Source organism: Helianthus annuus, chromosome 17, assembly GCF_002127325.2.
Source record: "Helianthus annuus cultivar XRQ/B chromosome 17, HanXRQr2.0-SUNRISE, whole genome shotgun sequence".
In the NCBI taxonomy this organism is placed as follows: Eukaryota; Viridiplantae; Streptophyta; class Magnoliopsida; order Asterales; family Asteraceae; genus Helianthus; species Helianthus annuus.
In genome coordinates this window covers 51,521,768-51,593,856 of record NC_035449.2, presented here as the reverse complement: position 1 = coordinate 51,593,856, position 72,089 = coordinate 51,521,768, and the positions used below count along the sequence as shown (strand labels likewise).

The 72,089-nt window shown below is 37.9% G+C and overlaps 2 protein-coding genes and 2 long non-coding RNA genes across 11 annotated transcripts; 1 reads left to right on the top strand and 3 right to left on the bottom strand.

Moving 5' to 3' along the window:
- Positions 1 to 4,811: 4,811 nt before the first annotated feature.
- LOC110922076 lies at positions 4,812 to 7,479 on the bottom strand. Of its 4 annotated transcripts, none has more exons than XR_004887024.1 (7): positions 7,305 to 7,479; positions 7,181 to 7,225; positions 6,993 to 7,110; positions 6,684 to 6,752; positions 5,968 to 6,471; positions 5,268 to 5,878; positions 4,812 to 5,186 (listed from the first exon to the last, which is right to left on the bottom strand). It is a non-coding gene; the product is annotated as an uncharacterized LOC110922076 (long non-coding RNA). The 4 variants fall into 4 exon arrangements; XR_004887025.1 differs by having other exon boundaries at positions 4,814 to 5,186; positions 5,268 to 6,098; positions 6,184 to 6,471; positions 7,305 to 7,478; XR_004887026.1 differs by having other exon boundaries at positions 4,815 to 5,186; positions 5,268 to 6,471; positions 6,993 to 7,101; positions 7,305 to 7,478.
- Positions 7,480 to 30,703: 23,224 nt separating this feature from the next.
- Positions 30,704 to 33,970, bottom strand: LOC110921457 (autophagy-related protein 8f). 2 transcript variants are annotated; one of them, XM_022165782.2, is made up of 6 exons: positions 33,850 to 33,970; positions 33,404 to 33,444; positions 33,228 to 33,283; positions 31,899 to 31,951; positions 31,607 to 31,725; positions 30,704 to 30,935 (listed from the first exon to the last, which is right to left on the bottom strand). In XM_022165782.2, the coding sequence occupies exons 2-6, from the start codon at positions 33,438 to 33,440 to the stop codon at positions 30,838 to 30,840; spliced, it is 363 nt and encodes a 120-aa protein (XP_022021474.1). In that variant the 5' UTR covers positions 33,441 to 33,444; positions 33,850 to 33,970; the 3' UTR covers positions 30,704 to 30,837. The 2 variants fall into 2 exon arrangements, with proteins under 2 accessions (XP_022021474.1, XP_022021475.1); XM_022165783.2 differs by having other exon boundaries at positions 33,404 to 33,449; positions 33,850 to 33,955.
- Positions 33,971 to 37,086: 3,116 nt separating this feature from the next.
- On the top strand, positions 37,087 to 42,018 carry LOC110921942. 4 transcript variants are annotated; one of them, XM_022166270.2, is made up of 16 exons: positions 37,087 to 37,210; positions 37,308 to 37,491; positions 37,588 to 37,639; positions 38,116 to 38,155; positions 38,300 to 38,392; positions 38,482 to 38,594; positions 38,687 to 38,752; positions 38,816 to 38,958; positions 39,677 to 39,737; positions 39,814 to 39,878; positions 40,070 to 40,174; positions 40,899 to 40,974; positions 41,078 to 41,190; positions 41,305 to 41,364; positions 41,619 to 41,682; positions 41,822 to 42,018. In XM_022166270.2, the coding sequence occupies exons 1-16, from the start codon at positions 37,123 to 37,125 to the stop codon at positions 41,837 to 41,839; spliced, it is 1,341 nt and encodes a 446-aa protein (XP_022021962.1). In that variant the 5' UTR covers positions 37,087 to 37,122; the 3' UTR covers positions 41,840 to 42,018. The 4 variants fall into 4 exon arrangements, with proteins under 4 accessions (XP_022021962.1, XP_022021961.1, XP_022021959.1 ...); XM_022166269.2 differs by having other exon boundaries at positions 41,819 to 42,018; XM_022166267.2 differs by having other exon boundaries at positions 41,791 to 42,018.
- Positions 42,019 to 65,557: 23,539 nt separating this feature from the next.
- Positions 65,558 to 67,252, bottom strand: LOC118489288. The gene is made up of 3 exons (XR_004887022.1): positions 67,199 to 67,252; positions 66,542 to 66,608; positions 65,558 to 65,781 (listed from the first exon to the last, which is right to left on the bottom strand). It is a non-coding gene; the product is annotated as an uncharacterized LOC118489288 (long non-coding RNA).
- Positions 67,253 to 72,089: the final 4,837 nt, after the last annotated feature.

Below are 72,089 nucleotides of genomic sequence, written 5' to 3'. Positions count from 1 at the left end.
CAGTCTTTTGGTCTTTGGATAGCGTCAGCTACACAGTTTCTGACATCAACAGACTCCCCCTTAGCTGATGCTTCCAATCTCCAAAACTTTCATTCGTTGTAGATCAGCGAACTAGCAATCTTTGGTTAAGCAAGTATCTTCAAATCTTCCAATCTCTTTCTCTTTCACACGTTCTTACTTCACTCTCAACCTGCACTTTACTTGTATTCTGCACTTCATTTTGATAACTGCATCAATCTGTTTAGAAACACAAGCAAGTATCTCGAAAAACCATTAGCCTTTTTCACAGTTAAAGATAAATCAATATTTTATCTCTGTTTGTAAAAACAACTATCCATCAGTTCAAAATGGGAGATCTTTTAAAAAGAAAATCTTTTTGGAGTTTTTGATATATTTCAACACAAACTAAACTAACTAAAATAAACTCAAAAATATTTACAATACATCTTTTTGTGAGTATCATGTGCAAGAAGATCATATCAGCAAAATCAAACTGTTTCACACAATTAGTTAATTCTTTTGGTAATTTTCGTGAAAAGCAGTTCAAGACGATTACCAGTATGTTTGTCCATCTAAACAAAATGCATGAACATTTCAAGTACCATTACCGTATGATACGTTAAGGTAATTTTATTATACCGAAATACGAGCGTGTCCCACTTCAGGATGTACACCCGCGATCAAGGTATGCACAAAGATTCATCGTAGTAGGTGAGTATACTGAATTCATCCATTTTAATTTTCAACGATAGATAATTGGTGAACAGGTCAGTACTTCCGTACAGCAAAGAGACCAAAATATCTTATCGAGGGCTAAGACAGATACCATTTTTGGTACGAATTGTGCATTTTGCACTTATTGAATGACTCTCTTTGAGAGCTATTTTCAGGGTTTTGGCATTTTTAGCTCTTTTAAGATATCCTGGGTGTGTCTAGGTCAGCATGTATCTGGATGCAGCAGAAGGACACCCATGATATCCCCGGATGAAATAACAGTATAAAAACCCAAAACTTCAGATTTTGGCAATCTATCAACGCAAGAATTAAGGTCATTAAACCATACACCACTGATATGTTCCCCACTCATACTCAGTGCATTTAGGTTTATATCACTTAGGTAAGTTGATTATTTCATGCTTTTTGCCTACTGGTACATCATATGATTAAGCTGCTATCACACTTAAGCAATGTTAGGTTCAATTTTAGTGTGACAGTCTAACTTGCTGATGTACTATCATTTCCTCTTTTTCACACCATGAACTCATTTTTGATTTTCTATTTTTTTTTATTTTTCATTTTTAAAATTTACAACTTACTCCCCCTAAACTCACGCACTATCTAAACTCTAAAATTTACAACTTACTCCCCCTAAACTCACGCACTATCTAAACTCTTTTTGACTTAGAGGAATTTCTCACCCTAAATTTTTGTTTTTATGGAGTAAGTTTTAAAAACACAAATTTAAACACAAACAGACTCCCCACTTTAAATCTGACTAAAGTTTTTCCACGTTTAACACATCAAAAACTATCACAAAAGTAAATAGTTCGTTCCCCATGTTAACCGACTATTCACCTCAGATGCTGTACAGGAATAACCACTGTCGAACACATCAACAGTCCTTCTTGGTCATCCTGCATTCACTCAACAACTCAGTTAGTTTTGAGAACCCAAGCCCTGATGGTCTTGGGTTTTCCGTATTCATCCAATACAGGAACATCCATCCAATATCCATCACTCTTTAATGGATCCTTGGGTAACCCTTTATCTTGATACCCTCTTCTCCCATAATCATACCATGAATTTTGAAAAAATTTTGGATGTTGTTGAACATTCGAGTTACTAAAACCCCTATGTCCATTTCTTTGTTGAAAATTTCGATTACCAGCAGTTTGGTATCGATTTCGATCTCCAAAATTTCTAGTTTGACTTTGAAAACGATTTGATTTACCATTATAATTACTAAGCTATGGAGAAATACTTCTTGGTCTATCAAATCCTTTCGAAGTTGAAGGTTTTGATTCAGATTCAGGTTTCTTATCTTGACAACTAGTTTTTACACTGTTGCTTGACCCAACCTGATTTTCATCCTTAACCTCCTCAATCTTTTGTTTACCTTTCTTCAAAGGACAACAACTCGCCACATGTCCTTTGTTGTGACATTTAAAACAGGATCTTTGCTTACGACTTTTCTTTTTATTTGATCCCTTTTTAAATGTGTTGGTCTTTTTGTCTTCAGTATCCTCATCCACTTTATGAGGTGTACTGTTAGACCCAACAGATTCTTTCAAAGAAACTGGACTTTTTGGCAAGTCCACAGCTATCGGATCCACTACTACTTGTGCAGTGGCAACAAAATCAGCTAGCTCATCTTCAGTTGGTAAAAATGAGTATTCTTGATTTCCAGAAGATGAAGCTTTTGTATACCCCACCCCTGTTTTATCATTACTCTTTTTTAAATCTTTTTGAATTTGAGTTCTGACTAACGAAGAATTCCCAAAATTGTGTAACTTCCCCTGAAGTTCTACAATTTTGGCTTGTGCATCAGCCAATTCTGTGCACTTTTCTGAAAGCTCGTTAGTCTTTTCTTTCACAGTTTCACGAGCCAAATCAATGACCTGTAACAGTTCATTGACTTTGCTTGTCAGACTGCTAATTTCTTGTTCAGTTGATTTGAGTTTATTTAAACAATCTGACTCTCGTTTAATCAAAAGAACATTTGACTCTTTTAGTTTTTGTAAGTCAGCTAACTGAATTGTGTTTTGCTCCGATAGTCTGTCAACTTTACCTTGTAGTTCAGTGCAATTTAGACATGTATGACTTACAGATTCTGATGATACCTTCACCTCTGAAGTAAGTCCATTCACATCCTTCAAGCCCTTTGAAACTTCTGCACCTTTCTTTTCAGCATTCTCCTCATCTGCTTCCTTCTTCTCTTCTTCCTTAGCAGCCTCCTCTCCTATCTTCACAGCTGCCAGCTCAGCTACCAATACTTGATCACAAGTAGTTACCTTTGAAGAGATCTGATAACGTTTTTCTAAAGCTTCCCACAGTTCTCTAGAATTCTCATAGTTCTTACAGGTATGCTTTATCCCTTCAGGTAAGGATTTCTTGATCACTGCTAAAGCTCTCTTCTCAGCATCAACCACTTGTCTCTCAGATTCATCCATCTTCTCATAAGAAATCACCTTAACTCTTCCTTCAACACGGCGTGTAGGAGCAACATATCCATCTATCATACAGCTCCACATTCTTGTATCTTCACTTTTCACAAACGCCTCAAACTGCTCTTTCCAGTCAGCGTATTCATTGACGTTTTTAAGCTTAGGCCAGTTTTTAACAACCTCACTTCCATTATTCATCTTAGCCATCACGCAGTGTAAAAGTTTAAATGGATTTTGGTAACCTGTGTCAAAATCCAAATCTAACTACTCTACTGGTCCTTGTCGAGCCTTTACCGTAAGCGAACTGATAAAACCGTACAAATATTTTCCGAAAACTGTTTTTACCAAATTATACCGTTAGATTCGTCTCGAAATTACGATTCCAATGATATATAATGTCAAAAACCTGTTTCGGGATTTTCCAGAGTTTTTTTTTTTTTGTCCTAAAAATCCAAGGATCCCAACGGTGCAAACGGTTTGTCCAGATGAGTTACGGATAGTTCTCTAAACACGAAACAGTGAAAATTTTCTTACGCAAGCCAAGAAAAATTCCACCCTTTCCGAAATCGTCAGAAATGGTCCGTAATGGTCCGAAATGGTCCGTAATCAACACCTTCTGGTCCGAAATGGAAGACTCTGATCCGAAATGATGCTTAATGATCCGAAATGGTTGATCTAGATCCGAAATTGATCCAACATGATTGGATTTTGTTCGAAATGCAACTGATCTGGTTCGAAATTTAACAGTTTTATCCGTAATTGATCCGTAATGCACTCCCTCAATCCGAAATGCAACTGTTTGATCAGAAATGGATCCGAAATGGATGCTGTTGTATCCGAAATCCAAACTGTTTGTCCGAAATGACTGATTTTCAGTCCGAAATCCAAGTCTTCTGATCAATAATGATCCGCAATGCTTGATTTTTATCCGAAATCCAAGCTTTTTTATCAGTGATGGTCCGAAATGCTTGAGTTTTATCCGAAATCAGCAGCAGATCTCCGAAACAGCCTCCAAAAACTCCCAAAAACGCCGATTTTCTGCAGAAAACGATTCTGAACCGAGCAAAACAAGAGCCTAAGGCTCTGATATCAATTGTAGGTCCCGTAACGCGTGCGGATCGAAACAGAATCGTCGATCCAACCTAGAGTGCGGAATCCCCTAGATCAGATTTCACAGAAAACGAGTAGAACAACAATCAAGAACAAGATACACTTTCAATCCGGTCTTCTATTGATTATCCAACACGAAGTTTACAATCAACTCAAGACCCACAAGAAATCTCTCAGCCACTCTCTGTAGATTTCTCTAACTCTCTCTCAAACCCTCCAAGTGTGTCTCCAAGTGTCTCAAATGTCTAACCTCAACCCTAATGCCAAGCCTTGTATTTATAGGACAAGCTTTGCACATGGGCTTTGGTCTGGGCTAGGCCATTCTCCAAGCCCATAACACAGAAATAACTCCCTAACCAATATGCTAAGCCCAATACAAAATATCCAAAGACTAAATAAACAAACTATTAAGCTATTGACACAAAACATGCACTAACAAACTCCCCCTTGACAATAGCTTCATAGTGTAACTTTGTCTTCAAACATCTTGCAGTCTTTTGGTCTTTGGATAGCGTCAGCTACACAGTTTCTGACATCAACAAAACAGTGGTTTCAAACACTGTTTTAAACCAACAATGGTTTGAAACACTGTTTTAAACCAACAATGGTTTGAAACACTGTTAACCCAAAAGTGGTTTCAAAACACTGTTTTAACCCAACAGTGGTTTCAAAAACTGTTTTAACCTAAAAGTGGTTTCAAAACACTGTTTTAACCCAAAACAGTGGTTTCACTTTTTCTCAGATTAAAACACTATTTTAAAAACATAATCATATAACATGAGACAATATATGAAACTTAAACGATAAAATTTAATCTATTTAACCGAACATGCCTCTCCGCCTTTTGGTAGCTTAGTATCTGTCTTGTCCAACAAACCAACAACTTTTCGAACTTTATCTACATCTATAGCTCTGCAGTAAAAGTAACATGGCATCAAACCACATTTCACTTTATTAGTTTTATAAATAAACTAATACAGTAAAGTTCTTTACCATTGTTGGTTCTTCCTGAATTCAAATGCATTGTAAGTCTCGTCCCTGACCCGAGTATGTGAAAATAACCATGATAATAAACATATAAAAAAAGATAAACATTTGCTTCGATAATCAAACTCCAATATGAACAATTATACCACAAACAAAGATGAGCAAAGCAATTTTTGCTTGTTTCATGCAGTTGAGGTTCGTAATCTGATTGTTTATTAGTCAAAAACTATAATTGAAGTAATGATCAAAATAAACTCAAGTCAAAAACTATAGAAGACAATGAATGAAGTAATGATCAAAATAAACTTAAGTCAAAAACTATAGAAGACAATGAAATGTAAAGAATCAAAAAAAAAAAAAAAACTTTTATCCACTGTATTAGCAAGATATAGATAGCGGCAGGATGAAAACGCTTTTATCCACTGTATTAGCAAGCTCTTCGCATAGTGTCACCTCTATCAAAAAAAATTCTTAAGTGCTTTATGCATACCAACATTTCTACAAGTACTTTTTTCTTGAGAAACTTGTTACCCTTTTGGATTGAACTCGTGATGGCCCACGAGCTCAAACTGTCGACTAATGGAACAAAGTTGTTTCCCATTTTCAAGTTAGATAGACTGCACAAATAAAAAGAGATATAAACAATAAGAATAATATCGTTATTTTGTCATCTGGGAACCCTTAAAGAATAAACCGAATGTTCAACCATATTCTTTATTCGTCCGCGGATTCCGAGATCATGTTCTTCTATCTTGCCCCAAGTTATAGCAACATCGTACTACCTCTTCCTGCACCCATTCCACCTAAGTATACTACCAATATGCAGTCTTTATCAACCTGAAGCAACCAAAAATTATCATTTTGAACCGTCAGAGCGAATAACCTATATATGTGTTGGTGAATATAGATGCACGTGATTTACATATTTCCGTACTCCAGCTGGTGATTCTCCGCATATATCATCTAAGAACTTCTCATTCAATCTCTCTTTCTTTTTCAATGATTTAATTTTAACTAATTGACCAGATGGATATAATACATAATTTGAACATCTATACATTTATAAAAAAAATACAATCAGCTGTTATGGACATACCCCCCCAGACAGAGGGTGGCTCTTTAAAGTTTTGAGTCCACTGAAAATCTGCAACAGATGATGTTAGAAGACCATAATCATTGGCAGCCTTCATTATAATTCCGAGAATTGTTTCTGTAATACCGGGATATAAATATTAGCATAGTGATTATCAAATTTTGCAAATAACTACACAAAGATGCCAATCAATGAAAAAAGATGCACATTTCAGTTGATTCTCATGCATCCTTACTCGGTATAAAAATTAAAAAACGAATATTTATGGGATATATTTATCAAAATGAAGAACTTATACAATCTATTCTCACTTAATTGTAACAACAAACCTGGATTTCTGCTTCCACAGGAATACAATCTAATGAATATGGTTGTTGAAGACGGGCTATAATTCGGTCCTGTAAATTAAATAAGCAACAAATGAGAAAGCTCCATAACTGAATCTCCTGAAACATGCTGACAGTTTAGTATATAGTAACATAAAAAGTTACAAGCCAGAATTTTATGCAAAAAAGAAAATGTCTATAAAATTCTTAGGGGGAATTTATTTAGTTTAGCAAAAATCCTGCCAGAAACAGCAAGTGAATAAGAAGCCAACACAATGCTTGATAAAAATAATAATAATAAGGGGCACTAACGACGTTCAACTTGCAAATCCGCAATTTTCCTTTGCACGGAGGTAAGTTCCCTCAAGACGCGTATCAAGTCATCGCCTTTTTCATCACCAGATGATAACTTCTGCAAGCCCTAAAAACCCTAAAATCGGCTGGTTATATAACATAGAAAAACAATTTGAAAAATAAAGTAAAAAAAATATGAACCATACCTGTGTAGAAACGGTGTTGATGATGAAGATGCCTAATGAAGATACCTAAGTAATCAAGCATGAAGAATTATCAATATATACCACAAAATTTATGTTGGATCTACAAAGAACATATTCGATTTACCTTGTCAGACGTTTGAGATTGAGAGAGGAAGAAATTTATGTTGGATCTACAAAGAAAACACTGAGTTTTTGTTGAATCGCACTGAAGATCCAGAGAGAAGAAACCCTAGCCATTTGAAAAGATAAATGAGAAGAGAGATGATAAAGGAAAAAAAAAAAGGGACGGGGGTACTGTTGGGTGGGAAAATGAAAAAAGTGATGCCCTAATTTAATGACATGTGGCCCAAATCACCTTTCAATTATTATATATACTAGATAGGGTAAAAATGGGGATTAGATGTGAATACTCTAAATGTTGGTCACTATGATTAATAACTATTCACATTTTTTTCTGAAGGCAAACAATCCCAAATATTTCAAAATTCTTTCGTTACTTATTTCAAAATTCTTTCGTTACTCAGGTTTTAACCTGAAACCTTTCATCTAAGGTCATGCTTAAAAAGGGATTATAGGGGCGTGAAAATGTCTGATAACGCATCGAATATTGTTTCATTGGGTATTATAGGGGCATGAAAAGGGAGGGGACCATTTCTAGTATAATGTCAAATAAAGAGAAAAAAATGCAAAGTAATAATTGAAAGGGTATTAAGGGGCGTTAACTATTGAACATTTGGGTAAATTACTTTTTGAGTCCCTGTGTTTTCTGAGTTTTAACTAGTTGAGTCTAAAAGCAAAAAGTGTAAATCCCCATAAGTATTTTCTTTAACCATTTGAGTCCAAATTTCTAACTCCATCCACCAAGTCTGTTAACTGTGAGGGTAATTTGGTTATTTACACACAAAGTACAAGTCTTATATGCACATAAGTACAAGGAACAAGTCTTTAATACATAAACTTTTAACATATAAAATATATAAACACCACCGCCCCACTGCCACCACCGCCGCCACCCCACTGCCTCCACCACGACCGCCCCTCTGTCCCATTCAAGATCTTCATACCCAACAACAAATTTCAAACTAAATTTCTTGTATATAAAATTGGGGATTTAATTCTCTTGATTAATTAAACTTCCACAAACTATAATTTTAACAAAATACCTTTCATCTTCCATTGAAGCTTATTTCCAACCACTTTTCTTCATCTACCAATGGCCACTTCCCTGAGTCCCTGTAGTTAAAACCCCTAAAACACCCAATTCCATCAAATCAAAATTTTCTTTCATCATCCAATTAGGGCTACAAACTGTTATATTTTCCGAAAATAAACTTACTGGAAGCATCAATGGCGCGTTTACTTCCTCTGTTAACATCTCACACCAAAATCTTCTAGTTGTCGATGTATGTATTCCACAATGAGTTATCCGGTGAAATCTCGTCCGATATCGGGAAATTTAGCAGCTTGAGGTTCTTGAACATGTCTAAGAATTCGCTGATAGGTGAAATCTCGAAGGCTGTCGGCAAGCTAACGGCTTTGGATATTCTCGATTTGAGTGTAAACAAGTTAAACGGAAGCATTCCTGTTGAAATCAGAGGAGCAACTTCACTGAAGGATCTCGTATTATCACAGAACTCGCTTTCCGGCAACATTCCGAGTTCAATTGCAACATGTTCATCCCTTATTTCTTTGTAAGATTCGTATAATATGTTTCATAAACTATTTTTGGTTAATCGTAATCTTATCTATGCGTTTTGTAGGATATTATCGAGAAACAGTCTTTCGGGTCAACTTCCTGATGCAATGGCGAAACTCGATCTGTTCTCAAAACACTAGGTGACTATCCGGATCATGAGTTTGTTAATATCGCTAGATCTAGACTTGCGGAGATTGAAGAACTTGTGGTGAATCGGAATCAGGAGGTTGCAGTGGAGGTGGAGATGGTGACGACGGTGTGTCGGAGGTGGGGTTTTGATGGTGTCGAAGGTGGGGTTTTGATGGTGATGATGGTGTCGAAGGTGGGGGTTTGATGGTTGTCCGACGGTACTCTGATGTGATGGTGGTGTATGGTTGCAGGTGAGGAGGTGTATGATGGTTATGGTGGTGTATGATGGTTATGGTAGTGGTTGTTTTGAGAGAAAGAGACTGGGTGCATTGTGTCACTTACAGTTAATATAGGGGTATTTATTTTTCTATTTTTTTAATTATAAGGGTATTTTGGTCATTTAACAATACTTAACCAAAAAATTCTAACAGTGTTACAAATTTGGACTCAAATGGTTAAATTAGAAAATGCTTATGGGGACTCATGTCATTAAACTTTTTGCTTTTGGACTAAATTAGTTAAAACTCATAAAACACAGGAACTCAAAAAAAAGTTATAATTATGATGAGGTGAAAAATGCTTATTAAAATGCATTAACCATATGGGGTCTAAAAGACATGTATATATCAACTAAGCTAGCTAGTCCACATTAGCAATTATTCAATAGTTATAAATCCATAGACAGAATATAAAAGCATTCAATAGTTATAAATTCATAGAGACAGAGAGAATATAAATAGATTTTCTTTAACCATTTAAGTTAACATGAGTTTATGTTTCCAACATTTCATGTCACCCTAAATAATAATAATAATAATAATAATAATAATAATAATAATCTATACTATATAATAAAAGAAACCTTTAAAGGGACACGTGTCATTCATTTGAGCGCTCTCTTTTATTTAATTATAAATATTTATTTTCTATAATTTATAATTAAAAGTAGTCGTGATAAGATAGAGGAAATAACAAATTTAAAACATTAATATTAATTAAAGTATTAGATTCGTAGATTTTGAAACAAACCATAACAATCTTATAGATAAATTTTTTGAATTAATTATGTTTGTTGATAAACATTGCCACGTAATTAAAAGAATCTATACTATATAATAAAAGAAACCACTCTAGGAACACTTGTCATCATATTAGGCCATCTCTTATAGATAATTATTAATTTAGTTTAATCTCTTCTAATTAATTATAAATAGCCCTCCTACTAAATATTATTTAATATCTTATATTTATCAAACTATTTAACAAATAATCCATTAGATAATTGGATGCATTGTACGTGGGTTAATTATGATTATTACTTTACCAGCTTTAAAAAGTTACTTATATATTTCTGGTAAAGGATCCCTATTTTAAATAGACGTTACAACCTTTTAAATTAAAAAAAAGAACTATATTTGTTTTTCTTATATTCATATTAATAGGTTAGAACCCCGTGTCAGAAAAGTGTCTTAAAATATCGTTTTATAATTGTTAAATTTCGTTATTAATTATTTGATATTTTATTTATTCAACACGTGTAATACACGGGGTTTTTTAAGGATATAAACTTTTTTATTATTTGGTAGATTTTTCAACCCGACTATACATGGGTTTTTTTAAAAATTACGACGTTTTTAGTATTTAATATACAAAATTACATTTATTTAATCTGTGTAATAGACATCGTTTTTAAAGATATATAACTCTTATTTAAATCTATTCAACATGTATAATATACGAGGTTTTTAAGGATGTAATCTTTTTATTATTTGGTAGATTTATTCAACCAGATTATACATGTGTTTTTTAAAGATACGACGTTTTTAGTATTTAGTATACAAAATTACATTTATTTAATCTGTGTAATACACATGGTTTTTAAAGATATAACTTTTTTATCATTTGATGTATAAAAATTACATTTATTTATCCCGTACAATATACGGGGCTCATAAAGATAACTTTTTATTATTTAATATATAAAATTATATTTATTCAACCCGTGTAATACACGGGGTTCTAATCTAATATATGAAATAAATAAATCATCTTAATTATAAATAAACATGTTGATGTTTTTATTATAAATCTATATCTATACTATATAATAAAAGAAACAACTTTAGGGACATTGTCATCATATTAGGCCATCTCTTATAGATAATTATTATTTTAATTTAATCTATTCTAATTAATTATAGATAACTCTCCTACTAAATAATATTTAATTTAATATCTTATGGATAATTATTATTTAGTTTAATCTCCTTCTCATTTATAATATTATTTAGAGTTAATTACATAGTTAGTCCCTGTGGTTTGCACAAAATAACATACTTAGGTACTAACAGTTTGAAATCACCTTCTAGAGTATTAACTTTTCATTTTGTAACGTTTGGAGGTATTAACTTCTAGGGTATTAACATAGTTAGTCTCTGTGGTTTGCACAAAATAACATACTTAGGTACTAATAGAATGTTATTTTAAATCTACAAATAACGTTAATACCTTCGAACGTTACAAAATGAAAAGTTAATACCCTAGAATGTGATTTTAAACTATTAGTACCCAAGTATGTTAATTTGTGCAAACCACTAGGACTAACTATGTAATTAACTCTAATTTATTTGAATTAATTATTACTTTGTATTAATATATTTTTATTTTCACTATACGAAATTACATTTACTGGACCTATGTAATACATGAGGCTTTCTAAGATATAACTTTTTATTATTTGATATATAAAATTAGATTTATTCAATTCATACAATACACGGGGTTTTTTAAGGATATATATTTTTTACTATTTAGTACAGAAAATTACATTTATTCAAACCATGTAGTACGCATATTTTTAAAGATGTAATTTTTTTTTGTTATTTGGTATATAAAATTATATTTATTCAATCCGTGTAATAAATGAGGTTTTTTTAAAGATGTATTATTTTATTATTTGGTAAACAATATTACATTTATTCAACCTGTGTAATACACGTGATTTTAAAAATATAACATTTTTATTTGGTATATAAAATTACATTTTTTCAATCCGTAGAATAAAGGAGGTTTTCAAAGATATATTATATTATTATTTAGTATATAAAATTATTTATTCAACCCGTGTAATACACGGGGTTATAACCTAGTAATAATAATAACAACCACGTTATGTATAACGTATTAATATGGCAATCTGTTTTTTTATCCAGATATCTTAAGTTTCCAACATTTCATGTCACCCTAAATAATAATAATAATAATAATAATAATAATAATAATAATGACGACGACGACGACGACGACGACGACGACGAGGAGGAGGAGGACGACCACGACGACGAGGAGGAGGAGGACGACGACGACGAGAAGGAGGAGGATGAGGACGATGACGAAGACGATGATAATAGGAACAGCTTCTATTTTTACATCTAGGTATTGGTGAAGGAAAATATGCAAGTTTCCAAAATTATGAATATATTAACAGTGTTTATTATAGTCTAGTAGTACTATAGTTTTATAGAGTTTATCATAAGAGTACGTAGTGCCATTTATATACTCTTAAATTGTAAGATAAGTAGCATTTAGGTCCATTTAAAAAAATAGTATTCACGTGTAATAAACTTGTTGTTGAAAGAAAACTTGTTTACACCTATTAGCTATTGATCTTTTTTTTTAACGGCAAATTTGGATCACTGACGGACCATTGGAGTATCATCGTGCTACCAGCGGAACCACCCGATCATATCCATCCCCACTAGGCATAATGTCTATACACCAATTCAGGAGGAAACCCAATAAATATGGGAAAACCCCCGTTGTGGGAATCGAACTCAGGACCTATTGGTCCAAAGTCTTATCCCATCCCCAAGATGCCACTAGGCTATAAAACCATGTATAGAGTCTCCTCTTACAAATATGAGGTTGTGGATTCAAATCCTTGTAACTACAAGGTAAACATAGAAGTAATGTGTTTAAAGATTGACCGTTAAAAAAACCTTGTTTACGTGGAAGTAATGTGTTTAAAGATTGATTGTTAAAAAAACCTTGTTTACATAAGGGTAGTGGCGGAGCTTAAACGGAAACTAGGCAGGGGCCGGACTCTAAAAATCCAAATCGGCGGGTGCCGAACACTTAAAAGTCAAATCGTAAAATACACTAGTGTATTTTCATTATCAAATCCTAACCATTGATTTCCATTTGTGTATACACTTGTGTATTGATAATCAAGAGCTAGAATTAGTTCCCTGGTGTTCACAATCAAAGGGGTTGTTTACTAATGAACCTAACCCTATATATATCTATATATATATATATATATATATATATATATATATATATATATTAAACGTTTCTAATCACTCCATACGTTATCATTGTTTTTTTAAGATGACACCATAAGATCACAGTTTTTTTATCTTTCATTCGAGCATATTTTTACGACATAAAAAGAGATTTGTGTTGACGTACTTTTTTCAATAATACTATTTATTCATACACGTGTACAACATTACGAAAAATCTAAACCACAACCCCCCCCCCCTAAAAAAAACCTAACCCCCTCCCACCCCACACCCAAAAACCGAACCCCTTACCCCTACCTCAAAAACCTAAACCCCCACCCCCAAAGCATAATTACATTAATATAATATAGCTAGTATTTTACTCGATTCGCGTGTAAAAGAATTGAAATATTAGAAGAAACAAAAATCTCATAAAAAACTTGTCGGAAATCAACTTAAGAAGAAACAAAAACCTTTTACTCGATTCGCGTGTAAAAAAATTGAAATATTAACTAAATATAATATAGCTAGTATTTTGACCCGCCACGCTTTGCCATAGCGTCAAAACTTAAAACAACTCGAAATTATGCCGTTAGATATTTGACTTACTCGTTTTCGAACAAATGTTACGTTAAAACGTAGAACAACTGATGTAACATTTGTGCTTGTAATCATTATGAACAGTTCAATTATCAATAAAACAATGTTATTTGATCCCAATGTTTGTTTGGTTGTGTTTTACATTTTTCATGTTTTGACTTTTGTTCAATTTCAAACTCTACATCGCTTTCTGGAGAACTATACGCAAACTGGTGCGTAAACGTACTCAGTTTAATACGACAAATACTCTGGAACATCAACGTAAACTCAACATATCTTAAATAACCTATACATAACTTAGAAATAAGTTTTGAAGGCTTTGGTATGGCAAAAACAAGTTAATTCGCTTACAGGGACTAAACTTGACAAACTGTGAAAGTATGCCAATTTGAACTGTAACGAACATTCCGGAACATGTCCATAAGTTAAACATACCATAAATATCCTTTACATAGCTTAGAAATAGGCTTTGAGGGGTTTGGTATGCTAAAATAAACTTTTGGATCATTCAGGGACTAAAAGTGTCAAAAAGTGCACAAGTTTGCACTTTCGCGCATAACTTACGTTCTGAATACATCCGGACATCCAAAAATTTATGTAAGCATTATAATATTATGCCTTAGTGTTTGGCATGAGAAAAATCCATTCGTCGCGTCATTTGGATCGTCTTTCGCGCTTATGCGCATTCCGTCGTAATTAAGCGAACATCGCGATCGTACGGCCAAACGAACCAACATCCGGAACATTTTTGAGCATGTTTCATGTCCACAATGTTTAGGCATCATTTTAGGGCCTTAAAGTTGGCTTTACGGGCCTTAGAAGTGTCGGAAATGGCTTAAATACGCAACAGGGACCAAAACTGCCATTTCTGAAAGTATGTGCAGATCAGACAGGCCCAGGCGGCCCGCCTGAGTTTGTGCATATCCTGATCCAGGCTGCATGGCCCCTTCAGTAACAGAAAGTTTGTCTTTCTTGCAAACTTAGCCTTTCAAACACACCAAAGGGCAATGCCCTTTCACCATCTCAGGAGTTAAGGGTCATTTTGAGCCACCACAACTTTGTGACAAGTGTACGCTTAAGATCGTGGCACGATATTCAAGAAACGATCCTAACGGCTTTACTTTTCCTATAAATACCCCCCCCCTTTGACTAAAACCCACAAAAATCTGATCAAGAGCTCTAAGTTGGAACCTTTGTTTCATACCTGAGCCATTTTGATCTAGATTAGCATTCGGGGACCCTCCGTAAGTGTTCCTTCATTCTTTTATTCGCTTTTCGAGTCCGAAAGTCAATGTTTTGTCGACTTTCTGCGTTGACCAGCCTATGGTCAACACGAAGTTCGTTGGAACTTCATAACGTGATTGTGATCACGATGGTTATAGTCCATGGCGACTATACCTACTGATTACCACGTTATCTAGGCTCAGTGACGAGTCGTAGTTTTGGCCAAAACGCGCATTCTTGCGTATTTTGTAACCAAACTACTCATGAGCATCAAAGCCGTTTGTTTTGATGCCAAACCTGTTTTCCAAACTTAGTTAAGCATGTTCTAACATGCTTAACTCGTCACTTTTAGTGTAGTGCTTATATAGGGTCGTAAGGTAAGCGATCTAAACAATCGCTTATACTTTTGAACCCGACCCATTTGGTCGATCATTAGGATCCGATCAAACACATTAGGTGACCATAGCTATAACCTTCCGAGGTTATACCTTGTGGTCACGATGTTAGGCGTTCCAAACGCGTTCTACGCGAACGACGCGTTAAGGTAGCATAAGCTACCTAAACGGGTCGTAATGGGTCGCAAGCACTTAGGTTAGGTTTCATTTAGTATGTACGCTTTGTTAAACCATATTACACGAGTTTCCATACTCATTTGGTTTACGAACCCGCATACTGTCCGATCCTTCCGATTTTGGTCCGGTATATTAATATAGCTACCTATTAGGTGCCGTTTGATATCCCGTGATCTCTAGCATTGGGTGATTATTACACAAGGAATTCAAAGCAATCTCAGGTGAGTACATAGAACCCCATCTTTTACTGTTTTCCAAACTGTTTTGGGGTGAAACACATGTGCCTATCTGTTACTTTCATGCTTTCCTTGTTTTCACATCATATACCTGCTATGTTCGTTAGTACATTATAGTACATGGTTTCATTACATTTCATGCTATGTATGCCCATTGTGTGCGTACTTAGTACATTGCTTTACAATACATTTCATGCTATGTATGCCCATTGTGTGCTTACTTAGTACATTGCTTTACAATACACTTCATGCTATGTATGCCCATTGTGTGCGTACTTAGTACATTGCTTTACAATACATTTCATGCTATGTATGCCCATTGTGTGCGTACTTAGTACATTGTTTCACATTGCATTTCATGCTATTTATGCCCATTGTGTGCATACTTAGTACAATTGTTTACATCACATGCCTTCATTTTGGTACAACATTTGGTTTGTTTAACATGGAACAATACATTCATTAACATTAGCTACGTCGTTCGTTAGTAGGTAGTGGTACCATAGGAATTAACAACTCCCGTTCCTGAAATCCTGGGTTTGTTTGGATTGGAAGGAATGACCGAATTCGATATACATAACTTAGATAAACCTTTAATTTGTTTAAGGGTTTATCGCCACAGTCTCAAGGCTTGAATGTATGCATTTTCACAATACCGCATAAATGTTTATATCAGTAGAGCATGCATTGTTCCACAAAACATAACGTTGATTTAAACCATGTTTTACTTCAACACCTTGTTTTGTGCATTTTACATATGGTTTAGTGGATACATCTCACTTACCATACAAGATATATTTTGGGTACACATTACATGATCTATATTGAACATAAACATTTTGACATTGATATACATACTTGGTGGTTTACATTGAACATAGACATTTCGATATGGTTTACACAATAACACTTGACAATTGGTTTATACATGAACAATTTACATGGTGGTTGGTTTGGGTAAATGGTTTGAGTAACGTGGCGTATGTAATATGATACAAACATGGTGGATACGCCGCTGGTACTTCCTATACATAAATGCTTGTATTATATTACATATCGTAGCGTTATCTAAATCATTTCAGTTTAGACATATTACATTTTATACAAATAACATATTCTTCACAAGACATTGTTTTACAAACAACTTATCTTATTCATACTTATTTTACTAGGTTATTCATTTAACCTTGCACTTATTTATACATACCATCTGATCTTATCGTTTTTCATACGATTTACAAAACAAAACAAAACAAGTTACAAGGTTCATGACTGACTGTTATTAAACGTTTTCTTTAAACCCAAGTCATGAATCCCATTTTCACAAAACCTATGTATCTCACAGGCATTTTTATGCTGACGTACCTACTTTCACATGTGTTTTCAGGAGCTATTCCATAGGATGATGATCATGACACTAGGGCGGACCTGTGCCTTAGAGACTAAAAATGAAGATAGACTAGTTTAATTATGTTATGAACTTTGTATTTCCTGTTTTGAAACGACGTAACATTCATGTTTAATAAATAAAATGTAACTTTAATTTCCATGGTTATGAAACAATTAATTTTGTCCCAACACTCCCCGGCGTTTCAGCCGCGGTTGCATGTTATACGTGGCCGGGGTGTGACAGAAGAGTTGGTATCAGAGCCAATGGTTATAGGGAATTAGGTTATTAGTAATGCTTTGACCTAGACTATAACTTTCTAGGACCCTATCGCAAGTTATCTTGTGTTTAGATTTTAAAACATGCACTTCACCTATCCTTAGGTGATAACCACAACGGGAACTCCGGTTCCGAATCCACTTTGAAAATTAATCATCTGTTCTAGGATGATTGATTACTAGGTTTTGAACCCTCTGTTATAAGGTTTTGAACCCCTTTGAATTTTCAAAATCTCGTCATGGTTTTCGGGTTTTAATAGTGTGAACACGTGCGAACTGGAAGAGTGAATGCCTGTACCCTGAGTTTTCTGTCTAAGGCTAGAGTGTTCGTACAAATCCACATAATCGGACCAGTCACTCTTACCTGGGAACTCTTGGGGTGAGTGTTCACTTATAGGCGAACATGTCTTCGAGATACATTATTTTGACCCACTTACTTTGACTAGACATTTCGTGTCGCTTATTTGCTTTGCGATGCGTAACCACCATCTTTGCTTTTGTTGATTCTGTTTCATCTCATTCTCTTCATCCAATCATCTCACTCGTTTCCTTTCATGCTTTTCCTCTTTTAGAATGCCTCCTCGACGCGAACACCAGATAGCAACTGCCGAGCTGGCAGAAATTATTGCGCAACAGATGGCTGCTCAATTCCCAAATCTCTTTGCTCAATGGAACCAAGCCAACAACAACAACAATGGTACATGCAATTTCAAGAACTTTAACTCGGCTAAACCACTCAAGTTTAGTGGTTCTGAGGGAGCAACTGGGCTTCTTCAATGGTTCGAGAGCATCAAGAATACTTTTCGCCACGTGCAGTGTCCGGATAATCGCAAGGTCGAGTTTTCTTCAAGCGTGTTTCAGAAGAGGGCTCTTACATGGTGGAATGGGGTAATGAGAGACCGTGGTGCAGAAGTTGCTCTAGCACAGACGTGGGCTGAACTAAGAGCTCTTATGATGAGGGAATTTTGTCCTCGTCACGAGCAACGAGCGTTGGAGAAAGAGTTTGATGATTTGAAGCAAGATAGTGGCGAGCACAGGGCATATACTGATAGGTTTGAGGAGCTGAGTCTACTTTGCCCGACTATGGTCGCCCCACTCGACAAGGCTATCGAAAGGTACATCGACAGCCTGCCTGACTCAGTACAAGACATTATCACTGGTAGCAACCCTACCACACTCCGTCAGGCAATCGAGTTATCAGCGACATTGACTGAGTCGCAGATTCGGAAGAATAAATTACACAGGAAGGGTGACAAGGGCAAGAAACAGTCATCTGACAAAGAAGATAGCAAGAAAGGTCAAAACAAGAATGGAAGGGATTCTGGTTCATCGAAAAGGGGAAAGAAGCGTAAGGCTTCCCAAAACTATGCTGTCACTGCCCAAGCTAACCAGGCAGCTCCCAACCAAGCCGCACAGCCTCCAGCAAAGAAGCCCTATTCAGGAAGTGCACCTTTGTGCAATCGATGCAACAGTCACCATCAGCCGCAACATCAGTGCCGTTTCTGTACTAACTGTGGGAAGTCAGGTCATCTTGCCGATGTTTGTCGGTTTGCTCAAAATCGCGCAGTTCAGAACCCTGCTCAACAAATTGCTCAGCCTCCTGCTCCGTAACAGGGTCAGGCTGCACGACCAAACTACCTACCAGGTGCTTGTTATAACTGTGGGGATCTAACCCACTATAGAAACCGGTGCCCAAGGCTAGCCAACCAGAACCAGAATGCAAACCAGAATCAGGCTCAGGCTCGAGGGCGAGTCTTCAACATGAATGCTCAAGAGGCACAAGCAGACAATGAAGTGGTGAACGGTATGTTCTTTATTAATAATCAGCCAGCATCTGTTCTTTTTGATTCGGGTGCCGACAAGAGTTTTGTGTCATTGTCTTTTGAGCCAATGCTTCGCGTGTCTAGAACGAAACTAGGTAAACCTTTGACAGTAGAGGTTGCCAGTGGTGAACCCACTGTTCTTGATTCTGTTCTCCGCAACTGCCAGTTGAACCTTAACGACCATATTTTTCCTATTGACCTCACGCCAATGCAACTTGGAAGCTTCGACGTTATAGTGGGCATGGATTGGTTATCTAAGCATCGCGCAGAGATAGTTTGTTATGAGAAGATTGTTCGTGTGCCGCTATCGACAGGCGAGATCCTACAGGTTCGTGGTGAGAAGCCTGCCGGTGGTCTCAAACTCATGTCTTGCTTTAAAGCACGAAAGTATCTACGGAAGAACTATGTGGCTTTCTTAGCACATGTTACAGCAGATAAAGGCAACGGTAAGTCTATTTCAGATATTCCTGTCGTTCGGGATTATTCTGAAGTTTTTCCTGAAGAGTTACCTGGTCTACCTCCAGCACGCCAAGTCGAGTTCCGTATTGATCTCGTACCTGGTGCAAATCCCATTGCCAGAGCTTCATACCGTCTTGCACCGTCTGCGATGCAAGAATTATCTAAGCAGCTTCAGGAGCTCTCTGACAAAGGTTTTATCCGTCCTAGCTTTTCACCTTGGGGTGCTCCCGTTCTCTTTGTCAAGAAGAAGGATGGATCTTTTAGGATGTGTATCGATTATCGTGAGCTTAACAAGCTTACCATCAAGAATCGATATCCCCTACCTCGCATTGATGATCTCTTTGATCAATTACAAGGCGCTTCTTATTTTTCAAAGATTGATCTACGATCTGGATATCATCAGCTTCGTGTGCATGAAGAAGACATTCCCAAGACAGCGTTCCGCACTCGTTATGGACATTATGAGTTCACAGTCATGCCATTCGGTTTGACTAATGCTCCTGCTGTTTTCATGGACTTGATGAATACGGTCTGCAAACCTTATTTGGATAAGTTCATCATCGTTTTCATTGATGACATTTTGATATATTCTAAGACGCGAGCTGATCATGAGCAACATCTTCGTCTTACTTTGGAACTCCTAAAGAAAGAGCAACTTTTCGCCAAATTCTCCAAATGTGAATTCTGGCTTAAAGAAGTTCAATTCTTAGGACACATTGTCAACGAACAAGGTATTCATGTAGATCCCTCCAAGATCAGTGCGATTAAGGATTGGGATACACCTACTACTCCTACTGAAGTTCGTTCTTTTCTTGGACTAGCGGGTTATTACCGCCGCTTCATTGAAAACTTCTCAAAGATTGCAGTTCCGCTAACTGCTCTAACTCAGAAGGACAAACCCTTTGATTGGGGAATCAAGCAAGAGGAAGCGTTTCTGACTTTGAAACAAAAACTTTGCGACGCGCCTGGTTTAACTTTGCCCGACGGAAATGATGATTTCGTCGTTTATTGCGACGCATCTAAATTAGGTCTTGGCTGCGTCCTGATGCAAAGGAACAAAGTCATAGCATACGCATCGAGACAGTTGAAGATACATGAGAAGAACTACACCACTCATGATCTTGAGTTGGGTGCAGTTGTCTTCGCTCTCAAAATCTGGAGACACTATTTGTACGGTACAAAATGTGTGGTTTTCACAGACCACAAAAGTCTCCAGCATATCTTCAATCAGAAAGAACTCAACATGAGGCAGCGACGTTGGGCGGAGCTTCTAAACGACTATGACTGCGAAATTCGCTATCATCCTGGTAAGGCGAATGTCGTGGCCGACGCTTTGAGTCGCAAGGAACGTACTAAGCTTCATTGTGTTCGTGTCCAATCTGTTATTCAAGCTCAATCCGATATCCAAGCCCATATTTCTCAGGCTCAGCAAGCTTGTGTTTCACAAGGTTTGATGGATAAGGAATTTCCTTATCACATAACTCCTGCTTTAGAACTGAAGGACAATGGATCATATTACTTCATGGACCGCTTGTGGGTCCCGAGCCAAGATAATCTTCGTACCCTGCTTATGGATGAAGCCCATAAGTCTCGTTATTCTATTCATCCTGGCTCAGATAAGATGTATAAGGATCTTCGTATTCAGTATTGGTGGCCTGGTATGAAGAAAGACATTGCCTTATACGTATCCAAATGCCTTACTTGTCTTAAGGTTAAGGCTGAACATCAGCGTCCTTCCGGATTATTGGAGCAACCAGAGATCCCAGTTTGGAAATGGGAAAACATTACTATGGATCTCATTTCTAAACTCCCGCGCACAAAGAAAGGTCACGATGCCATCTGGGTAGTCGTTAATCGTCTTACCAAGTCAGCGCATTTCTTGCCAATTCGTGAGGATTTTCTGCTGACAAACTTGCTCAAATCTACGTGGATGAAATTGTAGCTCGACATGGTGTTCCTTTAAACATCATTTCTGACAGAGATACTCGTTTCACTTCTCATTTTTGGAGAACCATGCAATCTGCTATGGGGTCCCAACTCAATCTGAGCATAGCTTATCATCCACAAACGGATGGCCAATCTGAAAGAACAATCCAGACACTGGAGGATATGCCTAGAGCTTGTGTGATCGATTTTGGTGGTAGTTGGGATTCACATCTTCCATTGATTATATTCTCCTACAACAACAGTTATCACTCTAGCATCAACATGGCTCCTTTCGAGGCTCTCTATGGTCGAAAATGTCGTTCACCAGTCTGCTGGAATGAGATCGGCGAGGCCCAACTTACTGTACCTGCCCTCACTTTAGAGACAACAGATAAGGTTAAGAAAGTTCGTGATAACCTTCAGACAGCTAGAAGCCGTCAAAAGAGTTACGCGGACCTAAAACGTAAGCCCTTGGATTTTCAAGTCGGTAATCGTGTATTACTTAAGGTCTCACCTTGGAAAGGTGTGATCAGATTTGGAAAGAAAGGAAAACTTGCACCTAGATACGTTGGACCATTCAAGATCGTAGAAAGAATCGGTAAGGTAGCCTACAGACTTGAATTACCTCCTGAACTTGGAAATGTTCATCCAACCTTTCACGTGTCCAATCTCAAGAGGTGTTTAGCTGATGAGAACCTCCATATACCGCTTGACGAAATTCGTGTTGATAAAACACTGAAATTTGTTGAGAAACCGGTAGAAATCATGGAACGTGAAGTCAAGTGGCTTAAACGCAAGCACATTCCTTTGGTCAAGGTTCGCTGGGAATCTAAACGTGGACCCGAGTTTACTTGGGAACGTGAAAATCAAAAGAAGGCGAAATATCCGCATCTTTTTACACGAGTTTCCTCTAAATAAATTTCGGGACGAAATTTCCACAAGTAGGGGAGACTGTAACATTTGTGCTTGTAATCATTATGAACAGTTCAATTATCAATAAAACAATGTTATTTGATCCCAATGTTTGTTTGGTTGTGTTTTACATTTTTCATGTTTTGACTTTTGTTCAATTTCAAACTCTACATCGCTTTCTGGAGAATTATACGCAAACTGGTGCGTAAACGTACTCAGTTTAATGCGACAAATACTCCGGAACATCAACGTAAACTCAACATACCTTAAATAACCTTTACATAATTTAGAAATAAGTTTTGAAGGCTTTGGTATGGCAAAAACAAGTTAATTTGCTTACAGGGACTAAACTTGACAAACTGCGAAAGTATGCCAATTTGAACTGTAACGAACATTCCGGAACATGTCCATAAGTTAAACATACCATAAATATCATTTACATAGCTTAGAAATAGGCTTTGAGGGGTTTGGTATGCTAAAATAAACTTTTGGATCATTCAGGGACTAAAAGTGTCAAAAAGTGCACAAGTTTGCACTTTCGCGCATAACTTACGTTCTGAATACATCCGGACATCCAAAAATTTATGTAAGCATTATAATATTATGCCTTAGTGTTTGGCATGAGAAAAATCCATTCGTCGCGTCATTTGGATCGTCTTTCGCGCTTATGCGCATTCCGTCGTAATTAAGCGAACATCGCGATCGTACGGCCAAACGAACCAACATCCGGAACATTTTTGAGCATGTTTCATGTCCACAATGTTTAGGCATCATTTTAGGGCCTTAAAGTTGGCTTTACGGGCCTTAGAAGTGTCGGAAATGGCTTAAATACGCAACAGGGACCAAAACTGCCATTTCTGAAAGTATGTGCAGATCAGACAGGCCCAGGCGGCCCGCCTGAGTTTGTGCATATCCTGATGCGGGCCGCATGGCCCCTTCAGTAACAGAAAGTTTGTCTTTCTTGCAAACTTGGCCTTTCAAACACACCAAAGGGCAATGCCCTTTCACCATCTCAGGAGTTAAGGGTCATTTTGAGCCACCACAACTTTGTGACAAGTGTACGCTTAAGATCGTGGCACGATATTCAAGAAACGATCCTAACGGCTTTAATTTTCCTATAAATACCCCCCCCCCCTCTTTTGAGTAAAACCCACAAAAATCTGATCAAGAGCTCTAAGTTGGAACCTTTGTTTCATACCTGAGCCATTTTGATCTAGATTAGCATTCGGGGACCCTCCGTAAGTGTTCTTTCGTTCTTTTATTCGCTTTTCGAGTCTGAAAGTCAACGTTTTGTTGACTTTCTGTGTTGACCAGCCTATGGTCAACACGAAGTTCGTTGGAACTTCATAACGTGATTGTGATCACGATGGTTATAGTCCATGGTGACTATACCTACTGATTACCACGTTATCTAGGCTCAGTGACGAGTCGTAGTTTCGGCCAAAACGCGCATTCTTGCGTATTTTGTAACCAAACTACTCGTGAGCATCAAAGCCGTTTGTTTGATGCCAAACCTGTTTTCTAAACTTAGTTAAGCATGTTCTAACATGCTTAACTCGTCACTTTTAGTGTAGTGCTTATATAGGGTCTTAAGGTAAGCGATCTAAACAATCGCTTATACTTTCGAACCCGGCCCATTTGGTCGATCATTAGGATCCGGCCAAACACATTAGGTGATCATAGCTATAACCTTCCGAGGTTATACCTTGTGGTCACGATGTTAGGCGTTCCAAATGCGTTCTACGCGAACGACGCGTTAAGGTAGCATAAGCTACCTAAACGGGTCGTAATGGGTCGCAAGCACTTAGGTTAGGTTTCATTTTAGTATGTAGGCTTTGTTAAACCATATTACACGAGCTTCCATACTCATTTGGTTTACGAACCCGCATACTGTCCGATCCTTCCGATTTTGGTCCGGTATATTAATATAGCTACCTATTAGGTGCCGTTTGATATCCCGTGATCTCTAGCATTGTGTGATTATTACATAAGGAATTCAAAGCAATCTCAGGTGAGTACATAGAACCCCATCTTTTACTGTTTTCCAAACTGTTTTGGGGTGAAACACATGTGCCTATCTGTTACTTTCATGCTTTCCTTGTTTTCACATCATATACCTGCTATGTTCGTTAGTACATTATAGTACATGGTTTCATTACATTTCATGCTATGTATGCCCATTGTGTGCGTACTTAGTACATTGCTTTACAATACATTTCATGCTATGTATGCCCATTGTGTGCGTACTTAGTACATTGCTTTACAATACACTTCATGCTATGTATGCCATTGTGTGCGTACCTAGTACATTGCTTTACAATACATTTCATGCTATGTATGCCCATTGTGTGCGTACTTAGTACATTGTTTCACATTGCATTTCATGCTATTTATGCCCATTGTGTGCATACTTAGTACAATTGTTTACATCACATGCCTTCATTTTGGTACAGCATTTGGTTTGTTTAACATGGAACAATACATTCATTAACATTAGCTACGCCGTTCGTTAGTAGGTAGTGGCACCATAGGAATTGACAACTCCCGTTCCTGAAATCCTGGGTTTGTTTGGATTGGAAGGAGTGACCGAATTCGATATACATAACTTAGATAAACCTTTAATTTGTTTAAGGGTTTATCGCCACAGTCTCAAGGCTTGAATGTATGCATTTTCACAATACCGCATAAATGTTTATATCAGTAGAGCATGCATTGTTCCACAAAACATAACGTTGATTTAAACCATGTTTTACTTCAACACCTTGTTTTGTGCATTTTACATATGGTTTAGTGGATACATCTCACTTACCATACAAGATATATTTTGGGTACACATTACATGATCTATATTGAACATAAACATTTTGACATTGATATACATACTTGGTGGTTTACATTGAACATAGACATTTCGATATGGTTTACACAATAACACTTGACAATTGGTTTATACATGAACAATTTACATGGTGGTTGGTTTGGGTAAATGGTTTGAGTAACGTGGCGTATGTAATATGATACAAACATGGTGGATACGCCGCTGGTACTTCCTATACATAAATGCTTGTATTATATTACATATCGTAGCGTTATCTAAATCATTTCAGTTTAGACATATTACATTTTATACAAATAACATATTCTTCACAAGACATTGTTTTACAAACAACTTATCTTATTCATACTTATTTTACTAGGTTATTCATTTAACCTTGCACTTATTTATACATACCATCTGATCTTATCGTTTTTCATACGATTTACAAAACAAACAAAACAAGTTACAAGGTTCATGACTGACTGTTATTAAACGTTTTCTTTAAACCCAAGTCATGAATCCCATTTTCACAAAACCTATGTATCTCACAGGCATTTTTATGCTGACGTACCTACTTTCACATGTGTTTTCAGAAGCTATTCCATAGGATGATGATCATGACACTAGGGCGGACCTGTGCCTTAGAGACTAAAAATGAAGATAGACTAGTTTAATTATGTTATGAACTTTGTATTTCCTGTTTTGAAACGATGTAACACTCATGTTTAATAAATAAAATGTAACTTTAATTTCCATGGTTATGAAACAATTAATTCTGTCCCAACACTCCCCGGCGTTTCCGCCGCGGTTGCATGTTATACGCGGCCGGGGTGTGACAACTGAAAATCCACATGAAAATAAGCACGAAAATTTATTATATTTGATCCGAGTCATTATCGGGAAAAATTACGTCAAAACGTAGAACAACTGATCAAAACCCACATGAAAATAAGCACGAAAATTTATTATATTTGACCGGAGTCATTACAGAGAAAATTTACGTCAAAACGTAAACCAACTTGGGTTTATAACAAAACGAACCTCAAAATAAGCGCCTAAAAATAGTGTTTTCTTACACTAATTAATGGTACCACGCGTGGCGGCGGAGTCAACACGTAAAGTAACTCGTATTTATACCGTCTAGTGAAAACGTATTATATCTGACCCGAATCATTTACAAACTATGCATAGACCAACAAAAAACGTACAAAAGTTAAGAACAGAAACGTAATATATTTGACTCACGTACATAAAATAAGCACGTAAAACTCAAGGGAGTCAAAATGATTAGAAAGCTAAGCGGGTGTAAGTGATAATGCTAAAAGTTGAAGGATTTAATTCAAGAAATAAAAACATTGGATGACATTTTGGTAAATTTAACAAAAAAATAATAATAAAATAATAGAGGTTGTGTCTTAGCCACTATTCCTAAGACGCGCTCTTTTGTTATATATATATAGTAATACCGAGGTTACTAAATAAATTAGTAAAGTAGAATTTGGAAGAAAAAAAAACTATATTTTGGTCCGATATAAAACAGACCAATAGACGGCCGAATAAAATATTGGCAGTTTCAAACATCCTCAAACAGACTAGTTATCTAATCAGTTTTTGATATGGTGTGCAAAACCTCATCAAAGGTCTTTATGTTTACTTTTTAAGTGTTTTTTAGGGTCTGTTCCCGAGTTAAAAATCCCTCCCCATCCCTCCCCTCCCCTCCATGTCTTTCCAAATTGGAAAGACTATTATCAGGCAAAAAAAGCCCCATTTTCTCTCCCCTCCCCTCCCCTCCCCCTGTTAAGTGGATCTCTGGAACACAGCATTAGTGTTTTGGTGTGGGTGGTGCATGGATGTGACAGTTACAAATATGGGATCGAAGGATATCAATAACTTCTCAATAATGAATGACAAGCCCATTCCGAAGGGATTCATATGTGACAATTAAAACATTACAAATTTAATCTATAGTCGTAATTAAGGTTAAGGGGTGTGGGGAAGGAAGAGGGGGAGGGGAGCCTACGTGGCTTCGGTCCCCATCGGGAAACACTCCCCCCACCCCCACCCTTTTTCAGGACCTTTGGTGGATTTCTCCTATTTGATCTGATGTGTTGTTTGTTGAACGTGATGATTGGAAGGGAAGGGACAGTGGCGGAGTTTGAACGAAAACTCAGTAGGGGCCGTACTCTAAAAATCTAAATTGGTGGGGGTCGCCTCTTAAAAATTCAATATTTTATACTAAAAAATAAATTTTCGATAAAACTAATTAACACTATGCACGAAAAATTAGTGGGGGCCAGGGCACTTCCAAGCCTCCAATATCCTCCGCCTATGAAAGGGGTGAAGGGGAACCATCCCCTTATGAGATGGAAAAGATGATGTAAAGGTGAGGAAAAGAGAACCACAACTCATAGCCTAAGGGTCCCAAGTCCCAACCTATTTCAGTATTATATTGACCAAAATCCAATAAAGCACCATACTTGAATGCTAAACCATGGATGGCTCATTGTAAATATCAATAATAAAAGTATTAATTACCTAACCTCTTAACTTTAAAGATATCTTATCATCCTTTTAGCTTGGTGCTCTAGTTTTATAGTTATCATATTTAAGCTATCTCGTACTCTTATACAATCTGACCAATAGTATGTATTTTTTAAGGATTTATTTTAAGTTTTAAACCTAATTAAATTCCATGATTGTGACTAATGGACACTTAAATAAGTAGTATTTAACATGTTTGTTCAACTAACTTGTGACTCATAATTTAATCGGAATTAGCTCGACAAAAGGAACAATATAGCGTTACAAACTCATGCTTGATTTGCATCTTCATAGATGCTTGTTTAGACTTTAGAGTCCTTATGTAATATTGCAAAATACATATGTAATACATTACGGGGTTTTTGTTGAAACTTTTATCTAACAGATTTAAAACTTAGCAAAGGAATTTCCGTCATCCATGATAAAGATTTAGTATTTAAAAACGTGCACTAAAAATCATACAAAAAGTTTCGTCGCTAATGTGTCTCTATTTAGTCGCTATAGTGATTGTCATTGAAATTAAACTATTTATAAGTAAACTTATAGTATATCCATGAATACAATGCAATCCATGATGGTTTAGCACCACAGAACTTAAATTAACATTTCAAGTAACATAAAACACATCCAATGACGACGTAAAATATATCATGGATCTACTGGAATACTAGATTAGTTAATATGACAACAACGAACAACTTGATCAATTTGTACTTTTCTAAGTTGGGACTAGTATCTCGCCTATCACTTATTTTTCAAGTCATGCTTATTTGTCTCAAACTTCCCGCCTTTGGTAACAACTTTCAGACGTCGATGATAAGACGACGCACTGATCAAATAGAGAGCTTTGTGTACAACACAAAGCCAACATGACAAGATTTATTCATATTACACATGCTTCTAAATTCTAACATTTATTCTCTTGTGGTACTCTTGATCTAAGGAATAAAATGATGTCATTTTATAGCCAGACTCATCCTATGTCCCAAAGATGTCACTACATGGGTTACACACCTAAACCTGGCAAAACATGTGGGTTGGGTAACGGAAGAAACTAGGTTCGGGTCAAAATGGGCTCTAATCAAAATAAGTTTTATGGGTGGGAAATCCTAAAGTGACCCGAAAACCACACGAAAAATAAAGTTTTAATTTGAGTCGGCTGACACGACTAGTTTATTAAAAAAAGTCAACTCGAACATGATCCATATGAAATGGGTTAACTCGAACACCTTACATTTAATTAGCGGGTTAAACTGTTAACCCATTTAAGGGTTTCTTTTGAAAAAGTTAAAATTCTAATTTTTAATTGAGTGAATTTCAAGTTTTGTCCTTTATCTTTAGGCCACTTTGCAAGTTTTGTCCTTTATGTTTAAATTTGACGAGTTTTGTCTTTTATGTTTAAAAATCAAGCACGTTTTGTCCTTTATGCTTGATTTTTAAGGACAAAACGTGCTTGATTTTTTAAACATAAAGGACAAAACGTGTTTGATTTTTAAACATAAAGGGTAAAACGTGCTTGATTTTTAAACTTAAAGGACAAAACTCGTCAAATTTAAACATAAAGGACAAAACTTGCAAACTGGCCTAAAGATAAAGGACAAAACTTGAAATTCACTCTTTTTAATTTTTCCTCTAGCTATTATCTTATGAAAGTGAAAATATTTTTTTCCTTTGAATCCTTTCATCAACTTTTCATGTCCAATAGTTTTATCATACTAATTTTAGTTTCGAGCTAAATATATATAAACCCAAATTTGTTAATTGCGAAGGAGAGATAATGAAACCAAAACAATTAAAAGATCACCAATTACAGAAAAAGACATTTGAATTGTAGTAATTAATTGTTTAAATTATTGCTAAAACACCATTTATTACTCATATTCATAAATGATAAAAAACCGGGTTGACCCGAAACACTACTTGAACAAACCATCAACCCGCCAACCAGAAATGACAACCCTAAATTGAGTTTGGCTCATAAGCCCTCTAAAAATATCTCAAGTTGGTTCGGGTTGTGACATATATAGGCTCAGGTTAAAATGATTAATTTAAAAAAAAGGTATCAAATGAATTCACCACCTATATACTTTTTAATGGTGGTCAACTATATACTTTTAATGGCGGTTAGTGGTGACGATGAAAGTGGCGGCGGCCATCGTGAGTGTCTCTCATATTCAAAGAGTCAAACAACGAAAAAATGGAAAACTAGTTCAAGATTTGATACCTTTCGACACTAGAAAAATAAAATAAAATAAGCTGAGGCTACAGAGGGCAAAATCAAATGTAGGACTCCCATAATAATTATGATCAATATCCCAAGGTGGAGGTTGCGATGACGAGGCTAAATCTACAGAGGCGGCGGCAGTTTTGGTACCGGTGGACGCAGGTAAAAGTAGGTGGTGACGACAAACAATAATGATTGTTGGTGGTGCTAACCTATTTTGACCAGCTAAGTTTTCAAATTTACAATGAAAAACAAGACTTTGAATCAGGCTTTTTGGCCCATCAAAGTCCTGTTGACGGGTTCAACCGAACGTAAGTGACCATGCTTTTTGGGCTGGGCATAGATATGTCCAAGACCAATATTAAGCAAATCTAAGATCAAGAACATAATCACTACCATATGCATCATTTTGGGATTAAAGAACATCAAATCATTAGCAGGAGATTATTAACAAAGATAAAACAGCAGGATTTGGATTATTATTTACAAATTAGTACCGTCTTAGAAAGTTGTTGATGGAACACATAAACAGGGAAAGTAAATAATGCACTAGTTGTTCCAGCCGAACGTGTTCTCTCCACTGTAAGTAACATAAAGGAAACCATCTTCGTCTTTCTTTTCTTCGTATATTGCAGACATGATTGCCCCTACAATAACAATACAATATCATGAAAACATTCACAAGCCAATATACGCCATTATCTCAAAATAAAGGTTCCTGAGAGAAAGATTTGACTTTTGACTAGGGGTGTTCAAAAAGCTCGCTCGGAAAAGGCTCGAAAAAAGCTCGGCTTGAAAAAAGCTCGGTTGTAAACGAGCCGGCTCAGCTCATGATCCATCTCGAATTATTTTATTTTAATGGATTAATTTTGATTTTCAATGTATGAAAATGAAAAATGTGAGAGGGGGTTGAAGTGTTAACATTTTAAGTTTAATTCATCAATAATGTATAAAAAATATGGGAAAATAAACAAAAAGTATACATATAATACTTTTAATGTCTTTCGGTCTTTAAAATATTAAAAAAAATAAAAATAATACATAGAAATATATGTGTAATTTTTTTTGTTTTCAAGTTATCAATATTTGTACAAAAAAGTTTAAAAAATTAAAAATAAAACAAAAATTAACTAGTCAAGCCGAGCTGGCTCGTTTAAGTTCGAGCTCTAGCTCAACCTGGCTTGGCTCGACTCGGCTTGACTCAATTACACCCCTACTTCTGAGATCAAACAAACTAACTTTCATCTCCATATAGATTTGCGTTTTTTTTTAATCCTTAAAGTGAAATTTACGTTCGAGTGAATTGGAGGGGCGTTACCTGTTGGTGGCAATGCATTATCAACAAATATGAAAATAGCCTTCTCTGCACTTAGCTTAATCCTTTTACGAATTACGTACACGAATTGACCTACTGTCAAGTCAGCTGGAACAAGGTACCTGCAACCACAACTCATTGACTTGATTACCAAATTCAACCCACAATTTGTAAATTAAAATGCTATAAAAATGAGCAATATTTCAAATCCAAACTTCACATGACCCTATTTGTCATGTGTACAAAGAAATTTAAATGAAGTTACAAAGAGGAAAAGAGTAATCTTAGTACGTACTTTTTCTTATCGATATTGGGAACATCGCTTCTGTCCGCTTTCTCAACGATCACCTTGAAATTATCAAATAGAAACTCAGCGCGATAAAGAAAAGACAATTTTGAGTTTCACAAGCTATGACATTAGTCTGACCTCAAAAGTTAAAGTTATATCTTTTATTAGTGAATGAATATAATAGCTCAAGAACATCAAACTTAAGAGTAAAAGAGTGAAAAAGAACAAATTTCTTAAACTATTTACAATCATATTTGATGTATCTCATGCTCAAGAACATCAAAATTGGAGCAAATAAGTGAAAAAAAAAAAACATTTGTTTGAACTATTTACGATCAAATTGTCAAATCTCATGCTGAAACACTCACGCTTAATAAGCGAAAAAGAAAACTTGTTTGAACTTTTTACAATCAGATTGTTGAACCTCATGCTTAATAGCTCAATAACGTCAAACTTGGAAAAAATAAGTGAAAGAAAACTTGTTTGAACTATTTACAATCAAACTGTTGAACCTCTTGAGTAATAGCTAAAGAGCATCAAACATGGAAAAAATAAGTGAAAAAGAACACTTGTTTGAACTATTTACGATCAAATTGTCGAACCTCATGCTTAATAGCTCAAGAACATCAAACCTAGAGCTAATAAGCGGAAAAAAAAGAACACTTGTATTAACTATTTACGATCAAATTGTTAAACCTCATGCTAAATAGCTCAAGAATATCAAACTTGGAGCAAATAAGCTATGCAGTTAATATCCCGATAATCAACCGATATATCAGTGATATATCGGTTATCGATCCCTTCCCAAGATATCGGTACCGATAATATCAGCGATATTGACCGATATTGGACCAAGATTTGACCAATATATCACTGATTTTCCCGATATCAGTACCTTTCTTCTTAGTTCTACTATCCATCTTTTTTCTTATTGTTGCTATTAGTGTTTTAAGTCTTAATTGTTAGTTGTTATTGTTAAATGTTAGTGTTTTAAGTCTTAGTAAGTTCCTACTTACTACAATTGTTAATGTTTTGCAAGTTGCAAAAGGTTAATTTGTTAATGGTAGGAGAGTATACTGAATTGTTAGTGTTAAATTGCTATATATATAAATTTAGCATGATATTAAAATTACCGATATCCCACCGATATCCTACCGCGATAACCGATATATTAAATATCGGTCCTTGACCGATATCCGATATATTACCGCATTAACTACTTAGCAAATAAGTAAAAAGGAACAATTTTTTGTACTATTTACAATCAAATTGTTGAATCTCATGCTAAATGCAACAAATAAGTCATCACTTCTGTAGAAAAGATCAAATACTTACCGGAATCCTATCAGGATATTTATCCCTAATTCTAGCAGCCTCGGCCCGTCTCTTCTCTGAAACGAAAAACAAACACATAACTCACAAACCCATCAAGATTAACATCAATACGCAACGTTCCCCTCGAAAAGAAATTGTTCCATTAAGCCAAAAAAACATACATGAAAAATACATACCAAGATCATGTTCTTGCTTAAATAAACTCTTTGCCATCTCACTGCACTTCAAATGAAACCAAAAATTAACTCACAAAGAAAACACACAACACCCACAAAATATATAAACTAATTTATGTTCAATTACTTGTTGATCAAGTCTCACCAACTTAAATTTAATAAGTCAAAGTTTTAAATTCAACTCTTTTCAAACATGATCAAGTCTCACCTAAACATAAACAATTGTCAAAACCCCAATTCCTTATCATCAAAAAATACAACAAGATGATCCACGAATAATAATCAAACAAAAAAATCAAGATAATCTAACCCTAACAGTATGATTTTAACTGGTGACAGCTTATAACATCAAATTAGGGGTTAAAAGATTAATTATAAACACATAAAGTTAACAAATTTGGACAAAATGATCAAAAAATCAATGGAATAAATTGAAAAGATTGAACCTTTTTGAAGAAATTGCAGAGGAAAGTCTGATTGGGGTTGTGTGAATTATGGGTTTTGTTTTGTTTTGTTTTGTTTTGTTATTCAGCTGTGATAACAAAGCGTGTGTGTATAAAAAGGCGAATGCTTTAGAGGAGGACTAAAGTTGCATTGCACTCAAACTAGTTTATCTTTTTGTTGTTTTGAACCTTGTACTATTTGGTTTTGACAAAATGGTCCTCCGAGTGTAGGTATTAAATTTAAAGAGTAAACTGCGAAATGGTCCTTGAGGTTTGGTTACTTTTGTCACTTAAATCCAAAATTCAAACATTTTGAATTTAGTTCCATGTGGTTTCGATTTCGTTGACATCTCATCCAAAATCAAAATCTGGTCAGATTTTGCAGGTAACATCTAGTTTTTTTTGTCTTTTTATTCCCTTTTAATAAAAGGCAAAATGGTGAGATTTTTTTAATTTGTTATAATAAAACGTTAAAAGACCATTTTGGCCTTCGTTAAAAGGGAGGAAAAAGACAAAAAAAAACTGGATGTTAACTGAAAAATTTGATCAGCTTTTGATTTTGGATGAAAATGGCAACAAATTTGAAACTACAGGGATCCAGATTCAAAAGGTTTAATATTTAAACTAAAATGACAAAAGTAATCAAACCTCAGAGACCATTTTAGCAGTTTACTCAAATTTAAAAGATTGTGTGATGACCAGCAAACCCATGAGACACGTGGTTGGCACATGTCATCGTTATGTAAGTGCCTTGTTTATTAAATAGCTTTAATAAAGTTGATTGTTTTTTTTTTTTGGTAAAGTGATATATTGTTTAATCAAAACTTTGAAACTTTGCCATATATGATCCTTAATCCCTTATTGATGTAGAATACTTTCGAAAACTGATAAGAATGTTTATGTGTTATATAGTGTCAAATTTTTGTTATAGGTTATATAGAATCATGTATTTATATTTTATGTATTATAAATATCACACTCTATTACACTGATTCACCGTATACTTTAGAAAAGTGACCGATGAAAAAACCATAGATCTACAACTTATTGACGACTAAGATATATAGTTTGCACTTTTAATCTTATGATTGTTGATTAAGCAAACCTAGCTAATCAAAAATAGTGGAAAAGCATAAAACTTCTTAAAAATATCACAGGAATAAAGCTCTGAATCATGGGTTCAAACCAAACGGAAAAATAAAGATAGATCTACGGTTCGTTTGTGATACAGATACACCACACAAACAAACGATAGGGCAACGATATCCAACCGGAGATACAGACACACCCCTATGGTTAGAGAATCGGGTCTAAGAACACCACCCAACATGCCACGGTTGAGCTAGCATAGACACAATCAATTTAATTCAAAATTCAATAAGATAAATTGATCAAAAAGAAAATTCTCATACTCAAAACACACTACACTTTTCACTCACTCATGCGCAATACATATAGGAAATGTGAACACTAAAAACAACCTACGTGGCTAACATTTAGGGAAGTGGGATAACGAATTTGAAAATGAAAATAAAGTACACAAAAATAGAAGAAAAATAACATAAATGTGTGTTAAAGAACGTGGGTTTTGCATGAGCATATGATCCAAAGTCTCATAGAATCCATTTGAATAAAAATGAACCAGATTTGGCTCACTTTGATCGACCCACGTATGCTCGATTGCGGCCCGACCGGGTTGCTAGGGTTGGCTATCAAAATATACTTAGGGGCTGTTTGGTAGCCTCTGAATGGTTATCAAGAGGCTACCTCTTAATGGAACCATTAAGAATTTTACCAATGAGAATGTAGAAGAATGTGACATGTGATGATTTACCATTCAGAGGTTACCTCTTAACCATTGAGACTAGAGGTTACCTCTTATTCATTCAGAGATTTTAAACCATTAAGAGGTAGCATCTGAATGGTTATTAAGAAGCTACCAAACAGCCTCTTAACAAATATATAATTGTGCTATGGGAGAAAAGAAGCTACAGGCATTAAAAGGTACATTTAACACTTTAAGGAACTCAAAGTGCTTTACCCTTTCTTTTGTCTTATCTTACTAGCTTGATTACAGACAAGTATTATGGAGACATTATTCACCTACATTATTATCAATGCCTTTTTTACTCTTTTTATCTTTTCTTTTTTTCTTTTTGGTGTTAATATTATCAAGTTTTTGTTATGATTTACTCGATTCACTATGATAGAATCGGTCTCAAGTACTTGATTCACATGTGACTCAATCTCAGATACACGAGGATCAAGTAATCTATGATATAAATTTACAAGACAAGAAACAATCTAAAATAAGGTTTTATGTGAAAACTTTAGATATCCATGATATCATCATTCATAATTCCAATTCATGAATTCAAAACTCCCAAAACAGTGTCTAAATACATTATATAAAATTTACATCTAAAATAGGAAGCATCATATTTAATCTCAATTCATTACATAGAGTAAACTGCCAAAATGGTCCCTAAGGTTTGTTTACTTTTGTCACTTTAGTCCAAAACTCAAACCTTTTGAATCTGGGTCCTTGTGGTTTCAATTTTGTTGTTATTTTCATCCAAAATCAAAATCTGACTATATTTTGACTTTGGATAAAAAAATGACAACAAAATTGAAACCACAGAGACCCAGATTCAGGTTTGAGTTTTGAACTAAAGTGAAAAAATGACCAAACCTCAGGGACTATTTTGGCAGTATACTACTCACACTCAAACCCTTGGCGCCTCCGTAGCCGTAACGGTGTTTAACGCCCTTTGAGGCTGACTTGGCAATTGGCATTTGATAAACCAATAATAATTAGGGGTGAGCAAAAGGAAAAACCCGACCCGACCCGACCATTACCCGACCTGACCCGAGAACCGATCAAACATAAAATACAGAACCGATTCACTACCCTAAATATAGGGTCGGTTCCGGTCCATAGGTCCAAGTCGGGTTTCACCATGAAAAGAACCGAGAACCGACCCGACCCGACCCTATTTTATATGAAAAATTGGAAGCGATCTAAATACCTAGGTACTTGGGTTCGGGTCGGATTGGGTATATTTTCGGTTCGGTTCTCGGTTATTTTTGGTCCGGACCTAACCTTGCTCACCCCTAATAATAATTTGTTCATATCCTCAATCAAGGATGTGTTTGTAATTTACCATCAAGCTGAGGGCTAATCTTGAAACCTTTAAAACTAAAAAAAAAAACTAATGAAAAAGTAAAAATAAAAATAAATACCAAACAAACCGGCCTAATTTCCAGAAAAAAAAAATGGGAACGAGAACAAACTTCTACAAGAACCCTTCTTTCACATACAACAAAGATTTCGATCTCACCTCTGTTCTTCAAAACCTAAAGGGTAACTAAATCTCTAATCTTTATCTTAATTTGCACTTAACCCACAATCATTCTGTCAATTTATCACCTATTTTCATCTTTCTGATCAAATCTCAAAGCTTACAATGCCGCCACCGGAAACCCCACTTCGCCGGAAGAAAAACAAGTCTCCGGCGACCGGAAACTCTTCTCACAATCCCACCGCCGCAAGCGACGGAGGAATTCCCCGGCCCTTGATTCCAGATCCCGAGTTGAAGAGACTGAGGGACCCATGTCTCATTATGATTATATTCACAAAATTAGGTGAAGATAATATTAATAAAGGAACAATTTTTATCATATACTAAAGGTGGTTTATTTTTTTTTTTTTATTTTTTTTTTTTTGTGTGTATGACACAGGAAGGAAGCTAACTCAAGTCAGTCTTTTGAACAATTAACTAGTGATGTGTTGGTAAATTCTGTTTCCATTTGTTGGGTTGACTAAACCTACCCCTGTATGCTAATGTACTCTTTAGTGATAGCTTATTCAGGGGTACGTTTAGCAGCACCCTTGTTTATTTGGCATTTTGGCTGTGTGTTATGCTGAGGTGAAATGTGAAAAAAATTGTTGCGGCGATGCGCACTATTTTTCACCTTTCACACCGGTAAGGGGTGTTATGGTGGGGTGAAATGTGAAATGAGATATTCGGTGGTGGTATTTAATAATTACGAAAAATGGAAATAAATGCTTGGCGAAGGGCAGCGCCCCTTCACACCCTGCATGTTATGGTGTTGAGCTTCTTGGGCGCTGACATGGCAAGGGCACAACGCCCCTAACCAAGCCTATAACAAGCAGTCTTAGGGGGGTGGGGTACGTTTAGCATGACCCTATTTGTTTGTTTCATTTGTGATGCTAAGATTTTCGGTTTCTTGATATTAATGTTGCAGGAGAGTTCAACCACAGGTGGACGATTAGTGGGGTATGATAGTAAGTTCAACATGATGCTGGTGTTAGCCTTTTGTATATTCATATGTTTATAATTCGCTGACTTGCTTCAATGATCCTCTCCCGAATTTTCAAAATGAAAATAGTGGATCGTATTAACAATCTGTTTTTACGTAATTTGTACAGGTGACAAAAGTAGTTCATCGCAAGGTGAAGAGAATCGTGTATCTGGTTCGATCCAGAATGTATATGAAGAAAAGAAGGATCCAGTTAATGATGGTTGGTTATTATAAGTTATTTGTCGTTGATGACGTTACTTATATGTATCTTACTCCTGATTCAAATACCTATGTTCCAACTTCATATAGGAAATATAGACACCACTAATCTTGTAAAGGAAAGAAGTCAGCAGCGGTTTCCAGTCCCCGGAGAGCCCGTATGTGTTGTCTGTGGCAAATACGGGGAATATATATGCGATGAGGTGGCTTTTGTTATTTCTGGTCACTATATACACGCGCTATAGCAACTAATAATTTTTTATTTAATTTTTTATTCCTCTTGATTGTTTTGCAGACCGATGACGATATCTGCAGCATGGATTGCAAAACCGAGCTTTTGGAGAATCTTAAGCTTTCGCAGGTATTGACATTTGTCTCTGACCTTTCTATTTAATTCTTAATGACATTTTACCGTATTTCGTAGGGGCCTCGAAGCAACCAAAGTATAGTTGAAGCATCGTGTGGACCTAAAGTCCCATTACAAGTTTTTGAAAGTGGAGGAGACACTTGGGATTTCAACCGTCATCGCTGGTCAACAAGGAGATCCAGCCTATCTACTTATGAATGGTACATTCAGTTGTCAGTTAGTTTACATGAAACGATTCTGTTGACATGTTTTGGAACACAAATCGGTTCATGCTCTTAGAATCAACACTAACTAAGCTTAGACAAACACATGTTGTTAAACACTATTGCATATTTGCATGATGTGTCCCATGCTTTATTTAATCCAAAAATATACTACTGTATGTAGGGGTGTTCATCGGGTTATTTCTTCGGGTTCGGGTTTTTCTCTGGGAAAAATTGACCCGATAACCAACCCATTATAAAGTTCGGTTAGTCGGGTTTGGGTTATTCGGGTTTGGTTAGTTCGGGTCGGGTTATTCGGTTTTCGGGTTTAGATGTAAAATGAAAATAAATGTTTTTTTTTTTACAAAATATCATCAAAATTCCTATTGTTACTTTAAAAATTTCATCAAAGTATTTAAAAGTCTCAAAACTTGTGTTCCATCTATTAAAGACTCTTAATCTAAACAATTTTATAAGAAAAAAAAAATAAATGTTCGGGTTTTTTCGGGTTTCGTGTTTCGGGTTTTTCGGGTCGGGTTGTTCGGGTTTTTGGCCTGGAAAAAGTGACCCGATAACCGAACCATATAAAGTTCGGGTTGGTCGGGTTCGGGTTTTTCGGGTATTCGCTAATTCAGGTTCGGGTGGCTTTGAATTCGGGTCGGGTTTCGGGTTTTGGATGAAAATGAACAGCCCTAACTGTATGTATGTTATTTAGTGTGAAATGTAAAAAGGCTGGTCATCTTGCTGAAGATTGTTTAGTTGCATCTGGTAACCAGGTACTTTGGTATTTTGAATCTAAGACGTTTTAGTCAACCGTATGATACCATTATAAACTGCTTAATTTCTATGTAGGCATCATCATCATCTTCAAATGGATCAAATGTTATACCCAAGGATCTTCTTGAACTATACAAAAGGTTCATTATAATATTATATATTCTTTCTTCACTAGCTCGTGTATTTGTTCATGCTTTTTTATCGCTTGGAGATTTGCAATTTTTAACTCTTCTACCCCATTATTTCAAAGCATACTTTTAAAAAGAATTAAGATTTTGTTACCTTTACTGCAGCATATTTTGACAGTTATACGGCTTTTCCTTATGTACAGATGCCACCAAATCGGCAAGAATTCTGTAGCAGCCAAATGCAACGCCTGCCATAGGGTATCTACTCTGGCAACATGCCTTGATTGTAAAATATCATTTTGTGATAGGTAAGCAACTCCTGTCATAATCATATCTCCCATATATATATATATAGGACAAAGATCCGTTAGAAACCACCCTTTATTGCGAGAACCAATGTGAACACAACCAAAAATGCCTAAAAATAGCTAAAAATCACACAAATTTTTTTTTAATATTTTTTTATAAAAAAATCGCTACTTTTAGTAGCAAAAAAAAAAAAAAAAAAAAAAATTGGTTACTAAAAGTAGCGATTTTAACATAAAAAATATTAAAAAAGAAATTTTTAGATTTTTTTTAGGTTTTTTGGGGGTTTAGTTTTTAGCATTTTAGCGCGGTGGGGGGGGGGGGGGGGGGTTAGGGTTTATTTGGGGGTGGGGGGTTTAGGTTTTTTTTTTTTGGGGGGGGGGGGTTAGGTTTTTTTAGCCATTTTAGGTTGTGTTCACATTGGTTCTCGCAATAAAGGTGGTTCTCGCATGAACCTTACCCTATATATATATATTTACATATATAAAAGCCATATAGTATAAGCGTTTCAGTAACAATGTTCAGTGATAGGTGTACGAAATTGGGTTGTTCGATGAACAAACCCGGACTGGTCGGGTCGGGTCAGACCAGCCCACAAACAATTTTTCTTATACAGTTTTATGAAGGACTTCTATAAATAATCAATGTGATTACAATAACAATCTTAACTTGTTCTAAATTTCTTATAACAGCATTTGATTTTTTTTTTTTTTTGTACAAATACAGTGCAGGACACTTAATGGAGCATATCCAGACACATCCTTCGCATAGAAAGTATTACTCCTTTAAGCTCAACCGTCTTGTGAGTGTTTTTTGCCGCATTTTTGCATATAAATTGTGTTTCTTTTGCCGAAACTCTTCTATATGTTTTGTGGGTTATGGTGATTAATTAGTGATTGTCATAGGTTAAATGCTGTAAATCAAGTTGTAAGGTGACTGATATCAAAGATCTTCTTGCTTGTCACTTTTGCTTTGATAAAGCCTTTGACAAGTTCTATGACATGTACAACGCAACCTGGTATGTAACTATTTTCATGAAAATATAAACTTTGTTTCCGGTTCGTAATCGTAAACCAAGAATATGCATGTCTTAACAACTCATAACATGTGTTACTAAATCTTGAATATTCAGGAAAGCCGCAGGAATTTCAATCATCACGGGCTCCGTTTGTTGTGAAGATCACTTTGCTTGGTATGGTTCATATATTTCACCATAGTTTTTTATGTTATATATAATTTTTTATTGTGAATTAAATTACTAAAATTGTTCCTTTTTATAAAGCTCTCCAATATGTTGATTCAATTCATGTACTTTTCAGTAATGTTAGTCGTTTAGCTAATCCAGATGCAATCAAGTAGCCCATTTGAACTTTGTTTATCAGCAGTTGACTTTTTAACTTTGACTTTGATGAAAGTTATTTTGGCTATTCTGTGGATGTTTTACAGGCACCGGATGAATTGCTTGAATGCAGGAGTGGAAGATAGCGCGTATATTTTCAACAAGCACTCGGTAAATGAGAAACAATCTCAGCTCAGCGATTTCATATTCTAAAAGCATATTTATGTCTAAAAGATTGGTTTTTAATGATCTATTTTTATATTCTTATTATATGAAAAGTTATGCAACATTTTAAACTTACCAATAGCGGAGACTAAAGCTGGTGTAACATGTTAGCTGCAAATATTCATGACACCTTGCACAAAAGATTTGTGACCTGCATTGAGTTTAGTGCTCGTGTCGAACTTTTTCAGCATGTACGCAACACTCGAATCTGGTTAGCATGCATTTCTAACAGTTTGTACCTTCTCAAAGTTAAGTTGAACATGTTCACATGTTTTTGTCTTGTATGTTATAAATTGTCTACGTGTTTTGGCATTAATAATTTTAGCCGGTGGCGAATCTAGAAAATCTTCGTAGTAGTAACGTTTTATGAAAAAGCGGTAACAAAATCGAAAAAACGTCAATTTTTTCCAAAATTTACACTACATGTTTTGGCATTAATAATTTTGAGTGTTTATATATTTCTATAAGATTAAACAATAAGTTATAAAATTATAATTAGGAAAAAATAAGAAATATAATCAACAGCTACAACATTAGGTTGGCCTAAACGTACCTCATCTCATGTGATTTTTTATGCATGTATCTCCGGTCCCTCTTAAGGAATCACTATTTACATCAATACCCTACTTTTTCTCACAAACAAATACTCTATATATACATGATGAGGAGTACGCTTAGCCTCACCCTGATAATAAATATGTAGTAAATGTATGATATTACAATGGCTTATTTTAAGTTTTTATTCATGACTAGTTCACTGAGTGATATTCCACTTTAACAAAGATAAAACTATATTTTTTCAATGGTGAATACTACGATAACTTTGCTTCTAAATTACACTATTTATACCTAATCTATCTCATGTCAAGAATTAAACCTTGGTTTTCTCTCTAAAGGGCAATAGTCTCTTCCACAGAACTCCACATCGAACAGCTTTTCCAAGCCCGTGGCCTGGCTTCGGCTTCTGCCTCACTTAAAGCGGACCCGGAACCTAAATCACTTAAAGCGGATCCAGAACCTAAGTTACTTAAAGCGGACGTGGAACCTAAGTTATTTAAAGCAGATGTGGAACCTAAGTTATTTAAAGCAGATGTGGAACTATGTCACTTAAAGCAGATTTGGAACCTAAGTCATTTAAAGCGGATTTGGAACCTAAGTCACTTAAAGCAGATTCGGAACCTAAGTCCAGACATATTAATTTTTTTTTTGAAGGGTTTAGGATATTGGACCTAATTCTGATAGTGGACAAGAGTGGAACTGAATTAGGGGATGAGAAGAGGAAAGAAAGAGGCGGAGGCGGTGTTGCCGTAGGATGAGAAGTATAGATTAAGGTATGGAGTGGCTGGAAAAGGTGTGAAGTTACATGGAAAATGTTATGGATCGAATGAGTTGTATGGGCAACCAATGTGGGGTTTAAAATCATGAAGGCAATTTATTTCTGTTTTGAAATTTTTACAGTACTTAATGACTCGATGGAATGCTTGGTTTCGGCCTTGGGGAAGCCGGGGAGATGTCTTCAACGTAGTGAATAGTAACTTTTTTTTTTTGTGGTCGCGAGTCTAGTTGGATAAATTCTATACTTGCTAAAGAAAAGGAGTCAAAGGCAAACTCAAGGTGCAAAGGGACGCTTGTCGCCTAGACGCAAGGTGCAAAATAATGCACACGTTAGAGGGCTAGAAAAGCGCAATAATAAAAAAATAAAAAAATATGTAACAGACAATGGCAAATAAATTAAACAATTTAATACTATTCTACACACACATATGAAAACCTAATATAACATCCTTTCAAATACAAGTTTAAAAGAAATGAATTTTTCAATGTGGTTTTCATCCTAAATTGTTTCATGTAAAATGTTTTAGCAAGGGTTACGACTATAAGGGTAGTCAAGTCAGAACATGGAGCCATAAGCCTGGTTCAGGTTGTTTTTTGGACGGCCAAAGCCTTTTTTGGCACCTGACTGTACCAAGACGCTCACCTGACATGCACCTGATGAAGAACATTGCCTTATGTGTGTGTTCCACTTCATGCTTAGTATTAGACCAAGTGGTAGAGTTTAATAGATTGCATCAATACCATGTGTTGAAACAAGAAATAGGTTATTAGTAGATGGTAACATAGTAAAAGCAGACTTTTTTGTTTTTTGTTGCAACAGATAACTTTAGATATAAAGCTCAAAGTAATGTTTCACTATTGTGTTGATTCAAAGATAGGTACTTGATTTATAGGTAGTGAATCAACTACAATGGATGCCTCAACAATACAAGAAACCTTGTTTAATATCGGAAGATTTAGTCTCGTAAACAAGAAGCCGAACTCTCAAGCTGAAATTATAGTAGCTGAAGACTCTCTAGATTTAATTATGTTTTCTGATGACGTGGGTGCCTGGAAGAACCCACTCAGCAAGGCTGAAACAATAAGTTAAACAAAGTCACACTAGCGGCCAGAAGTCGTAAGCCACAAGCTAGAAGCTGGAGGTCGGAAGCTAGAAGCTCATGTTACTGTACACATTGGATCTTGAACCTGCAAAGTCAAAATGAGGTGACTTTGCCCAAAAGTGAATAGAGTTGCATAGAGACAAACAATCTTGACATTACCAAATGAGGCAAGGTCATCCGCACAAGCAACATCATCAGAGATAAGCCTTACCATGTATGGAAGAAGGTAGTTGGCGAGGAGCTTCCCAAGGCAAACCTTTCTGCCTATAAAAGGAAGACTTCTCTCCGCTACCATGGTATGTTCTCACTACACTCTCTCTCTCTAAAACCTCTCTCTATCTTTTATGCTTAACTCTTAAAGATCAACCAACTGATTCTCATGCCAGAGTCCAAAAGCGGGAGACCACCTCTCGTGTTAAGGCTAATGGCGTTCTTTGACTGCAGATCTCGATGAGGAAGGTATCATTTGGAGTGGATCCTGCACCTTCCCCCTGCCATACTCTTGTTGTTTTAACAAGTGGCGCCCACCGTGGGGCTGTGCTACTAAGAACAGAAAATTCCGGTAGTTCAGTCCCTATTCCTAAGTTACCATCTTACTTATGGCCGGAAAGGATCCTCCTCCGAAAGATAATCCCAAAAGTTCACTACCTGTAACAACCCGCACATTCGAGCGTTGTTACTACTAGTTATACTCGTTACGCCTAACACCAAAGATTCGAATCATAATGTAACTATATCGCATACACCGCTATATCGCAATATTTTCGCATACTATCGCATATTTTATCGCTATCACATCACATTGTACTTGCTGACAACCACGAAGATGTCGAGTGAGGACCAATTCTACCCTCCTTGATAGCCGTGATATGTCGCAGTGCAACTCATTACTCAAAACGCGCAGCGCATCGCACACATTAACGTTCACGATGACATTGAGAGAGGACCTATTCCACCCTCCTCGATGACCGTGAAGCGTCGCAAAATAATCGCATGATCGAATCGAAACCCGGTTATTGTATCGCAACTTTGGATAATTAAATATATAATATGAATACGTACATACGGTTCTTATGAATAATTAAATGTATAATAAATACCTATAACGATACGAAACGGTGTAACACTCAAGTCAAAACTGTCACACCCCTAATTTCCACGTGTCACCGGTGGGCCCGGTGGGGGAGTATCGTGACGTAGTTGATATCATCATAGTCAAACAACACAAATTATAATGCACAGCGGAAGCAATAAAATATAGATTTATTTCAACCAAACGAAATGTAATATCCAAGTATCACATAGTAGCTGAAATAGATCCACAGGCGGATCAAAATAAAAAGGAGAAAACTGTTCAACAGATAATGGCATCCAAGCTTGCGAGACTCTAACGATGCTAAGGAGTGGCCAGCCTATTACGTATAGAACCTGCATGTGGTAAATACAATTTAACTGTTCAACAGATAATGCCAGCCTATTCTGGAACGAAGGTTTATAATAACCTATTAGAATCCAAACGGGTCTATAATAGAGCCTAAGCTTAGACCGGTTAGTTTCAAAGGATAAATACGGTTTAATCGCATGAAAGGCGAAAACCAGGAAGGAATGTGATTTAGACCCAACAAGTTTGGAGACTTGTATAATATGGGTAAACTAAACACATTCTGGATTTTGAGACAAAGATGATACGATTTGACCCGTTTCGGCTAATATGTGTAAACTAGTTACATAAGCCGATCCGAACGCGAAAGTGCGTAACGGGTAACCATATAAATCATATACAAGTTTCCTGAGATTATATGCACCAAATATGTTGTGATATCAATAAGATATGTCCTATTATGCTCAAAATAAATTTTAAACTCAAATTATGCCTCATAAGGGCATTTTGGTCATTTTAAAAGGTATAAAAGAGTTAAACTAGCAATCTGAGTTATATATCTGAATAAATCAGTAAATATACTTAGTTTACTGTGTTATAACAGTATAGTATCAAATATATGTGAATTTTATTGTTTATAACCATCTTATGCACCGAAAGGGCATTTTGGTAATTTCACATAAGCCTAAAAGGTCAAAACTGGAAATCTGAGTTTCAAACTTTAGTTTACTGTTATTATATAAAAATTTACTGAATATATCAGTAGGTATTAACTCTTATATATATAACTAGTTTTGACACATACTATGTTGTAAAAATGCCTAAAAAGGCGATTTGGAGTCAATTCCGGGTTTTAAAAGAAAAGCTGATACTTTTATAATTCCAGAAGGCTCAAAATAATATATTTAACATAATAAATCAGTAGAAAAAGGTTTGAGGTCAAAAGGACTCATAAAACTCATTTTATAGCCTAAAAGGGCATAACTGGCAATAACCGAATTAAGCTTAAAACCCTAAGTTATGCTCAGCCTAAAAATAAATAAAAAATCTCTAAAAATCCCAAAATATTATTATATATCAGTGCGTATAAAGTTTGATATAAAAATTTGGGTTAGATAGGCTACCTGCTAATTAATTACTAAGAAGGCTTCTAATTACGCTAATGAGCATAACTCTTAATCTAGACCTCAAACTGATGTCAAATTTCGGGTACAAGTTTATAATTCAGTAACTAAGATGTCTACCCTTTTATATTTTCAAAAATCATATTTTATGGACATTTGGGCATAATGGTCAACATATGGGCATTTAACGGAAACTTGCATAATAATTAGACAACTAGTGAACCAAGCCGTATAATCACAGAGGGTTATACTAACATGTTACTAGGTCCAAAAGAAGCTCTAAGGCAATCCTAAACTGGACTAAAACGGGTCAGAACTGAAAGTCAAAGCGAAAGTCAAACTATGTGACTTTCGGTTCCAAACCGGGTCTAAACAGAAAATTGTCGAGTTGAACATGTTGGGACATGTTCTTACATTAGTTACCAAGTTATATTAATGATCAAACAGGTTGAATGTATCCTACATTGCTAATTATGAGTTAATTTGGATTTAAGCATTCTGTTGACTTTTTAAAGTATGCTTTGACTCGACAATTATCATGATTAGAGTGGGAATCTGAAAATACCCTTTTAAGGGTTTGTTACCCACATAATTACCTACTTATAGGTATTTTTAATTCGAGATTTGACTGAGTAATTATTGACTAATCTCGAAGTCAAACCTTAATTACGACGGTTTGACTTTTAGCTAATTAACTGAGCTAAAATGGATTAAGGAGGATTAGGAACACTTACAAGAGTCCTAAGAGATATTAGGGACCTAAGGATAACTTGGTTGCTGTCCAGAGAAGCTCCAAAGATGCTCCAAGTGAGTAGTAAAATGAATGATCAATCTTTGCAACCTTCACTCCTTTATATAGTGACCAAGATGCCACAAGATCAAGCCAAGGAGGTCTACAAGTGTTGAGGGATGATCCCAGGTGTCCCTATGAGGCTAAATACTGCCTAGCAAGTCCCTGGTTTCGAAAACCATAAAGTTAAGGCGGTGCAACAGGCTGAACAGGCAGCTGTCCATTTTCTGCTGCCAGCGACAGGCTTACGGACCGTAAGCCAAAGCTCTTGCGGTTCGTATGCAGCCCTTGCGGACCGTATGCTGAAATGTTTGCGGTCCGTAACCGACCTTTGCTGAAATCGCCCAGATATGCACCTTACGGATCGTAAGCTTAAAGCGATATGGTCCGTAACCGATGGCCAGAAGCCAAAAATCTTGCAAACTTCCAAGTCTTGACCATGAAATTGTGAAATGCCGAATCTTCAGGCTTTTACTGCAGTGTAGGGTCCATTATTTCAGGTTTTGCATGCTTGCATGAACAACTTTACTTTGGATTCTTATGGCTAGCTTTAAATTGACGGAAATTACAAGAATTCATCTTGGATTCCCATAAAGGTTGAACATGCTTGCTTTAACTATTTCCAACTCCCATTATACTAGGATTTAAATCAGAATTTTCTTGTAGTAACATTCCTAATAACCCAATCTCCATATAAAAGATGGAATTTTATTTATTTAGAAAACAACCGGTTAATATATCAGATGTTTATCAAACGATTTATGGATCTTGGGATTTATAAATTTGGGTCATTCAGAGGTATTTTTAATAACATGACCCCTCTTTAAAATCCTACCATACATCTTTTTATTTGATCCGGGTTCCTGACACGTTTGTCTCCCTATGACACGTGTCTTTATTTTATTGGGCATGAATTTTCGAGGTGTTACATCCTCACCCCCTTAAAAGAAATCTCGACCTCGAGATTTACTGGAATAATTGAGGGTATTTTTCTTTCATTGTGGACTCTAACTCCCACGTATAATCGGGACCTCTGCGGGCATCCCATTTGACCTTGACAATAGGCACGTGCTTCCTTCGAAGCTTCTTTACCTGTCGATCCTCAATCGACACAGGTTTTTCCACGAACTTCAGGCTCTTATCTATATGCACATCTGTATGTGGTATGACTAGTGATTCATCAGCTAGACATTTCTTCAGATTGCAGATGTGGAACACATTGTGAATACCACTGAGCTCTTCAGGTATGTTCAACTTATAAGCCACTGACCCAACACATTCGATGATCTCGAATGGTCCTATATACCTAGGGCTTAACTTACCTTTCTTACCAAATTGCATCACCCCCTTCTAGGGTGATACTTTGAGCAAGACTTTATCCCCAACCTCAAAGTTGAGAGGTTTTCGCCTTTTATCGGTATAGCTTTTCTGCCTATCTCGGGCAGCTTTTAGGCGGTCACGAATCTGGACAATCTTGTCCGTCGTTTCAAAGACTAGATCGGGACCTAACAATTGAGTGTCTCCTACTTCTGCCCAACAAATGGGTGTTCTGCACTTTCTACCATATAGTGCCTCGAAGGGCGCAGCCTGAATGCTGGTATGATAGCTATTGTTGTAGGAGAACTCGACCAAAGGTAGGTGCTTATCCCAGCTTCCTTCTAAATCAATTACGCATGCTCGAAGCATGTCTTCCAAGGTTTGGATGGTACGCTCACTCTGCCCATCCCTCTGAGGATGGTAAGCTGTACTAAAATTTAATTGCGTGCCCAAAGACTGTTGGAAACTTTTCCAAAAATGCGAAGTGTATCTAGTATCCCTATCAGAGATAATAGATACTGGTACCCCATGCAGAGATACAATTTTATCAACATACAGTTGGGCCAACATGTCCGAACTGTAGGTCTCCTTAATGGGTAGGAAATGTGCTGACTTAGTCAGTCTATCAACTATGACCCATATAGTATCATTTCCCTTCTGCGTCTTAGGCAACTTGGTGATGAAATCCATCGTCACCATCTCCCATTTCCAAGTGGGAATTTCAGGCTGTTGTAGCAAACCTGACGGCTTCTGATGCTCAGCCTTGACTTGAGCACACGTCAGACATTTAGCTACATGGGTGGCTATAGACTTTTTCAAACCTATCCACCAATAATTTGCCTTCACATCCTGGTACATCTTATCCGCCTCAGGATGAACGGAATATCTGGAATTGTGGGCTTCCTGAAGGATGACGTCTCGAAGTCCTCCATAAACAGGAACCCATATTCTTCCATTTAATCTCAGGATTCCGTCCTTGCCATAGGATAACTGTTCTTCAGTCACTCCTAGCTTTTCATTAGGATAGTTAGCTTCTGACATAGCTTCCTTCTGTGCAGCTAACAACCTTTCATTCAGACTGTTTTTGATTTCAATGCTCTTGGCATTGATTCTTATTGGCTTCACTCTTTCTTTTCTGCTCAAGGCATCTGCGACTACATTGGCCTTGCCTGGATGGTATCTTATTTCACAATCATAATCATTCAGAGTTTCCATCCAACATCGCTGTCTCATATTCAAATCCTTCTGGTTGAACAGATGCTGAAGGCTCTTGTGATCGGAATAGATCACATACTTGGTTCCATACAAGTAGTGCCTCCATAGTTTTAGTGCAAATACAACGGCACCCAATTCCAGATCATGAGTGGTGTAATTCTTCTCATGCACTTTTAATTGTCGTGAAGCGTAGGCAATGACCTTGCCTTTTTTGCATTAACACACAACCCATTCCGGTGTGTGATGCATCACAATAGACTACGAATTCATCAATTCCTTCAGGTAACGTCAACACTGGTGCGTTACTTAACTTTTGCTTCAAAATATCGAATGACTCTTGCTGCTTAGGCCCCCAATTGAACTTGCTATTCTTGCGAGTCAGCAGGGTCAGGGGTGCTGCAATCCTTGAGAAATTCTCGATAAAGCGTCTGTAGTATCCTGCTAGTCCTAGGAAACTACGAATTTTCGTAGGCGTCTTCGGCTCCTGCCAATTCATGACAGCTTCAACCTTAGCGGGATCTACTTGGATACCACGCTCACTGACTACATGTCCAAGGAATTGAACTTCTCGTATCCAAAATTCACATTTAGAAAATTTTGCATAGAGCTTTTCTTAATGAAGCAATTTAAGGATACATCGAAGATGCTTCTCGTGGTCAGCTTGACTTTTCGAGTAGATGAGAATGTCATCGATGAAGACAATGACAAATTTATCCAAATAAGGCTTGCAGACGCGATTCATGAGATCCATGAATGCGGCAGGTGCATTAGTGAGCCCAAAAGGCATCACTAGGAACTCGTAGTGACCGTAACGAGTCCTAAATGCAGTCTTGTGAACATCTTCATCCTTAACCTTCAACTGATGATAGCCTGACCTTAAATCAATCTTGGAAAAGTAGCTTGCCCCTTGCAATTGATCGAACAGATCGTCGATCCTGGGTAAAGGATACCTATTCTTGATAGTAACCTTATTAAGCTCTCGGTAATCGATACATAAACGCATCGACCCATCTTTCTTCTTGACAAACAAGATCGGTGCTCCCCAAGGAGACGAACTAGGTCTAATAAAACCTTTGGCTAGCATATCATCTAGCTGCGTTCTTAATTCCTTCATTTCTGTTGGCGCCAATCTATATGGTGCTCTTGCAATAGGAGCTGCTCCTGGAATGATGTCGATTCTGAACTCCACTTGTCTATCTGGTGGCAAACCAGGTAGTTCTTCAGGGAAAACTTCAGGGTACTCAGAAATAACGGGGATGTCTTCAATCTTGGGCTTCTGCTCATCAATGGTTACCTGTGCCATATAAATGATACAACCCTTCTTTAAACATTTGGATGCCTTCAGCATAGCCACTTGCTCAGGCAATCCATGATGTGTATCTCCCTGAATGGTAAGTGGTTCTCCGGACGGAGTCTTGATCACCACTTGCTTCTTGTTGCACACAATCTGGGCTTGGTTACGCGATAACCAATCCATACCCAACACTATATCGAAACCGGCTAACTTAAAGGGTAACAGGGATAAAGGAAAAGAGTGGTTCCTAATGGATATGACACATCCATCTAACACAGTCGAGACAGTTTCCATAGTCCCATCAGCTAATTCTACCTCATAATTCACACTTAAAACAGGCAATTTTAACAACTCACAAAACTTATTATCTACAAAGGATTTATCTGCTCCAGAATTAAACAATACTCTTGCGAAAACATCATTAATGAGAAACGTACCGGTTATGACATTGTCGTTCTGGATGGCCTCCTGAGCATTCATTTGAAAGACCCTGGCGTTGGTCTTTTTCCCTTCCTCAGCTTTCTTTAACAGCTTTGGGCAGTTGGTCTTGATATGCCCCTTTTCGTTGCAACTATAGCAAGTTGCATCCTTCAGCTTTTTGCACTCGAGGGTCCTGTGTTCAGAGGACTTACAAATCCCACATGCCTTCGGCTGGGATTGGGATTTCTGCTCATACCTGCACCTCCCGAAATGGTGCTTCTTGCAAACCTTGCACTTGGGCCTATCACCCGATTGATGCCCATCTTTCTTGGTCTCAGACCCCTTCTTATGGTCACGGTTCTCTCTATGCTTCTTGCTCGACCGACGTGAATTATCATCTTCACGTTTCCTTTTCTCTGTGTCAGCATTTCTCAATGATCTCTGTCTCACTGCATCCAGTGTGAGGGACAGAGATATATCAGCTACGGATCTGAAAGTAGCGGGCCGAGAGGCCTTCACGCTAGCTTTTATTTTCGGGGCCAAACCCCCAATGAAACGTGCGATCCTTTTGGGTTCCGGAGTCACAAGGTACGGAACCAATCTTGACATGGTGTTGAAGCTCGTGAGATACGCCTGGCAATCCAGGTTCTTCATGACCAGAGATAGAAAATCAGACTCTATCTTTTCAACCTCATGCTGAGGGCAGTAGTTTTCTTTGATAAGAGCAACAAATTGCTCCCATGACATGTTGTACAAAGCAACTTTTCCAGAGGCTTGGATCAATGACCTCCACCATGCTAGGGCTTCACCCTTAAATGACTGGGATGCAAAATTTACCATGTCCCTTTTAGCACAACCACTAATGTCCACAACAGTGTCCATTTCATCCAGCCAGGTCATGCAATCCACAGCGCCCTTCTCCCCAGTAAAATCTCGGGGCTTGCATGAAACGAAGTATTTATATGTGCAACCCTTGGCGCGAGGTGCATCGTCGAACACTATCTTCTTAGGGTAAACACTGTTCTCGTTAGATGAGTGTCGATCATCATCCTTCTTAGGTTTAGGCTGAACAGAGGGTGGTTTGCTATGAGCCTCAGAATGAGATTTAGGCTTGGAATGAGGTGTAGACAGGGTTCTACTCCGAGTCTCAGAGGACTCACTGTTCTGCCTCTCTAAAGCTTTTGTAACTGCATTATCCACTAATGCTTGAAGCTCCGCTCCAGTTAACTGTATTCTGGCATTTTCGTGGTTTTCCACCGGATGGCTATTCACTTCATCCGACCCCGCCATGTAGCTTCAATTGCTACATATAGAATTAATGGGCAAGGTTAGATTTAGAGGCTTTTACAGTATTTTATATTTTATTAACCATGGTTTTAAATTGCCATTTTAGGTTAATTTGTTAAAATTTTAGGATCTTTATTATTACCCTAAAAATATATTAATAATAGCACATAAGACCTAGTCATAAGGACAATTTAATTTAATTATGAACCAGGAATTTACAGAGTCCCGGTATTCAGGTTTGAACCACAGTTCGTCACCTGTTATTTACAGGGAGTCATAAGCTACCACTGTTTCTTTAGTCGCAGAGGACATTTAATTATTGCCCACAGGCACTTCGCCCCTAAGAAGCGGTTATATAATTAAGGGAATTTAAATTAACCCTTTATAAAGGATGGCCTGTGTGACTTTAACGATTCACAGTTTGCCAAGAATGTTAACATACTAACAAATGTTAACAATAATTGGAATCTATTATGTGGGTTCTACCATCTTGGCCATGTCTCTAACAACATAAAGGTTAGGTTTTACCTCTAAGATTCCTCTAATAATTAATGCAGAATAGTCCTAGATTGAGATGTTAATATGGATCTTAATCTAATTATGGAACTACCATCTTGACCTTGTTTTATGATAACATATGGCTAGGTCTCTATTCTTTTTAGATTTTACCATTTTAATATAGTGGCAGATCTTTTAATTATTTTCATTTATTTCAAAAAAATTTTTATGCATATAATTAATAATAATAAATAAAATGAAAATTTAAACTAGAACATCTCATAAATAGTTTTAAACGAGTACATCTTTTGCCCTAAACGGGACTTCTACGAAAATAAATGCCCACGCAGGGGCGGAAAACAAAACAAACCCACGCAGGGGTCAACTAAAGACATGCCCACGCAGGGGCAGAATACAAAATGATAAGCCTACGCAAGGGCTGAGTACTGAAGCAAAAAGTCCACGCAGGGACTTGATTACAACTAAAATAAATAAAACAAAAGGTCTTCAATGACCCCTTCTCTTGGACTTCCCTTTGATCAAGTCTGATAATCCCTTGAAGAAGCCACGAGTGTTACTGCACTCTGTTTGGATTTCCTGTTCACAACGGTCCAATCTTTCGAGGACCTCTTGCTAGCGCTCGGGCGGGATCAACTGCGGCTGCGGCGGCTGGTACAGAGGTTGAGGAGGTGGCGGACGCTGGTACCCATAAGTCGGGTAACCAGTGGTCCAAAGACCACCATAAGGTCCCTCTGGGTGACTAGCATTGTAGTCCCATGCCTCCTGGTATGGGTCCACATTAGCATAGTTGTAATGGGTATGCGCCGGCTGCTCAAAAGGGTTATACGCCGCTGAACCGGTGTATGCAGGGATTGGGTTATCAAAACCCAATGGTGGTGCCATAGGCACTGAGTTGACCTCTGGGATGGGGTTTGATGGACCCCCCATCTGCGGGTCTTCTTCCTCCTGGAGTGGCGGGTAATGACTGCCACTCGAGGGCTGAGGAGTGCTGATGCGGACTCCTCCTCGCGCGGACTCCTCCTCGCACGGACATCCGTGCGTTTGACCTTCTCCGCCTTGGTGGCTCCGGAGGCGGTTGTTGCTCCACTGGTGGTGGTGGTGGCGGAGTGACTGCCATGAATCGAGAATCCCTGGAAGGATCTTGCTGCTGCTGCTGATATGGGGACGAGTGGTGGGATGGTGTGAAATACCAGTCCCACTGGTTGAACCTCTCCTGGTAACTGTCGGGACCACGATAAGGTGATCCATGAAATGATGACCCATCGGAGATTTTGATGGGGTGGTTCGGTGTTCCGGACGCAGGCTCTACGGGATCCGTGTCTTCATCTATATCGTTAGCGTGATCCCCTGAGAAATGATCCTCAGGTCCTAGTGGGTTGAATCCCACGTGTTCTTGAACGATGTTAGCCGGGTTGAACCGGCTCTGAAAGATTGGGATAGGGTCGCCATAGGAGTGGTGAGAGTTCGATCTTTGCAAAGGTATAAAAGAAGGTGGTTGGTTATTGGGCTCGTTTTCTGATTGGGGCCCAAATGAATGCAAATACGAAGGTGAGGAACTGAGGGAGACTGACCGCCTCCCGGGCTCAACGTAGAGCCTCCACGGCTCCTACGGGCTTGTACTCATGGTAATTGATGGCGTTCGCCGGTTCGAAGGCCCGGCTTCATGATCATGGCTCGTAACTAGGCCTTTGCCTCATCCTCTCAGAAATCTCGGCGGCATTTTCAACCTGCAAACATGGTTAAGATAACGGCCAATATATATAAAAAGACCAAATAAAACAAATCAAAACAGAGTTTGTCCTATGTTCGATGTCTAGACTCGGAACTCGAAGAATGTGCAATTTGTGCACTGAGATTAAACAGAAAAGGCTAGTGTTTAATTCACTCAATGTTGGCTCTGATACCAACGGCTCTGATACCAACCTGTCACACCCCTAATTTCCACGTGTCACCGGTGGGCCCGGTGGGGGAGTATCGTGACGTAGTTGATATCATCATAGTCAAACAACACAAATTATAATGCACAGCGGAAGCAATAAAATATAGATTTATTTCAACTAAACGAAATGTAATATCCAAGTATCACATAGTAGCTGAAATAGATCCACAGGCGGATCAAAATAAAAAGGAGAAAACTGTTCAACAGATAATGGCATCCAAGCTTGCGAGACTCTAACGATGCTAAGGAGTGGCCAGCCTATTACGTATAGAACCTGCACGTGGTAAATACAATTTAACTGACTCATTTTGAAAACATTTTAAAAAATGATTTGAATGCACATGGCACAAAACTTTTTATAACTTGGGATAATTAATCAAATCTAAACTTGTAAAAGAATTACATGTTTGTTATGCGTTTAGTCGCCCGGTTCGTGCCAGGTTTAAGATTAATAGACACACCACATAGTATAAATGCACGGCGGGAAGCCAACGGTTATACCTTAATAAATATGGACACATTGTTGGGTGTACGCCTACACCCGCGTGTCAAGGTCGTGGCCATTTCATGAATGATGCCAAGGATATCCGGGACATGGTCATTAAAATCCCAAAGGCGTAAAATAAACAAAACAATTTTTTTTAAACGGGTCACATTGATAATACTCAACTACTAATGAGTTAAGGTCAATTGCCCGACCAAGCGGTATTTTATATACCGTACCCCAAGCCCGTATAAGGGAAAATAACTTAAATGCATTTAACTGAGCAAGTATAAACCACAATAAGCATATGCAAGTATCTTTTACTGGGTCTCCTATTCTGGAACGAAGGTTTATAATAACCTATTAGAATCCAAACGGGTCTATAATATAGCCTAAGCTTAGACCGGTTAGTTTCAAAGGATAAATACGGTTTAATCGCATGAAAGGCGAAAACCGGGAAGGAATGTGATTTAGACCCAACAAGTTTGGAGACTTGTATAATATGGGTAAACTAAACACATTCTGGATTTTGAGACAAAGATGATACGGTTTGACCCGTTTCGGCTAATATGTGTAAACTAGTTACATAAGCCGATCCGAATGCGAAAGTGCGTAACGGGTAACCATATAAATCATATACAAGTTTCCTGAGATTATATGCACCAAATATGTTGTGATATCAGTAAGATATGTCCTATTATGCCCAAAATAAATTTTAAACTCAAATTATGCCTCATAAGGGCATTTTGGTCATTTTAAAAGGTATAAAAGAGTTAAACTAGCAATCTGAGTTATATATCTGAATAAATCAGTAAATATACTTAGTTTACTGTGTTATAACAGTATAGTATCAAATATATGTGAATTTTATTGTTTATAACCATCTTATGCACCGAAAGGGCATTTTGGTAATTTCACATAAGCCTAAAAGGTCAAAACTGGAAATCTGAGTTTCAAACATTAGTTTACTGTTATTATATAAAAAGTTACTGAATATATTAGTAGGTATTAACTCTTATATATATAAACTAGTTTTGACACATACTATGTCGTAAAAATACCTAAAAAGGCGATTTAGAGCCAATTCCGGGTTTTAAAAGAAAAGCTGATATTTTTATAATTCCAAAAGGCTCAAAATAATATATTTAACATAATAAATCAGTAGAAAAAGGTTTGAGGTCAAAAGGACTCATAAAACTCATTTTATAGCCTAAAAGGGCATAACCGGCAATAACCGAATTAAGCTTAAAACCCTAAGTTATGCTCAGCCTAAAAATAAATAAAAAATCTCTAAAAATCCCAAAATATTATTATATATCAGTGGGTATAAAGTTTGATATAAAAATTTGGGTTAGATAGGCTACCTGCTAATTATGATAATTAATTACTAAGAAGGCTTCTAATTACGCTAATGAGCATAACTCTTAATCTAGACCTCAAACTGATGTCAAATTTCGGGTACAAGTTTATAATTCAGTAACTAAGATGTCTACCCTTTTATATTTTCAAAAATCATATTTTATGGACATTTGGGCATAATGGTCAACATATGGGCATTTAACAGAAACTTGCATAATAATTAGACAACTAGTGAACCAAGGCGTATAATCACAAAGGCGTATAATCACAGAGGGTTATACTAACATGTTACTAGGTCCAAAAGAAGCTCTAAGGCAATCCTAAACTTGACTAAAACGGGTCAGAACTGAAAGTCAAAGCGAAAGTCAAACTATGTGACTTTCGGTTCCAAACCGGGTCTAAACAGAAAATTGTCGAGTTGTACATGTTGGGACATGTTCTTACATTAGTTACCAAGTTATATTAATGATCAAACAGGTTGCATGTATCCTACATTGCTAATTATGAGTTAATTTGGATTTATTCATTCTGTTGACTTTTTAAAGTATGCTTTGACTCGACAATTATCATGATTAGAGTGGGAATCTGAAAATACCCTTTTAAGGATTTGTTATACACATAATTACCTACTTATAGGTATTTTTAATTCGAGATTTGACTGAGTAATTATTGACTAATCTCAAAGTCAAACCTTAATTACGACGGTTTGACTTTTGGCTAATTAACTAAGCTAAAATGGATTAAGGAGGATTAGGAACACTTACAAGAGTCCTAAGAGATATTAGGGACCTAAGGGTAACTTGGTTGCTGTCCAGAGAAGCTCCAAAGATGCTCCAAGTGAGTAGTAAAATGAATGATCAATCTTTGCAACCTTCACTCCTTTATATAGTGACCAAGATGCCACAAGATCAAGCCAAGGAGGTCTACAAGTGTTGAGGGATGATCCCAGGTGTCCCTATGAGGCTAAATACTGCCTAGCAAGTCCCTGGTTTTGAAAACCATAAAGTTAAGGCGGTGCAACAGGCTGAACAGGCAGCTGTCCATTTTCTGCTGCCAGCGACAGGCTTATGGACCGTAAGCCAAAGCTCTTGCGGTCCGTATGCAGCCCTTGCGGACCGTATGCTGAAATGTTTGCGGTCCGTAACCGACCTTTGCTGAAATCGCCAAGATATGCACCTTACGGACCGTAAGCTTAAAGCCATACGGTCCGTAACCGATGGCCAGAAGCCAAAAATCTTGCAAACTTCCAAGTCTTGACCATGAAATTGTGAAATGCCGAATCTTCAGGCTTTTACTGCAGTATAGGGTCCATTATTTCAGGTTTTGCATGCTTGCATGAACAACTTTACTTTGGATTCTTATGGCAAGCTTTAAATTGACAGAAATTACAAGAATTCATCTTGGATTCCCATAAAGGTTGAACATGCTTGCTTTAACTATTTCCAACTCCCATTATACTAGGATTTAAATCAGAATTTTCTTGTAGTAACATTCCTAATAACCCAATCTCCATATAAAAGATGGAATATTATTTATTTAGAAAATAACCGGTTATTATATCAGATGTTTATCAAACGATTTAAGGATCTTGTGATTTATAAATTTGGGTCGTTCAGAGGTATTTTTAATAACATGACGCCCTCTTTAAAATCCTACCATACAACTTTTTATTTGATCCGGGTTCCTGACACGTTTGTCTCCCTATGACACGTGTCTTTATTTTATTGGGCAGAAATTTTCGAGGTGTTGCAAAAACAATAAAGCCCAGCCGGACGAAAGGCCATGTCCGAACGGATGGTCCTGTCCGATCGGATGATGCTGGCCGATCGGATGACACTGGCCGATCGGATGACCCTGGCCGATGAGATGGCCCTGTCCGATCGGACGGCCCAAACCTCCTTCTTCCTTCCCCCTTTGCCTATAAATACCTCATACGTCAACAGTTGAGGTGACTGCTCTCGTTCGACCAGACGCCACTTCGCCATTTTCGCTCGTTTTCTCGCAAATCTTGTAAGTTTTCAAATTAAACTTTGTACTTCGATGATCTACACTCGATTCCACACCTTTCTATCCTTTAAAAACCAACTTTCAACCGTGAAATCTACGGATTTGAGGTATTCAAAGATGATGTCATCAAGAGTTCATATGAACTTCAAAGTGTGACTCCATCTTACCATGAATAACTCGGATCTGAGTGATTTCCATGTGTTTTGTAACAAATTCACTGAAAGATCTAAGTATCTAACCAAAGTTTTGCGTGATTTCAAATCAAACATGGAGAAACCATCAAGAACGGCCAAAACTGATGGAACGGGGTGGTTCTCGACCGTTAGGACGGGTCGGAACTGGTGGAATTTCATTTGTTTAACATGATGTCATGCCGTATCAGTAAATACGACCGGTAACTTTTTCAAAAATAAATGAGAGTGACTTAATCGAGAGGAATCGAACGACAAATCAACCTCAAACCAGCCGATAGGTTAACATGCCAACCGAACGGTCAGCATGTCAGCCGACCGGGTAACATGCTAACTGACTGGTCAGCATGTCAGCCGATCAGATAACATGCCAATCGAACGGTCAGCATGTCAGCCGACCGAGTAACATGCTAACCGACCGGTCAGCATGTCAGCCGATCGGATAACATTCCAACCGAACGGTCAGCATGTCAGCTGACCGAGTAACATGCTAACCGACCGGTCAGCATGTCAGCCGATCGGATAACATGCCAACCGACCGGTCAGCATGTCAACCGATCGGGTAACATGCTAACCGACTGGTCAGCATGTCAGCCAATCCGGCTCATCCAATCGGGTTGCCACTAGCCCTATTATCCAACTTTTCACCGCACCTCGCTTACGCTACCATCCCGTGATCATACTAAATCAGGCGCACTCCAAATTAACCCAGTCAAGTTGTGTCCTCACTAAATACGCACTGTGAGTATACTCGAACCCTTTTAATCGCATTTTGGGTGTAACATACGTTCCTAGTAAATCAAACTTATCAAACGAATTATTCAATTAATCTATTTATCACTTGCGAATAACTGTTATGCATATTTACACGTGATGCTAGTTACATATGTGTTAGGACTTATACTCGCGAGGTCCCGCCTTAACTAGTATAGTACTATAGCACCCGACGGGTTCTAGTTAGGATGAATAGCAATCGCAATCGCAACTCGAGTGACTTAGCTGGTAGTATCTGTCTTTCTGCATGTATGTTGAGGTATCTCGTTTATGTATTTGGTAATTCGCAGCACTTTTATCTGTTTTACGCTACACTATCAAAACTTGTATACTCGCCAATACTTTTGTATTGACGTTGTTTTAACGTATGTTGCAGGTTAGATCACTACCTACATCAAATCAAGCTAGGAAGTCTTGAAACTCGCCTAAAATCTAGGTTGTTGGATTTGTATTGTTCGAGAGGACAAGAAATCTGTGATAACTTACGTGATTGTATTATTTGTTAGTATGGGATAACGAATGTAATAAATATTATCGCAAGATAGTTGTTATGGATTCTCTTGAGCAATCTGATTCGCATAGTGCCGCGCCCCGATGATTCCTCCATCGGTTGGGGTGTGACAGATTGGTATCAGAGCCATAACTATAGGGAATTAGGTAAAATTTTATGACTCGACCTAGTCCAGGTCGACGTCTTAGAAATTGACCTAGTCTATAGTCTAAGCACCAACAGGCCGACTCGTGCGAACTTAGATGGAATTGCACGGGCCTACTCAATACTCTCGTTCGAATTCGCTAAAACTACTACTTCGTGTGAACATCGCATACTACAATTTCACGCGAAGAGCCTTTCCTAAGGCTAGAATATTACTTAGCCTTTCGTAAGGCCAACACAATACACACGTTTTCGAAAATACTCGCATATCACAACCGAGTGATCCAGTCGAGAACAGGCGTGAAAACCAAGAACTCTCGATAAAATTGCTCACTCAGCGCATTTTCTAGCACGAAAACCCTTCGTTGAGTTAGGAGTGACATCCATATCTCGACAAAGGTCTCCATTTCGAAATCCAGTGGAACTCTCGAATTTATTCGAAGAGCACAACCACAGTAGGAGCGAAGTTATTAAGTCAGGGGTGAAACCCGTATCTTAATAAACCGTTCCGCTCTCTAAAGTAGTTTTCAAAAAGCTCTCACCAAGAACCGGACTATAACGACGACTCGAGCCACGCGATGACTAGGAGGACGAATGCCATGAGCTGCATCCCAGTGGAAGCATAAGTCTTCTAGGTCAACGCACATGCACGAACTTGTTAGGTATAGTTGGGTTACCTTGGGTAGTCGGCGCCTAAACACCCGAGGCACTCCGATTATTTTGCTAAGCCTACGGCTCGCCGGTTTTACATGAACTTAGTTACACTTTATGTGTTTGATTTACGATTTATCAATTTTCACTCCTTGTTTTACACAACGCACAACTCGCACAGCCATCGCAATCTAAAACGAAGACCGAATGTTCAAAACAAAACTAATGTCTAATTACTCGCTTACGCTCTCGCTCTCTCCCTCTCATCGTGTCCTCGCGTATTCTACACCGACATGTATGTGTAAGTATAAACTACAACTATTTATATGTACAAAACGAATCAAATGTGTGAGAACTTAGGAATCTCGTGTCTCATATGTGGCTCCTATGTGAAATCTATTATATTACTCGCAACAAGTTTTAATCGCGCTCAATCGCATCGCAAACTCAAAAATCATTATGATCGAATCTCATTCCAAATCTCTCTCTGTCTAGATGCCTTCCAACAACTCTACCTTGAGACGAGCAGCTAGGAGAAGAGCCAAACGAAGCACCGATAAGAGGATTGCCTCGCTTGTGGCCAAGGAAGTGGCCAAAGTCTTTCCTCAAATTGTCGCTCAAGTGCACTCTCTCAGCCACTCTCGAACCACGGAAGACGTCAAGACGGAAGCGCCGTAATCTGCTTTTCTCTACAAACACTTCAAAGCCTGTGATCTGATGGAATTCACGGGTGAAGGAGGTGTGACCCAACTACTCTAGTGGTTCGATTCTATCGACGTCACCCTTCGTCAAAGTGGGTGTCCCGATAATTTCCGTACTACTTGCGCTACCGGAGTATTTCAATCGCGAGCACTCGAATGGTGGACTGCCGAACATAACAAACGTGGGATCTCCGCAGCTTACGCTCTCTCTTGGGATGGGCTGAAAGAGCTCATGAAGAAAGAGTATTGCCCTCCTCACGAAATCCAGAAGCTAGAAGACGAATTTTGGAAAATCAAGCAAGTCGGAGGTGACAATGCTGGCTACACTACAAGGTTCAAACAGCTTAGAATATGCCCAAGTCAAGTCAGCACTTCAGAAAAAGCCATTCCAAAATATATTCGCGGCTTGCTTGAGTGTGTGGGTGATTTTGTCGAAGCTGCAAGACCTGCTACCATCGAAGAAACCTACCGCTTAGCCGCAGAAATCAATGACAAACGAGTCTTGGACGGATTCTTCTCCAAAAATCCTGTCAAACAAGCTCATCAAGCAATCATCATCAATTCTTCTGACGATTCTTCCAGCAAATCTACCGACGATCCATCTGAAGATTCCCCCGATGATGTCTCCAGCGAATCACCAGACGGATCCGCCAACGACACCGCATCATCTCAGGAAGTTCAGCCCAACCGCAAACGAAAGACCATGAGCCCAGACACTTCAACAACTGGACTGTCACAACCAGAACCTCTCCGAGCAGCTCCAGTTCACTTGAAGCGCGCCTACAACGGAGCTCATCCCCTGTGTTTCAAGTGTACGTATCATCACCCACCAGAAGCTAACTGTCGCTATTACGCAAATTGCAATAGGTACGGTCATCTTACGCAACACTGTCGCACGGGACCGCAGCCTTGAGGAATTTCAGCAACAGCCGCAGTCTCCGCAGAAGCCTTCCACAGCAACGTTATTTTACTTCTAATGTTGTTGTAATAATTTGACTTTTCACCGTCAATTTCTTTTTATGTGTGGAAACTTATTCTATCTCTCGACGCATGTGGATTCTATTTCTCTCTTATACTCGCGCACAACCTAGATGCTAGCACTATGTACTATATAATGTATTTTGCCCCTATTATGCGTTCTTGAGATAAGGTACGATAAACATGCAAGAATCAAATTAATCACGGGTGCACACGGGATTGTTTTGGCTAGTGCACGGAGATCGTAGTGAGTTTCAATGATGCCTTTACGTTCAAGGCATGGTTAAGCATGGTGGATACGCCGCTGGTACTTCCTATATATAAGCGTCTTGACCATGTCTGACAAAGTGTGACACCTATTCACAGAACAAAGGCGCATGGTTGGAAACATGACGGTGTTTCGATGTTCCAACCGAAGTTTTGTGAAGAAAGTGCCATGTGGAGTTGGAACGTAGACTTATTATACTATTGTGGTTATTTTCGACACACTAAACTATACTACATCGCAAGGCGTAACAATCTCAATCGCAACCCAAAGCGTGTACTCGCAAGACTTTTTGTAAGTCAACACGCTCGCAATCGCATTATCGCTAGAATCTATCTTGCAACTCGCAATCGTATATTATGTGTCTCGCGCTATCGCTTATTGTGTGTTCTCAATCTCAAACGCTTATTACGTGGCTCGAAATCGCAATCGCATATTGTTCGTATCTCGCAATCTCTACCGCTGGCTATCGCTTGTTGTGAGAATTGCTATCGCTTTTGGTGTGTTCTCGCTTAATCGCTTATGTGTGTGTGTCCCTTGTTATGCATCACTTATTACGTGTATCGTTCTATCGCTTATCAGGGTATCGTTTGGTGTGGATCGCTTATCGTGGATCGCTAGACGAGTATCGTTAACCACTCGCCGCTTTTCGCTTTAACGCACTTCGCACCTACCTCATCGCTTCGATATTTTCATCGCTTATCGCCATCGCTACTTGTGTTATCTGAGTTATCTGTGTTATGTTAGCACACATGACCTCGCCTCACGAGACAAAACTAATAGGGCTAAGACATGGTCGTGTTTTAGCCGTATCAGCAGACTTTCGTGGAAAAAGGCCATGTGGGCTAAGTTAGTTTAAAATTGTGGTGTTATTAAATCAAAACGAATCGCATATCTCCATCGCTTTCAATGCATCGACTGTCGCTTATCACTCGACGGTTGTCGCTTTCACTTGACGCTATCACTCACTGCTTTTCGCTTATCGTTTTTCGCTTATCGCCGCCGTCTTCGCTGGCTATGCTTGGTGTTTGGTGTTCGTGTTATCGATTATCACGTATCGCGTATCGCTCCTGGCACTCGCTCGTGTTGCTAAACTGAGTTCAAAAACGACTTCATCGCTCAGTTCGCTTTTCAAGACTTGGTTCAACCCTTCTTGATTGGATCGAGTCATCGCAATTTTGTCTGTGTTATGTCGACACGGATGACACGGCCTCACGTGACGGAAGCCATATGAATAAAACATGGTGGATACGCCGCTGGTACTTCCTATATATAAGTGTTTTAACCAGATGGTAGAACTTTCATGGGAAAGTGACATACAGGGCCAACCTTAAATTTAAATTTTTGGTATAATTAGAGGACTTGGTTTACACAAATTTTAAAACTAACCTTTTTCTTACAAACTTTTCCAAAAACTGATCAAAACCTTTGTACAAAGCGAGATTTTCTTGTGACACTGGTGTGACAATCGACTCAAGTTACTGCCACGTGACGAGAAAATTTCGTAGAACGAGTTTTAATCACTTTAAAATCTTTTAGTAACCTAACAAAACCCTTCTCATAGCGCTGGTGTGAACATCGCTACAGTTAACGCCGCACCGTGAGAAGATTTTCATAAACAAATTCTCCAAGTTAATCAAGTTTTTGAAAATTTAGAACACCTTGGAATCGCATTCTTGTGTGTGTTATCACCCTTAGTCATACGAATCGCTTTAATCCGCGCTCTCGCTTAGTCTTCGCAAGGCCCTCGCACGTTAATTCTCTATCGACCGCTTGCTTATTTTAACGCTCTTAATCGCTACTCTCATTCGCGTCAACTGTGTCAACTCTCGCGACCCTTCTTGTGGATTAATTTCGGGATGAAATTTCCTAAAGCAGGGGAGACTGTAACAACCCGCACATTCGAGCATTGTTACTACTCGTTATACTCGTTACGCCTAACACCAGAGATTCGAATCATAATGTAACTATATCGCATACACCGCTATATCGCAATATATAACACTCATTGCAAATCTTAATATTTCTTCATGGAAAATACATACATTTTATATAACAAAACATGTTTTCTTGGTTTTTACAAAGTTAAGTTAAAGAGTGACAAAGCGTACTAACTGGTTTAAAACATAGTATTTAACAATGTTTCAAAAACAACATCAACATCTAGCTTGAATAGATAATCGCGGAAGCATTCAAAATGTGTGTTCAGTTCTTGCACCCCATTGCTTGATCAACATCCATGACCACGAGTCGTACCTAAGGTCAAAACCATTCAAAATATTAGTTTTGACAACATTAGAAAGTATGAAATCAAGTTCCAACATGAAAATAAAAAAAAAATAAAAATTTTCCTGATTTGGTTCCGCCGCGTATCGCGATGGTAAACGTTGCACCGTTCGCGTGTCGCGAGGTCTTCGAAGGATTCCTCCGCGTGGCGCGGGGGAACCCATTTTCCAGCAGGTGCAGGTTTAAAACCTGCATTTTTGCCCAGTTCCGGAAATTCACTATTTTCCAGTTTTAAAAGGTCATAACTCATTACTCGGTGGTCCGTTTTTACTGATTCTTTTTCCTATGAGTCCGTAATAAAATTTCGGACCTAACCATGTAAATTTTACATCACGGAAACCGAGATGCCAACGGCTTATCCCTGATTTCGTTGTTTCGTTTATCCAACCCATTACCCAAGATTGCATTATACCACCCCCCCAAAGCTTAGGACTATTTCCATGCTTCTACAATTATCAAGTATGAGCATTTGCTTCCCTCTCGAGGGTCGCTTGTGCTATAGTCATCATGCTTGTTTTCACGACCTTAACCATGCTTTCCAGACTCATTCAACAAGTGAATGTTCCGAGTTTTCATCCCTTAATAAGGGCTCACGTTTTTGACCCGTTTTACTTGTCTAATTCACCTTGTCACTTTTGTGACTTAGTGAGTTTTTCCTTATTTACAAATTTTCGATATAACAACATGGACTTAACATAAACGAAATTTAGCGAAACTACAAATTACGTACCTTCAAAGCGCACCCTTTAAACGTGTATCACCCCCGGCTTGTCCACTAGATGACCCGGATTCTTTACCTAAAGAGTTCCGTTCATATCAAATTTTAGAACTCTTTTATACACAATAACGGACAATATATTACTGAAATCAAATCTGCGTTTTGTCCGATTACTAACACTTTGAACTTTACTTAGGCGTTTCTACAAACACCTAGTGATCAGATTTCTACATGAAACATTACTAGGTTCTTGACATGTTATTTACATCTAAATTCACTTCAATTAAGCAAAGTTTACACACTTGAACATTCAAATTACTGAATTTCATCATACAATTCAGCTTTTCACTAGATTAGAAATCATAATCCTAGTGCTTGTCTAGTCTTTACAATATCATAAATCACCTACAATGGTGATTATAATTTCTTCAAGTATCATGAAATGATTTTTCACAAATAATCATCTAGGGTTTAACCCTAAACGTCATATTACTTCAGATTCATTCATGCATCACATATTTAGGCTAAATTTCAGTTTCTCCTATCTAATCTAAAATTCAAGATGGAACAAAATACCAAAATTTTTCAAAACATAGTTTAAGTTCACAGCGGAAAGGAGAAGAAAACGCATCATAATTGAAACCACAAGTTTATTAACATGTCACTTACGAACCACGCACTCCATCCGATTGCAACGTCCGTCCAAAGCTGTATCGAGCAACCTGCAAAGCATGCAGTAGAGTGTCAACATAACGTTGGCGAGTTCATGTGTTTGCAGTTTTCCAGTTTTAATTCCAAAAACTTGTTTTAACCAGTTAATTTACTCGTTTATACATGCCATGGGGAGCTACCCCATAAGTAAGCGACTAAACTGTTTTACAAATACCGAATACTCATGTGACCGTACGTTTCCGTAAAGTGCCCCGTTGTCAATGTTCTATCATCATTACCGGATTGCCAGAGTCTATTAGTTCACTCCCGATCCCATACACGGGCACGGTGTGAGGCTGGTAAGACCTAAATAGCGCTATCAACTAATAACCCGTTCGCCAGGCCCCGGCGACTAATCGGTATTAAGTAGTAGGGACTTGAGTGATAGAGTTTCGTTTAGTGTTGCTTGTTGCATTCCGTATAAACAGTAATTAACTAAGAGTTCCCAGTAACAAGGGAAGAAAAGTAGGTTTGTATCCCTCACAAGGGATAGTGTTGTTACCCGTATCCCACACAAGGAGATAGAAATACCGTATCCCGCACAAGGAGATAGAAATACCGTATCCCGCACAAGGAGATAGTAAGCAATTCCAAACCAGGAATAGTTGTTTCGTTCCGTTTCCCAACCACCGGGAACGCATGCTTTAAGTAAAAACTAGTGAACTCACCTTTGCTTTGCTCGGTAGTCAATTTACTTATGTTACGTTGGTCAACCATACCCTATTATGGTTATTAAATATTTATTAGGTTCGTATGCAAGTAGTGTCACGTCGTCACGTACAGTCCTACACGTATCTAACACGTAGCACGTAAATCCACATTTCATATAATACACACACGTTGCATAATGTACAGAAATGGTAAAGGTAACACGTATCATACCAGCATACATGTTATTGGGCCTATCCTAGCATATAATAGATAATCAGTAACAGTTAAACATTTACAATAGCACAAAGTTCAAAGCCTCAGCTTATGCAGCCCAATAACTAAGCAAGACAGTCCAGTCGAAACCGGGTGGTCTCGACTCGAGACCAAGAGATCTCGAGTCGCAAGCATGAGATTCCGAGTCACAATCTAAGCGGTCTCGAGTTGTGCACTTCTGAGTCGCAACCTTGAGGTCTCGAGTCAGGCTTGAGTCGAGATCAGAAGATCTCGAGTCGCAACCATGCCGGTCTCGAGTCATTACGTGTGAAGTGCCTGGTTTCGAGTCGCCAACAAAACTATCTCGAGTCGCAACCGTGAGTTTCGACTCACAACCTTTGCTGATGTTTCAAGAATCCTTATCCAATTATTACTATCCAATCATACTTCACTAACATATTTTGCACTCCGTACATTTACCAAAATAGATCAAACACAACAATTTCAAATATTTCAAGATCTTCAATTTCCTTTCTAGCAACCAATGTACAACATATGAAAAACTCAAAGGCAGTATCATCACACTTATGCTTAGATCTAAAAAGAATACAAGATTACACCCTATTATCATCATTCTAATCACTAGCAGATTTTTAATCAAACATTCACAATGACAATACACACCATCCAAAACACCTTGTAGACCAACAGTTGATACACTACAAAATAACTCATGCTACAACAACAAATAAGCAGCTTCATATGCACATAACAAACTCTTATAATCCCATTTTAAACTTGTAACTAAGTGTATACCATATTACCATATCAAATAAATCAACAAGATCTGATTATAAACATCCTATCATTAATCAGACATGTGGGAAAACTTAGATCTTTAAATTCTCATTTTCAGCAAGTCATTTAACATACAAGACATCAAACTGAAATTCACAAGGATACACAACAATCCAACTAAAAACTACAAGGAAGTCGAGAAGTCAGAGGTGAGCATACCCGAACTATTGACTGCAACCAGTTTGAACCGGACTTACGCCCAAGGCTGACCCGAACCAAACTCGAACCCGAGTCTGAACAAGGTCTGAACCCGTTCAGGACTTACTGCTGAATCGTCATCTACACAGCTCCATAATCATCATCGAGGAAGAAGAAAACACCGCCACCGCCGCCGTGAGCGGCGTCTCCGGCCGTCGGCTCCTTGAATCATCGTCCTCTTCATCTAATCTAGTCACCATCGTCGGAAGAACGAGTAAAGGGAGGGGCGATGCTTCCGTAGTTCCGGTTCACCACTGCCGCCATGAGGGGCGGCGCCGTCTTCGTTCGTTGCCAGCCGTCAAAAGGGAACAGGGTAATGGCTTGTGGGTGAAAGATATTGGAAGAAGGAGGGTTGAGGGTTGCTTTCCTGAACAGAAGAAGACGTCGGCTCTGGTCGGAACTCTAGCTCTGGTTGCCGGAGGGTTTGAATGAGAGTGAGGGGCAGGGGTGTTAAAATGTGTTAGGGTTTTGTTTTGGAGAAAAATGAAAGAGGTGAAGGTTTAGGATTATTATATAGGGTAGGGTTTTGAAGATTTGGGGGAGTTGGGTTGGGCTTGGCCCATGGGTATAAACCCGTCAATTTCCGTGTTCCATTAAACTGTTAAAATAACGGTCTCGTGTTTACGTTAAGTTATCCATGCTTGGCTCAGGCTAGTCGTTAAACGACACGTTTCTCTCAACGCGATTATTATTATTTAAACAATAATAATAAAGATAATAATGACGACAATAATAATAATAAATAATATTAATGACACTAATAATAGTAAATTAGAATAATAATAAAATACGCTTCTCTCAACAATTGGGGTCGAGAGTACGGGTTGTCACATTCTTCTCATGTTACAGGAATTTCGTCCTCGAAATTTAAGCTAAGACATACGATTCGCTCTAATTATAGACTCGCTGATAACCTAGTGTCATACGTACATACACGTAGTTCACAAAAGTTCACAAAACAAACATGTAAGCCACATAGTGCATAAGGTCACATAGCACGTAAATAGCACGTAACAGTCACGTATCACAAGATCCACAGAGTTTGTACGTATAGAATTTCACAAATTTAATTACTACATCTAGGAAACGTACAGGGTGACCCAAACTGTCACATTATCCCCAAGTCTAAGAAATTTCGTCCGGAAATTTAGCATGCAGCCACTGACAAGCTAGTGTGTTTAAACGTTTTCGTGGGGTGTCACATCATCCCCTTGTTGGCTTGGAATTTCTTCCCGAAATTCAATTGTAGTTTCAGTGCTGGAAGTAATGTTTGTAAAGAACCGGGGATACATGCGCATCAGCTGGTTTTCCCGTTCCCAGGTAAACGCTGGGTCACGGCGTGAGTTCCACGAACTCGGTCTGTTGGTCACACTATGCTCGAGGGTTTTGATTTCTTGATCCTTGATCTCAACTGGTTCCTCAACGAAGCGTAGTTTGTTGCTTATCACGAGTTCCTAAAAGGAACAACGAATATTTTATCTGACAGACACTTCTTCAGGTTAGGCACGTAAAAGACGTTGTGTACCGCATTCAGCTCTTCAGGCAGGCTTAGTCAGTATGCTACCTTACCGATCCTCTCGGTAAATTTCGAATGGTCCGATGTATCGTGGATCAAGCTTGCCTCATTTATCAAAACGAACAGCACCCTTCCAGGGTGAAACTTTAAGTTGAACCCAGTCTCCGACTAGGAATTCTAGAGGTTTCCTACGCCTATCCGTGTAGCCTTTCTGACGGTCTGGAGTTGCCGCCATGCGTTCTCTGTTCTGGGCAATCCTACCGGTTGTGTCAAGTGCAAGTTCTGGGCCAGAAATTTGGCTTCCGCCCAACACAGAGGTGACTGGCATTTGCGCCCGTGCAATGCCTCAAAAGGTGCTGCCTGAATGCTAGTGTGGCAATTGTTGGTGGAAGAGATTCTACAAAAGGAAGTGTCACTCGTTTTTCCAAAGTTGATAACACAGGTTCTCAGCATGCCTTCAAGGGTTTCGAAGAGTGTGTTCACATTGACCACCCACCAAAGGGGTGATAAGCAGTGCTTATGTCTAACTGGGAGCCAAAAGATTTCGTGCACGGCCTGTGACGACCTGGATGCAAAACGTGGATTACGATCTTAGACAATAGAAGTTGGCACTTCGTGCCCAGCATCTACTTCCATCAAGTAGATGGTTGCCAGTTCGAAAACTTGTCGGTTTCCTTGGTCGCATGTCGTTACTAGCACACATTTCATCAATGCCTCGGACATGATGGAATAAGATAGAAGTACCTCATAGATTATCTCCCAATTGCTGGAGTTGCGGATTATATACCATCTCCCTAATGTCAGGTGATACTCTTTCGAGTTTAAATCATGAGGGGTTGTGTATACGGTCAAGAAATGCGGGCTTTGCGACATTAAAAGTCGCGCGTTGAAAACTTAATGCAGGCGGTTTGAGTCGTAGAAGTACCAGGGTAAAGCGGAGGAGTCGTTCGGACTACCCCGGGTTTTCGGAGTAGGTCAGATGTCGTAGAAAGAAACAAGCGTTGAATTTTGATAGGAATAAATTCGAGTGTCGTAACTAGGCTTTGATCGTATCGAGTTCGAAGAACAATGCTTGCGATACCCGTTACCCCCGGGGTATCCTTGGCTCGTTGCTCCAATGAGTAACATTCGTAGGAAGTAATTTATCCCAACGGAGATTTGTGCAGAGTAAAGTAGGATAAGGATCATGGAATCCACGAAACATAACACGAGTAGCGAGATAATGCAAGAAGGGTAGTCAAAATTGATGCGTTCAACTTGAGACAAAACATAAAGGCTTCGGGATCGGCAAGAGGGATTTATCTGATGTCGATGAGGTGGCTGGTCGTGCACAAGCTATGGGCGTTTAGAATAAAGAACGTCTCTTGCTGATAAGGGGTGTTATGTCGATGTGGTTAGCGCAAAATGAAGTAA

Coding starts and splice junctions, on each gene's coding strand:
- LOC110921942 (XM_022166267.2), top strand. CDS start 37,123: ATGGGAACGAGAACAAACTTCTACAAGAACCCTTCTTTCACATACAAC. Junction 37,211..37,307: donor TGTTCTTCAAAACCTAAAGG/GTAACTAAATCT, acceptor CAAATCTCAAAG/CTTACAATGCCGCCACCGGA. Junction 41,191..41,304: donor GACATGTACAACGCAACCTG/GTATGTAACTAT, acceptor TTGAATATTCAG/GAAAGCCGCAGGAATTTCAA.
- LOC110921457 (XM_022165782.2), bottom strand. CDS start 33,440: ATGGCAAAGAGTTTATTTAAGCAAGAACATGATCTTG. Junction 33,284..33,403: donor TAAGCAAGAACATGATCTTG/GTATGTATTTTT, acceptor TTTTCGTTTCAG/AGAAGAGACGGGCCGAGGCT. Junction 31,726..31,898: donor CCCAATATCGATAAGAAAAA/GTACGTACTAAG, acceptor TTGTGGTTGCAG/GTACCTTGTTCCAGCTGACT.